The 69,674-nt window shown below is 43.1% G+C and overlaps 8 protein-coding genes across 8 annotated transcripts in view; 4 read left to right on the plus strand and 4 right to left on the minus strand.

The window, feature by feature from the left end:
• The first annotated feature begins 257 nt into the window (after window positions 1–257).
• On the plus strand, window positions 258–21,323 carry parga (poly (ADP-ribose) glycohydrolase a). Its single transcript, XM_084022003.1, has 18 exons — window positions 258–405; window positions 1,045–1,110; window positions 1,254–1,871; window positions 2,055–2,187; window positions 2,583–2,705; window positions 2,804–2,884; window positions 3,458–3,532; window positions 7,182–7,274; window positions 8,376–8,530; window positions 11,403–11,482; window positions 11,587–11,647; window positions 11,936–12,011; window positions 13,506–13,653; window positions 16,816–16,894; window positions 16,989–17,097; window positions 17,937–18,042; window positions 19,296–19,424; window positions 20,111–21,323. The coding sequence occupies exons 2-18, from the start codon at window positions 1,082–1,084 to the stop codon at window positions 20,290–20,292; spliced, it is 2,277 nt and encodes a 758-aa protein (XP_083878129.1). The 5' UTR covers window positions 258–405; window positions 1,045–1,081; the 3' UTR covers window positions 20,293–21,323.
• A 2,102-nt stretch (window positions 21,324–23,425) lies between these two features.
• Window positions 23,426–37,909, plus strand: ogdhl (oxoglutarate dehydrogenase L). Its single transcript, XM_084021788.1, has 23 exons — window positions 23,426–23,552; window positions 23,992–24,209; window positions 24,388–24,558; window positions 25,437–25,539; window positions 27,256–27,371; window positions 27,469–27,623; window positions 27,894–28,040; window positions 28,122–28,212; window positions 28,304–28,483; window positions 28,603–28,731; window positions 29,157–29,336; window positions 29,413–29,565; window positions 30,206–30,308; window positions 30,395–30,523; window positions 31,079–31,229; window positions 34,146–34,273; window positions 34,352–34,530; window positions 34,668–34,739; window positions 35,255–35,380; window positions 36,057–36,129; window positions 36,215–36,378; window positions 36,469–36,623; window positions 36,729–37,909. Exons 2-23 carry the CDS (start codon window positions 23,994–23,996, stop codon window positions 36,850–36,852), a joined length of 3,045 nt encoding a protein of 1,014 aa, XP_083877914.1. The 5' UTR covers window positions 23,426–23,552; window positions 23,992–23,993; the 3' UTR covers window positions 36,853–37,909.
• A 350-nt stretch (window positions 37,910–38,259) lies between these two features.
• Window positions 38,260–39,056, minus strand: cUnh10orf53 (chromosome Un C10orf53 homolog; the record flags this gene model as incomplete). Its single annotated transcript, XM_084020923.1, has 3 exons — window positions 38,260–38,617; window positions 38,703–38,822; window positions 38,909–39,056. The coding sequence occupies 3 exons, from the start codon at window positions 39,054–39,056 to the stop codon at window positions 38,553–38,555; spliced, it is 333 nt and encodes a 110-aa protein (XP_083877049.1). The 3' UTR covers window positions 38,260–38,552.
• A 304-nt stretch (window positions 39,057–39,360) lies between these two features.
• On the minus strand, window positions 39,361–45,803 carry chata (choline O-acetyltransferase a). Its single transcript, XM_084021247.1, has 14 exons — window positions 45,703–45,803; window positions 45,143–45,334; window positions 44,693–44,811; window positions 44,170–44,223; window positions 43,903–44,083; window positions 42,911–43,088; window positions 42,650–42,819; window positions 42,059–42,159; window positions 41,813–41,941; window positions 41,602–41,724; window positions 41,370–41,511; window positions 41,174–41,236; window positions 40,938–41,075; window positions 39,361–40,687 (listed from the first exon to the last, which is right to left on the minus strand). Exons 1-14 carry the CDS (start codon window positions 45,748–45,750, stop codon window positions 40,253–40,255), a joined length of 2,073 nt encoding a protein of 690 aa, XP_083877373.1. The 5' UTR covers window positions 45,751–45,803; the 3' UTR covers window positions 39,361–40,252.
• Window positions 45,804–46,944: 1,141 nt separating this feature from the next.
• slc18a3a (solute carrier family 18 member 3a) lies at window positions 46,945–49,517 on the minus strand. Its single transcript, XM_084020884.1, has one exon. It carries the CDS (start codon window positions 49,083–49,085, stop codon window positions 47,523–47,525), a length of 1,563 nt encoding a protein of 520 aa, XP_083877010.1. The 5' UTR covers window positions 49,086–49,517; the 3' UTR covers window positions 46,945–47,522.
• Window positions 49,518–55,497: 5,980 nt separating this feature from the next.
• Window positions 55,498–60,809, minus strand: rgra (retinal G protein coupled receptor a). The gene is made up of 7 exons (XM_084021371.1): window positions 60,482–60,809; window positions 60,075–60,231; window positions 59,581–59,702; window positions 58,933–59,086; window positions 58,715–58,832; window positions 57,172–57,285; window positions 55,498–56,908 (listed from the first exon to the last, which is right to left on the minus strand). The coding sequence occupies exons 1-7, from the start codon at window positions 60,558–60,560 to the stop codon at window positions 56,765–56,767; spliced, it is 888 nt and encodes a 295-aa protein (XP_083877497.1). The 5' UTR covers window positions 60,561–60,809; the 3' UTR covers window positions 55,498–56,764.
• Window positions 60,810–62,684: 1,875 nt separating this feature from the next.
• On the plus strand, window positions 62,685–68,096 carry lrit1a (leucine-rich repeat, immunoglobulin-like and transmembrane domains 1a). Its single transcript, XM_084021004.1, has 5 exons — window positions 62,685–62,766; window positions 63,542–63,815; window positions 64,273–64,733; window positions 65,415–65,720; window positions 66,025–68,096. The coding sequence occupies exons 2-5, from the start codon at window positions 63,694–63,696 to the stop codon at window positions 67,080–67,082; spliced, it is 1,947 nt and encodes a 648-aa protein (XP_083877130.1). The 5' UTR covers window positions 62,685–62,766; window positions 63,542–63,693; the 3' UTR covers window positions 67,083–68,096.
• A 752-nt stretch (window positions 68,097–68,848) lies between these two features.
• lrit2 (leucine-rich repeat, immunoglobulin-like and transmembrane domains 2) overlaps window positions 68,849–69,674 on the plus strand; it is a 3,648-nt gene continuing 2,822 nt past the window's right edge. Inside the window, exons 1-2 of the mRNA XM_084021273.1 lie at window positions 68,849–69,036; window positions 69,256–69,674. The exon at window positions 69,256–69,674 is cut by the window's right edge and continues 372 nt beyond it. Of these exons, the coding sequence (XP_083877399.1) occupies window positions 68,927–69,036; window positions 69,256–69,674 (529 nt within the window). The 5' untranslated portion in view covers window positions 68,849–68,926. The remainder of the gene's footprint in view (window positions 69,037–69,255) is intronic.

Genomic DNA, 69,674 nt, shown 5'->3' on the forward strand with positions numbered 1-69,674 from the left:
ATTCCCATCACAATTATTATTTATTTATTCTTTTTTTTTTCTTTTACTGCTGATATATTACATGTATTCCTTTACTTGACGTGCTGTTCCTACTTGTGTTACTTTTCTCAATTTAAAACAGTAATCAAATGCTTCCTTAACGGTTGCACGACAGTAAACCCCTTTTTGACCGAGTTGCTATGATACCGTCTCCTGATCTCGCCTCTTTTCTTGATAAACACGTCTGATTGGTCTGAACGTCTCTGCCGTCAAGGTGGAGCAGCTGCCTGAAACGACGACCCAAAAGTAAATCACAAATCGCCGGGGACGATAACATTTGGAGTGTTGTGTTATCTGGGGAGTAAATACATTAATAACTATGTAAAACATCTCACCCGGAAGTCTTACACAAAGAGGGACATGTTTGTAAGTTGTATGTTTTCTTTTTAATGGATACAGCACTGCTAGCTTGATCAGGTTGAATTCCGTTAGCGAACTCTACGGGAATCGGAGGTAGCGAATAATAGCTAACGTTTAGATCTTTAGCCAATCAAAGCTAAGTTAGCTGAAGACGACTTGTTTTATTTTTGTCCCGCACGATGTGTTCGCACCAAGGTGGTAAGCTACCAACCAAAGCCCTCGGAAAGAAGCACTGTAACGTCACAGCTATCGTTAATAGTCGAATAACGAATGTGTATGTTTAGGGTTAGTTAGCTCGCTATGGTAGCTTTGTTGAACCTGCCAGCAGCGGCTTTTCTTGGCGACGTGCCGGATATCGAGCGTTTGTTTCTCTAATATGACGGTCGGAAACTGAAACTAAAGCCTTTGGCGTGAGGCTGAATCCAAACCTTAGACTACAACTCGCCTCCAAGACCCCCAGCCCAAAGTCCTAAAACACGTTGAAGTTTTACTGGCTGTCTGTGCCAAAGGTCAGACATAAACAAAGTCCAGTGTCCCCAGAATACGGGCAGCATATAGCGATATATTAACGTTGTGTTTGTAACCTTATACAATTACCAAGAAATGTCGCAGCTCCTTAACATATAAATGTGTTTCTTTCCCAAGCGGCTGTTGTTGACTCATCTCGTCTGACCTGCTGAAGATGGATGAAGGGATGGATTCTCAAGGAAGGTAAATCAGTCAAGTTAGCATTAGGAGTATGTGTATCAAGACGTGTTGACAAAGTGCACTCTGGGAAAATGGAAGCTGCGTTATTATGATCATAAGTGTTGTCCATTCAGCCTAAAAGGCCTCCTCTTTCTGTCCTGCTGCAGTATGACTGCTGACGTCAAGCCAGTGGGGGAGGTTCCAGAAACACATTTAGAAGATGGAGAAGATGAACTCTTTTGCGGTCCACAAAAGAGTGACACTGGAAAAGATTGTTCACCGACGGAGAACATGCAAGATGATGTAGCATCTCAGACTTCGATGGACTGTGGGTCTGCAGGTGGGCTGGATGAATCTGTCCTTACAGGCGGTACAAGTAACACGGCTCAAACACACCGTTCTAATGGGCAGAAATCTAAGAGGTCATCCTCACCAGGTGATCAACCTGTTGCTGCACCCTCTCCAGATCCCAAACCCACACTCTGTCTTAGTGATAGTCCCAGAAAGGGTGTCAGTACACCTACCAGTGATGTGGAGATGCTGAGTCCTGAAAGCCCCACCGGTAAAACCCCGTTTGCCAACATTGCAGACAAGGATCATGACGCTGGTGCTTGTGTAGAGGACTCTCAGCAGGTTGTCAAAAACTCTGATTCTGGATGTTCGGCCAAAGAAAAAGTCCATCTGGTTGCCATGGGAAGTGAGGATGCTGCGAAAGCCGAGGACTGTGGCTCATCTGATATGAGCCAGGACTTAATAGGAAGCCAGGAAGGTGCAGTTTTCGAGAGGTACTTGTCTTTTCATGATCACATTTTTATGATCATTCATATTAGTAACAAAAAATGTCATAAGTCCAAAGCATAAAGAGTAAGTTACATTTTCTGTGTTCTACTTTATGTGATTTCTAATCCGAGCTCCACTGTGCTCCCAATGTCCTTTATTATGACCTGTTCTGTTTTTGTTTTGTACAGCGGTTCATTTGCATCACATAACATGGACAGGCGATGGCTGGGGACGCCTATAGATGAGCTGAACAGAATGCCCCAGTGTGCCCCCCCTCTGCCTCACCTGAAACCATTGCATAACCACACTGTTGCAATCAGGGTGAGTAAACAACCACTTGTACTATAAAATTAAATGTGCATGCAGATGTGACTGGGCATTGTGTGGTGGGTCTTGCAATTGGTGTTTTTCACAAAAGAGCACAAGATAGGGAAACATGGTAAAGCATCCTCCTGATTCCCTCAGGACAGCTTGTCAGTAAAGTTCATATCAGACTCCTGCACTACAAGTCCCACAGGAACACTGTCAGTGCTGCTGTGCAGCCACTGCTTTCTCAACATCGCCATACCATGTTCCAAGTTTCACAAGTTTTTTTTTTTTTTTTTTTCAAAAGCCAATGATTGCATCTTTTTGATTACACAAGAGAACACAGTTATTTTAATTAACATTTATCTACAACAATAACCTGTCAAGATATTTTGTTTCCCCTATTACAGACAGATCTCCTCAGAGAGGGTGAGGTCCCTGTTTCATACCCCAGCAAGTTCAAAGATGCGTGGGATGATGTGTCCGTGAAGATGCCTTGCTCAGACAAGAATCTGTTTCCTATGGAGACTGAGGTATACATATATATATGCTTTTTAAAACCTGCCAGTATTATAGCAAGGCTAATTACTGTAGGAACGAAAAGCAATTTGTGATTTGTTGTGGCATGTAGGATGGAGGTGGTGTCCAAAGCCGGTGGGAGCTGATCCACACTGCCTTGCACGGAGGGTTCAAGAGTTCACTGGATGTGAGGGTAAGACAGCTGTGCTGAATCAGGCCCAACATACTACTTGTCTTTTTGAAGTCTGCGCGGAAACATCAAAAGTTAGGAAAACAGATATAGGTTTTCTTTGATCTCACAGCTTTATATTAGCAAACAATAACTCACATTACATCCATTATCTGGTAAGGAGTGGGAGAGACATAGACATACTCTGCTCTCTCTTCTGCCACCTCCTCCTCTCCATGAGTAAGTAAGTTTGTATCCATAAGTTTGTATTAAGAGAATTAAAAATAGTGAGCTGGAGAAGAAAGATGCCTTTTCAAAGTTAGCTATTGCATTTGGGCACTGTTAATAACATTGCACTGATAATTCTGACTGAACTGTCACAGGAGTTTTAAGTATTCAAAACATGTTCCATAAACCACCACATGGTGGCAGAGTTTGCAGCAAACACAGCTTGTGATGTAAGTTTAAAAACAAGCCTTGTTATATGAGATCCTAAATATTTATGTGCATTAAACCTGCTGTTGATCTGCTGCCTTTCAGTGAAATACACTTTAAAAGTTGTCTTCTATGAATAAATAACCCTATTCTCGTCTACAGGATGCTATATTGAGATACAACACAGCCCATGCAAAGAAATGGGACTTCACTGCCCTGAACCTTCTTTGCACAGAGGTAAGCCTTCCAAAATGTGACTCTTACTGATCTTTATTGGCTGTTCGAGTACAAAATATGAAGGTGGTAGATTAAAACAGCTCCCCTAAAGCTGATCATACTGTATTGTGCAGACATGTCGTAGGCATGCATCTTTGTTGATTTTAATCAAATTATTTCGCTGGGAAACGTTATTTAAATAAACACAATACTTCCGTTCCTTAAGTTGCTGTATAACAGGCATTCATATTTGTCATTTTAATTAACATAAATAAATACCTCATCAGTGAAATGACACTTCTGACAGTCCCTGTGAACTTTGCTGGCCGTGTCTGTTTATCTCAGCATGATTAAGTATGTCTTTTAAATTGCACCTTAATAAAGAATGAAGCTAAAGCTGATACTAAATTAGAGCTGTAGTCACAAAGCGAGCCAGCTCTCCTCTGTTTGGCTGCAAGCCCATCAGTGTGCATCGTCCCTTCCCAGTACCTGGGAGTCTCCCAGGAGCAAATATGCTTCATACAGTTAGGACAGACGAGCAGAGCATGGCGGCGGCAGCTGTTGCAGGTGAACCAGGGGAATGTCTTCTTTTTTTTCCCTGTCTCCCTCTAACACTTACAGTTATGGACTGTAATCACATACCTGTTGTGAGAAAAAGTTCTTTCCCATGAGAGATGAATATTTACCTGTCTTTCATTGTTATGAATTTAGTATTTCCAAATAAAGCAGCAGTTCTTTTGCAGAAACCGCTTCCCAAAATGTTGTAGGTACACTATTGATAGTGCTACATGCCTGCTGAACTCGGAATTAGTCCACGTATGTGGCATATAGACACCCAAGTATATAGACAAGTGGCCAAAAAGGTTTGAACTCTTTCTGGTTGCTCATGTCTTGCTTACAGCCATTAGGAAAAGTCATTATTCTTATGGCACTCTTACAATTAAGTGGGAACATTTCATACTTGTTACGGTCAAGTCAGATTAATATCTGAACCTGATGTTCTTCTCAGCTAAATTCAGCCCGTTCCAAAATGGTCTTTTTTCCTGCTCCCTTAAAATCATTTCTCAGAGTGGAGCAGAGAGCTCGGTAGATCAATAGCCTTTTTTTATAGCTTAATCCAATTTAATTAAAAGGTCCCGTTAAATCTGCAAGGGTGCTCAGCAATGCCAACAAGAAACCTCGCCCTTCCGGGAGAGACACTCCTCGTCCTGAGCACGATATTTCCCCCATTTCTTTCCTGCCAAGACTTTTAGCATGAGAGGAGAAGGACATGTCAAGGTTTAAAATATAACAAGTTAATAGGATACGTGCTGCAATTGACAAAAAGTGACACAGGAATATGAATGCATGTGTACAGAATACCTGCTGCTCATCAGTTACATTCTACCAGTTAATGGATGCAGGATGGGAGAGCATTCAGAGCGTCGTAGCAACACGGTGTGCAGGAATGATTAACAGCTGCCGTTCTACAGCAGACACGCATAAATTGTTTATCTTTCACACAGACCGCAATGTAGTAAAGAATCACACTGCTGGATTGTTAAGCTATTGTTTGGGCAACCGAAGTGATTAGTAGTTGACGGAATCATTTTTACAGCTTCTCTGGTCATACTTGCAAAAAAAACAACCTTTTTTACCTTTCACTATTTCAACTTGCAGTGAGTTTATATCCTAATTGTCTTACTTCTCAGCCAGGACCGCCTAATTAAATTTGGAGCAACATTTGTGCTGCACTGAGGTAATTGTCATGAGGTACATTGCCCCTGGGCTAATGATTGACACTCCACTCAACGTGTAATAGCCATAAGGGGGGGAGGGGGTGCTCGTAGTGTTTCTCCCTTGCCAATTGAAACTGTCACCGTGTCATTTTCTGATGAATGTCTAAGGACTGAGCGGGACAGCAGTCCAGGATTAACTATGGCTGATGTTACAATAGTACATGAACATTTAGCAGCAACACACTGTATGCTTTGTCTCTTGTTTTGTTTCTATAAAACATTCTTAGACCTCTAAATAAACATGTGAAATTGAGACGTGCGTCCGTTGAACTGCCAGGAAATGAAAATGACTTATAAAGACCAGAATGGATGGGAGATTGGAGTGTAATCGATCATCGGCCTATGCGGCGGTAACTCTGAACCGTCCTGCTAGAACGCAGTCTGTCATGTGTATTTATGTGAAAGGTATAAGTTGGTGTGTGCAGCCTAACCTGTGTGTTAGCGCGGTGGACAGTTTCTGTAACTGGAAAGGCTTGGGGATCATCTTTCTACCCTGATCGTGCAGCATCACCATCTCCCATCTATTAGTCCCATAGGAGCGCTTTATGATGTCTGCCAGCTCATTACTTCTGACAGCGTTTAGTCAGACCTGCTCTGCAGCCACATAAATGCCCCCCAGCCAAATCATCCACCAACGACTTCCTGTTGGAAATCAAGCCACCCCTGCCACTCTCGCCACAATTGGTCATTTGCATTTGCTTCGGAAGTCCATTTAATCAGTGTAAGCTTCCCTGCTCACCTTGATAGAATAAGGCAAGTGATAGATGAAGGCGACATTCGAAGCCAATACAGTCATAAGTGATTGCGTTGTAAATCTGGGTCTATGATGGAATAACTGTGTGTTTATTTTAGAGGGAATTGCAGATGGATGCTGAGGTAAGCTATAGGCTGAAGTATGGATGCCTTGGCCGTGGCAGACTCGCTCCCAGATTGATGGTAGTTTCTTCTGAAACAGGTTCTGTGTAGCGAGCAGCCCTGCATCATTTCTGTTTCTTCTTTCGCCGCTGCAGTGTTGGGATTATTGATATCTGAGGAGTGGGAGTTCACCCTAAAATAACAATAAACTTCCATTCCATTCACTGACCTCTTGTTGGATGTGAGAGAATTGAGCATTTCTTCTTCTTTTCTTCAGATATTGGATACTGGTGTTGGGTTATGACCCCAGACTCGCTGTGAAACAGTTATTAGACCCTTTACACTTCTCATCAAGTAGTTGGCTGCTCCTCATTTTTTTCTGGTTTGTCTCTTTATATTTACAAGACAACACTAAACTTATTGCAACTTTTTAAAAATAAATAACACATGGCTCTTTCACATGTCGGTGTACTTTCAGTTGAAGCAGAAATAGAGGTAATGTGGGGAATGAGGTAAACTGTTCAGAAGAAGTTGGTATGGTCATGAAAAACCTGGAAATGTCATGGTATTTGAAAATAGCAGTAGCCTGCCCCGGAGAAGTTTTGGAAAAATGAATAAGCCCAAAACATTTTGGAGAAGTTTTGGAAATTTGCTTCACTACATTTAACTACCTGTATAATAGAGTATATGTGGTTCGGTTAAGATGGACTATGAAACTCTATATTAGATATACGCAGATGTTTCATCGAATGTATGGTCATGAATATTTGCCTGAAAAGTCTCAAAGGTCTTGGAAATGTATTGGTAAAAATGAACCGTGTAGTTGTTTGTGTCACTATATCTGTAAGCTTACTTTAAAATAAAGAGAGTTGCCAATATAAGACCAAGATACAAACTGTTTAAATTTGCTCCACTCCCTCAAAAAAGAATTGTCGAAAAACAATAACAAAACAAATAAATTATTTTGGTGTTACTCCACTATGTTATCCCATTTAACAGACAGTGTCTGTATGTCTTTTTTTCCTCTCTCTCTCCAGTATCTTGATCCCTCGGAGTACAATCACCTGTTCGACACCGTACTACCAGCCATGGTCGACCTAGCACTGAACGCTCCTGTTCTCTGCACGACGGTGAGTGCCGTGTACAGTTTTTGAATATCTACACGTTTAAAGTTGGGGGAAGTTGTTGCGATGTGTATAGCAGAGAGAGGAACTAAAGGGTTAGATGGTGGATGTTATACAAGGTCAGCTCACGAGTTACAACTGCTGGGTAATGAATGCCCCTTTTTGGTACACATCAAGAACTGCTTCATTAGAAAAGTGGGCTGCAAGAGGAGAGGTCCGTCTCATTCCCAGTCATCCATCTGATGTGTCATGCTTGTGCACTTGAGAAAATTCCTCTTATGAAATGTTAAATTCAATCTATTCCTTGAGACTACTGTGCTAGCCATTCCTCCGAGGCTATTTTGAGAAACAGGGCCCGCTCTTTTATATACATTAAATTAGGATAACCCACTCCGCAGATCTTTTTAAATGCCATCCCCGTTTGTCGTCATTTATGTACTCTGTCGTTAATTATATTAATGCAAAAACTCCAACATTGGTATTTTTGTAATTCAAGAATATCTTATTTTATAGACCTCTGTTTCATTAAATCTATTCAGTTCAGCTCCTAGCCTGAGCTGACAAGGAAAATCCCTGTGGTTGTTACCGGAGACCAAAACCCGGGGCTAGATGTTAAAGATGGTTTAACCAAATGAGGGGATTTCTGGTACAGATTTGGAGTCAGGATCATTTGTAGCGGTTGGGTAATGAAGCTTTCTGACTTTCCACTTTGTTTCGCAGTATTAAGCGTCAAGGCTAATGTTTATGTGCCTGTTGTTAGAGCTCGTATTGATCTGCTAACTGGGCAGCCTTGGGAGGCTCTTTAGCACTAATCGGCCAAGATAGATGGGCCCTGCGATTCTGACTGAACGAACCCGGGGGAGAGCAAGAAAACCAGGACCTTAATTACTACCACCCATTTACTAATGGAACTCTGCTTGTCTCCTCTGCTTGCTAGATTGCTAAACTAATTATCTCCCCCATTAGCCATCAGACCTACACAACTGCACCCACGTAACCTTGTGCGTTTCTTGTGCATCTCTCTTTGTCCCTGCGTTTCCCGTTGTGATATCCAGTCCCTCAAGTCCAGACTCTTTTTTTTTTCTCTCTCCCTCTTTCTCTTTCTAGCCAATTCCCCTCCTGAAGTCAAGGATTAACCACTCCCTGACTCTGTCTCAGGAGCAAATAGCCTGTCTTCTGGCCAACTCCTTCTTCTGTACGTTTCCCAGACGCAACTCCCGCAAATCAGAGTACTGCAATTATCCTGAGATCAACTTCTACAGGTAAAGGCACACCATCCCTTGCAGAAAACTAGACTAAGAATTCAACAAATACATTCAAAGATGAGTATTATTGTATTTTCATCATGATTAATCATAACTATCTGTTACAAACAGGTGGAATTCTGATGGATTGGCTCTGTCTTTAGTGAGCCTCCCATTCAGAGGAAACTGATTTCCATAAGGGGGCACTACTGCCTTGAAAACCTTGATAGATTAATTCTGTTACTTCGATTCATTTAGTTAGTGTCCACTGAGCTTACACACAGTAACAATGAAGTTTCTTTTTTTTAAGCTCGCATGCAGTTGATGACTGGATCTGTTCGCTAAACAGTCGCAGCTCTTTTGTTTATATTTTATAGTTGAAAGATTACAGCGTGTGCTGTCACCTTATCTTCTTGAGGAGGGGACTGTGGGCAGCGAGACTCTTTGAGCTCCATGTTTCTGTTATGTCAGTTTGCGTGGGAGGGAGATTCAGAGTAGGAGTGTCAAATTGGTGTCCTCTGTTTCTGCCTACTCGGAAACCAGTGGTCTGTTAAGAAACCCTGGAATGGCTAATTGAAACAAATTGTTTGATAGACTTTAAAGGGCACAGCACACCTGTCTGTCTGTCACTGGCTTCTCATAATCTGGCAGAGTCCCGTTATTAGGACAAGAGGGAGGTGATGCATGAATGCAGTCAAGCTGATATTCTTGAAGTCTGAAGTACACAACCTCTGCTTTGTGTACTGTGTAATGTGTGCAGACAGCTGCAGAAGGTGTGGCGGCATTGCACTCAGGTTGTCTGTTATCACAGCGCCTGTCTTTGTTAATGAGGTCCGACTTGACGTAATTGTCGTTATTTGTCTTGTTTGTTTATTTCTGCTCGACGGCTGATAATGGGTCGTTATGGTTGGATGTTATGTATGGGTGAGGTGGGGTTGGTGAGACAGGTATAATGAGATTTTGTTACCAGCTCTATTATACAGTATTTATGGACTGCGGGCACCTCGGTATACACTGACTGGACATTGTCCAGATATCAACTCAACTCAGTTCCCCTGTATTTCTTTGAGGCACTGCCTCCTGATTAGTGTCATGACTTCCGCCGTTGTTGCCTGACATACTGGAGATGAAGTGTGATAATCCTACACTCTTTGCAGCAACATGAAGCGTAGGTTTAGCACTTTATAATTTTAATATTCCCTGCAATCTGCATGGGCCTTAACTGCTATCCAGAGTCTAATTAGCCATCTGCTCGCCGTCGGGGCTCAAGCAGTATTATTTTATAAATCCCAGGTGGTCATATTGATTATTTGGGATATTTCAACTCCCTCATTTTATCTGAACCCTAATCCTACTCTCCCTATCAGTCATCTATATGGGTGCATGTGCCTCCACATCAAGCGTCAAGCTAAGAGGCCTCTGTAATAATGTAAGCATTGATTCAAGTCGGAGGGCTGGCTGCTCAGACCCATGCCAGCACTCGGTTGCTGCGTTCACTATCAGTATTTCTGCCGGCAGTGGAATACAGGGAAGTGCAAGAGTGGGAAAAAAAAAAAGTCTTGGTGTTTCTGAGAAGACGAGACACGACAAGATAACCAGTGCAGTCTAAAATGGGCCGCGGATCGTTACCGGCCCTCCCTCTCCCCCCTGTAATTGAGGGAGTGTCCGTCACTTTGCTTATCGGCTACAGTAGCGCTCCGTCTTGGGCAAGCAGAGCTGCAAGCAATCTGCTGATTGCTGTTTTGGCAGAACTGTCAAGGTTTGTCCTCCGTTAAGTGATGGATAGATTCGAGGGAGAGGAAAGAAGGCAGACTTATCTCTTTAGCTTGTGTTTTCCGCCGTATGAGAGGATGACATCGGGGAGCCTGTTTAGCAGTTTAGGCAAGAATGAAAGCTCGTTATTAAAAAAAGAAATCCTCTGCTTATGTTTCTGAACTCGGTGACCATAAAATGGCCTATCTCATTTGCAGGAAAAATACTCTTATTGGTATTGGTAAAACTGTCAGAAATCTTGTGTCCTGGTGCACTTCATGTAGACAGTGAGAACCAAATAATTCTTTTTGTGGCTAATTGCCTTTCTGTCAATTGCAAGGTACGATTTGTGGAAATCTCATGCACATCCACCAGTGTTACCACTTACACTATCTCACAGACGGGTTCTCCCCTGGGGAACATTATGCCAGTTTGACACTGACTAAGGGAAATGGGGCTGAGGGCTTCGCCGTGCATAAGTAAGGCTCTGTGTAAGGAATGCACATTTTGAGAAAAACAAATTTGATATGCAGGGATTTCTCCCACTGAAAGACTTGTAGTGCATTACCCTTTTCATTTGATTCGTCCCCTCTGTTTTCATTTCTTTACTGGCCTGGGCAGAAAGCGGCAGGAGGGAAAGATGAATGCCGACCGGTGATTAGTCATCAGCTTAGGTTGCTTTTAATGGAGGGAGAGTACCAGTATGGGGTGATTTTAAGATGTCCACCCAATGCGCTCTCTCTCTTCTACTCTCCCTCTCAGTCTCTCCCTCCCCCTTCCTCCATCTACCCTAGTTTTATGGTAACTCTGAAGAACTGAAACACGGCCTCAGGCAGTGCCATTGTATGAAGGAGGGAGGTAGATGGAATAGACTTCATGCCAGTTTAAAAGCTTGACCTCACTCATGACATGTTGTGGCATGGTTGGGCAGTGAGCTAGAGATAATGCCTCTGAGTGAAACATCCATGTCTCTCATCTGATAAAATGCATTACATAAAAACAATATATATTTTAAGTAAAACATTGTATTTTTGTTTGTTTGTTGAGACTCTGAATACTTTCACAAGTACAAGACAACAAAGTGAGTACCCTACAAAATCTTTAGTGAACTGAAATTCCCATTTGCTTTCTTTTTCAGATTATTTGAAGGTTCTTCACCAAGAAAAATTGAGAAATTGACAACTCTGCTGTGTTACTTCAGGAGAGTTACACAGAACAGTAAGCATTAATGATGTCACATTCTCTGTAATGCTCTCCATGTTTTTCAGTTGATATACATTTTTAAATTGTTTGAATGATTATTCTTTTCTATTTTTTTCAAGAGCCCAAGGGTCTTGTTACATACACAAGACAAACCCTGAACAATCCTCCAAACTGGGAGAGGTATTAATATCTATTCTACTAAATTAATCATTTATTGATGTAATGATCTGATTTTCTTTTTTATATTCCACCCACAACAGTCCATATCAAAGGAGATTTATTTTTTCAAATGTGTCAAATATTAATTGATGATGTGTTTTGGGTCAGTAAATATTCTTTTCATATAAAGTGACACATCAAATTTGGTTAAAGTGTTGAAATAATTTAAATATCACCGCTCTGATCTGGGACTGGGACAGATCTGTATTGCGTTAAAAGAATAACTGAGAGTTCGTCTTTTTTGTCAAGTTCCCAGACTCAGCTGAAGCGCTTACACATCACTTGTGAAGGGACGATTGAGGATGATGGATACGGGATGCTGCAGGTAGAAATCTGTTTGTTGTTTGTGTGTTATAGATCTAACGCCAAGCAGAACAAGTTATTCAACATGGTTTAATAAAAGGTATATTTTCTTGCTGGTGCCCCCCAGTCATTGTAAAATTATTTATTTTGAACTGATCTACTTTTGTAACCACAAACTCAGCGTCACATTTGTTGCATCAGATTTTATGTAGCATACTTGTTTTGGATATATTGCTGTGTTTAAACCCAACAAACATATCTCTGACCATGGCCAAGTCTTCTGTTTAGCTTTCCAAAGTCAAAGAGACTCTCTGAATAGTCGTCCACTACCTGCAGAACAATGGGGCATATGATTTCTGTGTTATCTGAGAAAGTTGTTGCTCTATTTCTGCATTGATTCACCCCATCTCCTCAATCCACTCGGTGTTCCAGGATGGCGGGTGCATTTCTTTTACTCTAGCTGACAGCTGACGTACACACTTGAGTAGTTCAGAGGAGGCAAGGGTGGACGAAAAGACCCTGGGGTGGGGGAGAGGAGGGAGAAGGAGACGCATTGAGGGAAAGATGACGGTGGTGAGCCATCTTACTGGGACCCAGTGGGCCCGGAGTCCTGCAGGCAGATTGATGGCTACCTCAGCAGGCCGGGCACTGGTTGCGTGTTGACTTTTTATAGGGCAGAGTGGGCTGTCATTCTGTCAGGAGGTGAGATTGAAGGGTGAGTCGGGGTGAGGTCAGGGGTGAACCAGTGAAGGAGGTGAGGAGCTGAGCGACTGGTTGGACAACGTACACACATGCACATACAAACACACTGGCTGTCACGCAGATTGACGTAGCCGTGGACCAGTGAGCAGAACCCTCACCCCTGACAGGCTGTTTGAATAGCAGCCTCTTATCCATGCCACAAAAACAAGTGGGTGAGCTTACATGCCATGAGACTCCAGTATCACATCATATTTGGCTAGAAATGGCTATAACAGTTTCTGCTCTGACTATCAATTGTATCTGGGATGTTGAAATGATCTTGACAGTAATAATGTCATATTCTCTGTGCTGTGGATATAACACTAAATATTTAGCCCTCACAGGAAATGCCCATAAACGTATCCCATATTTAGAAATGGAGGCGTTCTACAGACATTAACGCAGATTTTGCTTTACTGCACATCATTAACTGTAGATTGTATCGATATTTTATCCCTAGATTTCACGTGCGTTATTGTGCTCTGATTTCCTGATTTGATTATTTGGAAGCAGGAAACAGGGCAGTGATCCTTAGACATTTATCCACATTCAGTGACCACACCGGTTGACAGATAACAAGGAGACACTAATAGAGTAATTTGTTCAAATAACGGGAGTTTGGAGAGCTAAACGTCACAGTTCTTCTCAACTCTGTTGTATGGGCAGGACAATGTATTACCTTTGTGGAATAAAGATCTATTTTGTTGTAAATGTAGCTGAGGGATAGTGCCATTTTGGTTAACTCTTTGTATTTCTTATTGTATTATTTCATTAGGTGGACTTTGCGAACAAGTTTGTAGGTGGTGGAGTTACAGGACACGGTCTGGTCCAGGAAGAGATCAGGTTCCTCATCAACCCTGAACTCATTGTCTCTCGCCTCTTTACTGAAGCTTTGGAACACAATGAATGCCTCATCATCACAGGTACGTGTTACCCACATACACATTATGCATATGTTCAGGTTTTGCTTCATAACAACAGAACAATATTAAGTTGCTTCAAGCAATGGCATATGAAATATACCTTTTTACAAGTTCTTGGTCTTTGCGGGATTGGTTGGCACAGATGATTTCAAATTAGTGGACAATTCAGCAGGTTGTATGGTAACATAAGGATTTATCGGAGTATCACAATGCTCGGCCCCCTCAGGAAAGCTGAAGCGAAGGTGGTCCATGTGTATTTGGAGTGAGGTGTTGTGGTTTTGTCAGCTGTGACCTCGAACACACACTGGGCGTGTTTGCAGCTGTGCATGAAACAGATGAGTTGAGAGTCACCAAGTCCTTTCAATCTGTGGCTGTGATGCCCTGAGACACAAACACATGCGTACAGTAATGTCCTCATACGGAGACTAGATATTAGGTCAGTTTATTTATAGGTTTCCACCCTTTTAAGACTTTCTATGACATGGTTCTTATTAGCCTACATTTTGCAGGGAATGCAACCGGTAGACCATTTCTGCCATGGTATATTTCTTTACTGCCGTTATCTGAAGCCCCAAATATGTTTTTTTTTTTTTTAGGTATTTTTTTGGGACTGCCCAGTCATCCTTCATTTCTCCCCAGCAGTATTGCTCTATTTTACAACCTCCGACTCACTTTGCTTGGGTCAACCTCTCTAAGTATTCTGCCCTCTCGCTCGCCTCCCTCCTCCTCTGGCCATCCTACCTTTTTTCCTGCCTCACAGCTGTACCTCGCCCACCGCTGCTCAAACCAAGGCCAAGCACAGATAAAGATCACAGAGGCAAATATTTAATACTATAAGCAATAATGATTAAGAAAAATCAATCAATTATACACATTTTGATTGAAATCTAACTTCATTATTTTTGTTTGTAGTGTCATTGTAGAGCAAGGAGTAGTTTTATTTTGTTGCCCCACACCAGTGTTTAGTGTTTAGTGTTTCGAAATGGCCTCAGTTGAGTCCTGTTGGTCCTTTGAACTTGTGCCTAGTCAGAGAGACACATTAAATCAATCAGTTCCAAATTTCAGTGTCTGAGAGCCCGTCTGGGTGAAAGATTAACTGAAGAGTATAGAGAGAGTGAGTGAGACTATGCCACCCCAGCAGCTTGTTCAAGTCACAGTGAGTCAGGGCAGTGTCGAGCCGAAAGTGGTCGCAAGTGTGGGCGTTACACTTTTCAGACGCCACGCTCACTGCAATGTTTGTAAAGTGAAAAGCTGAACAGGGCAACACGTCTCACGCTATCCTCTGGTGACGGACTGTGGAGACTGGAGGTTGTAGGGATGGGTTTGGGACCAATTTTTATTTTGTGTGATGTGTTTTTTAACTAACATTTTTGTTATTATGGAGAGTTGGGTACCAGTACCATATTCCAGGTTTCAGCTTAAATCATCATCACCCTCTATCTACTTCTGTACATTGCGTGTTGCAATTAGGCTTGTCACACACACACACACACACACACACACACACACACACACACACACACACACACACACACACACACACACACACACAACCAGTCCTGTTCTGCCAATGTTGAAATTGACTTCTGTCTCGTTCAGTAGCTTCCTCTCATAAAGCCAAGCGTAGTCTCTTTTGTATGGCGCCATGTTATCTTCTTTGAAACGCCCATCCCTTCCAAGTCACCTTCAGCGGTTAGTCACCGTCTGCCTCCCATAATTCTGCATCCCTGCCCCTTTCCCTCCTCCCCCTCTCCACTTAACTTTATTACATTTGGACAGAAAGGAATTTATTGCCCAACTAAGGTCATTTCTCCACTAATGGAATGGGCCAGTTACGCCATAGATTCATTTAAACCTCGCAGAATATTCCTTGCACGCATGCAGCGTTGCCTCTCGTCTCCGTTTCTATATCTGTGTACATCTTTGTTTCGCTCTTCCGTTAAGCTAATTAGATGCCTTTGTCTTTAGAGGTGTCTTAACACGGGTCCTTCAGTGCATTCACAACAGTTTTTGTCCAGAGACGTTTCTGTTTGGATTGGAATTGGAAGGAAGAGGGCCACGATGCAATCTAGTGATGGAAGCCTGTAGACCAGAAGGCTTTCATGGGCGGTTGCCAGGATAAATAACGTCAAGGTTAAGGAGGAGAAGGACTTCTCCGTTGATGGAGAAAGTGATATGTGTATCCTGTTTGACATTAGGAGTCTCTAGTGTTGTCGGAAGTACTTAATCTGATATTAAAAACAAATGTTCTTTTAGTTCGGTTAGCCAAAACATTACATAGATGATAGATTATGATAGATTCCACAATTGTTCATCTGTCCAGTTGATGGGTTGTGTCCTGACTCCAGTACAGACCGTAAGCTTGAGTCATACTTTGATTTAGGAAGGTATATTAAAAAAAAAAAAACCTCAGTCACACTTAGACTTCAAGTATTGGCAGATGGTACATGCTTGAAATTAAATATAGTCAATTATGAGAAAGTAAAAGTAGCTTTTAATTGCTGCTCTTCAACAGATACTTTCAAAGAATGAAAATGATCATTGCTTTTAAAATACTTTTGGGCCTTTCTTCTCGTAGCGTACGTAACTCTGCCTGTACATACATTAGAGTCTCAAAGGCGATGTCAATCATATTATCAACACCCGCTCTTCATTGAAGTGCAGTGCAACTTCCTCTTACCTAATACACATTGTATGGAGGCCTTTAATAGGCATCGTTTTCAGAATTGAACCCAGCTGGATTTTTAATGACGAATGGTGAAATCTTTGGAGCTCTAACCCCCGAGCACATACCAGCACACATTATATAGAGGCTAACGTGATAATAGAGGTGTGTTACCCTGTCATGTTATGAATGATTCTGTGGCGTTTCATGTTTTGCGAATGTGGCCACGGTTGGCTTCTTCTGTTCCAGCCATTTCTTCCTATTACGGCTGAAAGCTTTTCATTTAAAAGCCCAAAGCGGATTACTTATTAAATCAATGGCCTTTATTTATGACAATCCAATACAAGCTGATACTGTGTGCTCACATGGGGAGCATAGAAGGCACTAAATGTGATTTATGAAATAAGGCGCTGAAACAGATTTAGGCCCACTGTGTGCTCTGACTGCTGAATACTGAGTAATGTCTTCTTTTCTTGACTTTCTTTCTTGTTCTGCAGGCACGGAACAGTACAGTAAATATTCTGGCTATGCGGAGAGTTACAAATGGAAGTCCAGCCACAGGGATGAGACTGCCAGGTATTTTTTTTTTTTTCCTCACATTGTACTTTTTAGTCAGTCAGAAAAAAATGTCTCAGAAAAAATGTCTCCCATCTCTCTGCTTTTCTTTCAGGGATGACTGGCAGAGACGATGTACAGAGATTGTGGCCATTGATGCTCTTAAATTCAGGCACTTCCTGGAGCAGTTTCTCCCTGAGAAGATGACCAGAGAACTCAACAAGGTGAGAGAGACGTCCTCAGCTGTATTTGCACTGTTTAAAACAATACTTGTACTTGCATACAATTTTACATATTCCTCAAATAGTTTTTGCGACACAGAATTATAAAATACAGTGTCAACTCTTGGTACCTTCAGAAGATGTTGTCGGCTTACCTCCCATTCTGCTGCAGCAAACTGCATAATATTTTCTGGTGGCCTGTTATGGCTGGTTTTGCATATTATGGCTGGTTTGCTTTGACACACATTTTGTCTCAAAACACCTTTAATTCCCCGTTTTATATGGCTAATGCCCCTAAAGATAATACAGCTGCGTACATCACAAATACACACATTACTCTTCCCTCTTATTTTGTGCCTTTTGTTTGGGGAAAGTGCACTCTTTAAAGGTACACGTGGCGCTTATTCACCTCAATGATACGTTCATTAATTGTAATTAATTTACAAACCTCTGGACTTTAATAGCTCTTATGTGTTTCATAAAGATTTCTAAACGTAAAAAAGGGAAAAAGTTGTGCAAAAGCAATTCAGGGGGGAAAAAAGCCTCATCTTTAACAGGGGAAGCCTTTTTAAAAAGCTTCAGAGGATGGTGGTAAAAGCAAGTCTTATGTTAAAATTGTGAAACTGTGCATTCGAATAAAGGACTAAAAACAGACACATGAATTGCCATCAAGAACACCTCAACCCCCCGACGTTCTCTGAACGCCCCCTGGGTGGCGGTGCCTACCCCTGTAGGAAATGCTAATATAACTGTTTTTATCACGGCTTCAGTTGGAAAAGTTTCTCTTTTGTCTTTTTCTTCCTCGCCTTCCCGTCCTCTAACTCTCTGTGCGTTTGTCCCAGGCATACTGTGGATTCTCTAGAAACAACACCAACAGCAAGCACCTCTCTGCGGTAGCCACCGGCAACTGGGGCTGTGGAGCTTTTGGTGGAGACACGCGGCTCAAAGGTACTATTGGCTGAAATAAATGTCTGTGTATAGCAACAAGTGTGAAAAAAAATCAATGTTTCTTTTCATACATGAAAGCTGAAATACTGATACAGATTGGGATCAGGCTGACATAATATTGCTTACTTTCAAATATTAGATTCTCAAGCAGGACGTAAATATGAGCAGTTCAGTCATTCATCTGCACTGCTTGTCCCAGCCACTGGAGCTCCCGCTGAAGGATTGTACAGCACAGGCACAGATGCCGCTCTCTCCCAATCTCCTCTGGTCAATTAGTAGCTCTCCCAGGGTGTCACTCACCCGTCCCGTTCCTCCCTTTATTGATCAGCTGACACACATTTATGTTTTCCATTAAAAGGGCAATTGATTACAGGGAAGGGACACCATATATCCAGGATGATGCGGGTCTTTGCGGGTTCACACAACATCACTCTTCACAAGCTGATGCCTCCTTACTGTCCCCTTCGATACGCCACACTACACATTTTGACCAGCTGTTATTTTTCTCTGTTCCATGCCTTAAACATTTTCATTTAGTGTAATTTTGTTCGTGCTTCCCTTTTATGGAGGTTGTGCTGTATTAAAGCACACGTGTGCACACTAATGCCCTGCATTATGAATGTAAATGAAATTGGAGTAATATGGGTATGTTTGTGGACAGATTCATTTAGAACTGAAGCTGTTAATTTCCTCTGCAGCACGTTATGAATAGACCCACAAAGTCCCCGGGGGTCATATTGGCTTCCGGGGGCCCTTGAATTAGCATAGCTAGTATTTTTAGAAGGCAATAATTGTATTTTACATTATAGTACATTATAACTGACTTGAGATGTGGTAGTTACATAATACCCCGCTGTTGTGTTGTTGTAAAGATTACAGACCTTTTGCAAATGATGTTAATTTTGTGTGTTTTAATCTGGAATCAATATCCATTATGTTAAATATTTAAAGGTCTTAGGACCTAATTTGCAAGGGCTCAAAGATTGAGTGCTGTTGACGGGGCTACGCTACCAGTGGTGGATTATTTACCCTTCCGATACAAATTGCCCCTGTCACTAGTGTTCGTTTTCTGCCAGAAGCCCTACCTTATCCAGCTTATTGGCCAATTACTTTGTTTCCTCCGCTTATTTTCAGCGGCCAATTACACATTTATGATTTCGTTCTGAAACTGACGGATATTGACGACGCTAATATGGTAAATGATTGGTTGCCCGGATTCCCCTTCAGCGTTCTCCTTCCCACTTTTTTTGCAGCGCTGCTTCAGCTGATGGCTGCAGCAGAGGCCGGGAGAGACATGGCGTACTTCACGTTTGGAGATGCTCAGCTGATGAGAGATGTTCACGAAATGCACAGGTTCCTCACGGAGAGAAAAGTCACCGTCGGTAAGACTCCCAGCCACAACCACATGTTTCAAGTATTTTTTGTTTGTGGGGAATTAGACCCTCTTGTCAGCCCTGCCGCCGTTGAGCTCTTACACTTAATTGTGTAATGAACAGGAACGGGGATGATACCTGCCGCCGGCTCACGAGGCTCGTACAGCACATGGAGGTTATCCTTGCTGGCGTCGTTACGGGGACAGTATGCATAAATAAGGGAATGCAGTCCATCTCAATGTTAAGTTATTCCACCTTATGGGCCGTCTCCGTTCCTCAGCCCATCCATTCAGCCTCGGCTGCAGAGTGGATTACTGCCTGAACTGACCCCAGCCGCTCCCCTCCCCCTCTTTTTCATTTTTCTTCCGCTGACATTTATTGAAGCCTTTCAGAGAAATTCCCCTCCAGCCATCCATTTCCTAAAGTGGAGCTACAGAGAAACATCTCACGACTCGTGTGCGTGTGCACTTGGTTTATAAATGAGCCGAACGCGCTTTTCTTTTTTTCTTTCTTCTGTTACAGTTTCTGTGTCTCTTGCTTGTTCTCTGACTCTCTGTTTGTCCTTTTTGTCGATTCCCCTCCTATCCCGTTTTTATCTCCCTTCATATTTCTTCCTTCTCTTGACCCCTGCACCATCCCCTGCCTCCGTCCCTCTTCCTCTCTCTATCTTCACCTCCCTCCTTTTCCCCTCACAGGGAGGTTGTACAACCTCTTGAACCAGTACTCCAGTTTGATGTGCAAGAATTGCCGCACGACCCGACCTGACGTCACTCTCTACAGTTTCATCTACGAGAGAGTCTCTTCCCCCGCAGCCGCCGGCGCCCCGGACTCTGCCAAGGATTCTGGGATGCCCACCCTACCATCAGACTCTCATTAATATGGACCAAGCTGTGACTTGACCCCCCCTCCCCCCTGTCTCTAAGTGTCAAAGAGACTCCAGGTTCTGAAACCTCAATGTGCTCTCAGCCGTGTGCTTACAATCACTTTTCCTCTCACACACCCACTCCCTTTAAGTTTGTGATCCCAACACACAAACTACCAAAACACAGTTTTGCCTTTTCTTGTTGGTGGTATAATAGGAGCCTTGTAGTGTGTCACCACATGTGGTGAAATGAGAATTATAGCAATAGTAAATCCTGGTTGCTGTCAGGCCTTTCTTTAGTCTTAATGTGACGTGAAATTCTTTGGTTCTGTTAATTACAAAAATGGCCAAATATTCATCATATGCATGGTTGTGAACACTTCATTATAATTAATCCGGGACATGATAATCATCCCTATTTATCTTGTCCTATATTGTGTTTGCTACTTTTTTGGATGAGTTGTCTATTTGCTATATCCAGGCTGTGGTGAGGTCCCTGAGATGCCATACTGTAGTTTATGCATGGATAACATTTATTTATCAATTATTCTACACATATATGCTGCTCTTTTATATCCCTTTAGGATGTCGATGTTCAACTTACATAATGTCCTTATTTTAACAGTCAAAACCAACATTAATCAGGCCGTATAGGAATAATCTCAGACGAAACGGATTCATTTAATTTATGGTAATTTTCATCTTCAGACGTTTGACTCTACTCTGAGTAGTTTCATAATTTTAAAGTGTATTCAGTGTGAAGCACAATATTGCTACTGTACTGTATATACAAATAAATAAAGGGGGAGCAGATAAAGAAATAATTGCACGTAAAACCTTATTTTTGTTAATGTTTTTACTCAACGTTTACTTTGGGGATGTGGTCGTGTTTTTACTGTGTTTTATGATTGGCAGTGTGGGCTCTATTTAGTGAGGGCTTCATAAAGTGAAGGCTGTACCGGTATTGCATAGTATTGTACATTAGGTTTTTAGGTTGTACACTTTATTATGATTACTTTATTAAAGTATATCCTGTTAAAATGGTATTTCTCTGCTCAGATCAATATGATGTAATGCCTAATGATCAATGCATCAGTACAATACAAGCAAAACCTTAGAAAATAATTTTGGGACCAGCTGTTTATTGGTTGCATAGCAACATTTTTATGTTGACCAAAAATGTCAAAAAGCCTTTCTGCTCTATTATCAGTATGCCGTTTCTTTACATATGGGTAATATAATTATAGATCGTCTAGAAAAGATTATTTCCGACTCATCGCTAAGAATTCCCTTCTTTCTCATGCGTAGGTTCGTACGCATGCCTCGGTACCACAGGTTCGTCACATAATTTCATGAAATCATTCATTATTTAATCATTTGAAATGTGATTGATTTATGTTGTGATAGAACGTGTTCCAGTGGCTTTCAGGCAAATTGAATTCTGCCTCCAAACATGCTTTGGAAGATGAATTAGGGTTCCTAAATAACCTCATGACGTGGACTTCCATAAATGGTGTGTAGGCTTGACTCGGGGTAAGTGGATTACACATTATCTGCCTCTCCCGCACTTTGTACTCGGGCCGGCGTTGCCCAAACGAGCCGTGGACTCGAAACAAAGTCAATTTGGTTTGGCAGACCTGACTGTTGTGAGCCTGGATCACCTGGACGTGAACTTTATTTAGGTTGCATCCTGAATTTATTGACTGAATATTCCAGGAAACCCCCTCCAAAAAAAAAAAAAAAAATGAATGTCCACAGTCAACAAACAATGATGACACATTTTGACTGTTATTCACATTCCGGCAACAATGTACATCAACAGAAATAGGAGGTAAGAGAGATTGTCACTTGTTTAATTTCCCGTTGGTCTGGTTTTGGCCTGTCTGGTGATGTAATTATTCTAAAACAGGATGTAATTTAACACAGAGCCCGCGGTGTTACCCAGCGGCACAGGTCTTTTCATCGATGAACACTATTAATAAAATGCCAGAAAGCAACTGGTCTTCGCTCCATCTTTGTCAGGCGCCAAAGTCACTGCAAGAAAATGGCATTTCAGTTCATAATTGCCTGACCCTACTTACGTTCCCCAGGTCAGCTAAAGACCAGCAGCAAACACAAATGCAAATAATGAAAAGGGAGGAAACTCCCTGTCTGGCAGCACTGATTATTATTGTTATTTTAGAGTTGAAGCATCCTGAATATATATTGTTTGCTCTTATTTGGCTGTATATAGTATGCTAAGGATCATGCAAATACATATTGTAATGGTTAAATTAGACATTTTGGCGATAAAGCACAGCTGCTCTGATTTATGTGATGCTCTGATATCTAGACCCACACTGTTCTGTCTGGTGGATCCTCTCTCATGCCTACACCATTTTCCCCCTTTTGCAGCGGCGTGTTTGTCATGATTGATAATACTGTTCCTTCTGTGCCAGCAAGTATGAATGATGAAAATCTAGATGAGGAGGAGGAGGAGGAGAGAGAGGTTGGGGTGGGAGGAAGGAAAGAGGCTGGAGGGAGGGAGGGCCAATTATCTTATTGTTTAACCCACTCAAGGTAGAAGCCATCAATCTGAAACCACTTGCTCAAATGACTCGTGTTCAGCCTTTATAAAAGTTTAATTGCCTTTATATAATTAACCGCGAGGGGAAAGAAAAATGTGATGGAAAAAATGACCTGTATGGATGAGAAGTATGGGGTTTACAGATTAAATTATTCAGATTAAAAAAAAAAATTAAATTACCTTAAACAAAACGTTTTATATTACTTGAGGAATAATAATTGAAGATAAAATTAAGTTTAATGATTGTTTCCCCTTCTCTGTGTCCACTGAGCTGCTATGTTTGTCCGTTACCTCGGCACCGCCGTCACCTTTGGGTGCAGCGGCAGCATCGCTGTGTGGAGCACCAGCTGACAGGCGGAGGGGGCGTGTCCAGCCGCGCGTGCATGCGCTGGGATCCGTCACCTTCACTGATACCTGTCCTACTTTCACCCTCCGGCGATGCCAATGAGAGTCGCGTCGGTAAGGTAAATGACACGTACGAGAAATAAAAAACGCAGGTGACATTTTAAACCACTGTCCCGTTTTCTCGTGATACCGCGCGATATTACGCAGAGGGACGAGGGGAGATTACGAGGATTTGTGTTGACGTTGAGGGATTAGTGGTCTAGGGGGGGGGGGGCAAACAGACCCAGAATGAAACAGGCAGTGATTTGGCATTGACGTCGGTGCTGCAGCCCGAAGGAGCCTGTAAAGCATCGCGCAGGAAAAGGTGAGGAAGTTGTAGATCCAGCGGCAGGACACCGTCGTACTCGGGCTGTTTTTTGTGCAGAAAACGAACGCACCGTTACGTGGCCGTGTGCAGAGGTTTGTTATTAACTACGTGTGCTGCTTTGATCAGCGTGAAATCATCGAAAATACGCGTTTTTAAAGGTCATTTCATCCACGGGGAGTGTGCGCAATTATAACCCCCTTTAAGTGCGATAGACGCGCTCTTCCTCTGCGCACAACCTACAATCAGTATAAGCGAATATAGTTCCATGTGTGACGTTCAGAAATGTCCACGTCCAAACCCAATCATACACATGCATTTTCTGCCTTTTTCATAAACGATGTTCAATCAAAGCACCGAGATTTCTGCATTTGAAAGGTAATTCTAGACTCTCACTGACTCCCCCACAACTTTTTTCTTTCACTTTGTCTTCCTCCAGCCATGAGTCAGTTCCGGGCGTTAGCGGGTGTGCTGAGGGGTGGGTGTGTTGGAGGGCGTCAGTGGCTGCGTGGGTGTGGCCCGGCCAGGCGCTGGGTCGATCCCAGGAGGGGCTGCTCCTCCGGGGCCACGCCTGGTCTCTCAGCGGTGGCCGGTAGCTCCAGCTATGTGGAGGAAATGTACTTCGCCTGGCTGGAGGATCATAGAAACGTCCATGAGGTAAAACTGTGCAACATGTGTCATTTCTTCCCAAACTAGTGAAGACTTGATGTGCACTTGATCTACAAAGGTTACTGCTGCAATGACCCGGCAACCAGTAAGCAGCAGGTAAACTTCTGGTCCATGTTTGCGATGGGTTTAGTGTCCTCTGCTGGATCTGTCCTCCTCTGTGTTCTAGTCTTGGGACGCGTTCTTCCGTAACATCCAGGCCTCCAGTCCGTCTGGTGAGGCGGGTGAGAGCCGGCCCTCCGCTCTGCTCCAGGGCCGAGTGCTGTCCCACACGCCAGACATGGCTCAGAAAGTGGTGGAGGACCACCTGGCTGTTCACACTCTCATTAGAGCCTACCAGGTACACTCACCCAGCCCAGCTGTGACACACACACACACACACACACACACACAGCTATCAGCTTCTAAAATATGGATTTGTGTTTTTTACAAGTTAAAAGTCTGATCACATATCTCACAGGCATCCGTTTAAATCTTAATGCAGCGTCACTGTGTTCAGAATTAAGACATCATCTCGTGTGTGTGTGTGTGTGTGTGTGTGTGTGTGTGTGTGTGTGTGTGTGTGTGTGTGTGTGTGTGTGTGTGTGTGTGTGTGTAAAAATGCATCAAACAAGATCCTCATGACTTGCCAAAACAGATACATCTGGCAACGGAAGCTGTTTATACTGTGTTGCCTTGTATTAAAAGGAATATACAATTTGTATCTCGCTGCACGAGGTTATGCAAATTGCAAGATTAACTCTCTAACCTACTTATTCTCGCCCCTTTTTGGAAAACTGGAAATATCAAAGAGACTGCTTAAACCAAACAGGTGGTAACATTTCCCCTCGACCTCATTAATTGAAGGAACTATCTGAGGGATTTATTAAATTCTGTCTTTTGGCAAAGGCGTCGCTTTTATTCCCGGCTTGTCGCAAGCCTGTTGGGAGTGTGTGTGTGTGTGTGTGTGTGTGTGTGTGTGTGTGTGTGTGTGTGTGTGTGTGTGTGTGTGTGTGTGTGTGTGTGTGTGTGTGTGTGTGTGTGTGTGTGTGTGTGTGTGTGTGTGTGTGTGTGCGTGTGTGTGTGTGTGCACATGTACATAGACATAAAAGGCTCTCCCATGGGGCTATTTTCTCAGAAAGATTGACTTATAACTGGGTGTTTGTTTATTCTTCAGCTGTTCACACTCAGCTCCTTCTCCCTCCCCCCCTTCACATCATTGTCTGTCTCTCGGCGCAGATTCGTGGTCACCATGTTGCCCAGTTAGACCCTCTGGGAATCCTGGAGGCTGACCTGGACTCCTTTGTTCCCTCCGACCTGATCACCAGCATCGATAAATTAGGTGAACACCTGCAGTCATACTGCACATGTCACACACAAACAAACACCTACCAAAAATCTAATTTGTGAATAAAGGAAGATTTTTGAGTCCATTATGTATGTAAAACATGTAAAACAGACTGTGTCATTTATCTCAATGCAGATCTATAGTAATTACTTCGTACAGAAGTAGTATAGATTCCCCTTTCCTAACTGAAGGCTCATGGAGTTAACCCACAGGCAGTAAATATGCTTATTAAATTCCTACTATGGAAGTCCTTCCTTTTAATTTCCTTAGGATACTTGCGTGTTTATGGATTTCAGTCATAAGCTTATTATTCTCATTGGTGGTTTTACTTCAAAAGCTTAATTTGCCTTATAATGAAAATTTAAGGAAAATGAATTAGTATTTTTATTTTATTTCAATATTATTTATTTATTTATTTTTTATCCCTTTGAGGTTTTGTACTTTACAAACATGTGCATCTCTACACGATACACACCCAGGGTTGCATAACTCATCACGCCCAAGAGTGTAAGTGGTATTTCAGTATAAAAGACCGCATCACGTTCCCCGCCAAGTACGTATACGGGCTGGTCAGCCTAATGCTGTCATTAATCTCAGGCCAAGCTCTTGTCATTCTCCATTTCATTTAGCGGACTGAGGATTGGTGGATGCGGGACGGCCACAGAAAGCAATCGAAGTCTACAGTAATAGAAGTAAAGAGGAGAGAGAGGGGGAGAGAGAGATAGAGAGACATTGCTTCTGTTGGCTGCTGTTATCAGTGATCAGTGTGTCAGGACATAGCGCTGCATTATGTATAGTCACAAGGGCTATAGCTCCCTAATGAAAGTTAATGACAGCCTCCACGGCCCCTTATTTGGTCAGCTGATAGTCCAAGAGTCTATTCTCGGCCCCCTTTGTCTTTGCTGTTTTCCTAATATGATTTTCACCTGTCTCCTCTTATGTTGTCCTGTGATCTTGAGCTTGACCAGGTCCCTCAGGTGGGCTTTGTCGGCTTATGTGGGGCTAGAGATACTGATGCTGTATCTCCACAGGTCCTGCTATTGTACAGTGTACACATGCAACCTGGATAATTGTTTTTATTTGCCTACTTGGATCCATCCATCCATCCATCCATTTTCTACCGCTTATCCAGTATTCAGGGTCGCGGGGGGGCTGGAGCCGATCCCAGCTGTCATTGGGCGAAGGCAGGGTACACCCTGGACAGGACGCCAGTCTATCGCAGGGCCGACATGTAGAGACAAACAACCATTCACGCTCACATTCACACCTACGGGCAATTTAGAGTCACCAATTTACCTATCCCCATCCTGCATGTCTTTGGACTGTGGGAGGAAGCCGGAGAACCCGGAGAGAACCCACGCTTACACGGGGAGAACATGCAAACTCCACACAGAAGGAACCCGGGCCGACCCGGGGATCGAACCCGGGACCCTCTTGCTGTGAGGCGAGAGTGCTAACCACTACACCACCGTGCAGCCCGCCTACTTGGATCAAGAAGTGAATTCACTGCACCACATTTGCATGGAACATTACTTTCCTGGTTTAAAAAAAAGTATTAAAAGTCCAAGCCAAAAAGTGGTGAGGTAACTCTTTCAGTAAGATTGATAAATATGAATAAATTCAAAATAACTGCTATAATTTTTGGTGTTATGTGATAATCCTGTCTTGAAACTCTTAAACACGCCTGTTTTTTACATGGTATCATCACAGGTTTCTATGGCCTTGATGAGTCTGACTTGGAGAGGAGCTTTCAGCTGCCCCCCACCACCTTCATCGGAGGAGGCGACACCACCCTCCCTCTCAAAGAAATCATACGCAGACTGGAGGTATTTTATTTGACCCATACATGTGTGTGATGTTCGGGGCAAAAGCCATCAACCCGGACCGTGCTATTTACATTTTTTTGTGTCTCTTCCTTCTCAGACCTCCTATTGTGGTCACATAGGAGTCGAGTTCATGTTCATTAACAACGTGGACCAGTGTCAGTGGATCCGTCAGAAATTTGAGACTCCGGGAATCATGCAGTTCACTAATGCAGAGAAGAGGACTTTGTTGGCCCGCCTGATCAGATCCACACGGTCAGCACTCACTTTCACTGTGGCGATGGCACCATAACTCACTTTTAGTTACAGCTCACATCGGAACCTCACGTAACATAAACAAAACTCTTCCACACGCATACACCTGGGAAGATAAACACCCTGTTCTTCATGTCAGCTCATTTAAACTTGAATAAATGATGTCAGAAGACGTTAGAGATCTATCGTTTGTGTGCATATTCCTCTTATTGTATTCTTCTATGCTGTTGCAGGGTTCCTACTAACACACACGTTTATCTTTTGGTCTAGGTTTGAGGACTTCCTGGCCAGAAAGTGGTCTTCAGAGAAACGGTTTGGTCTGGAGGGCTGTGAAGTGCTCATCCCCGCTCTTAAAACCATGATTGACAAGTCGAGCGCTGCTGGCATCGACAGCGTGATCATGGGGATGCCTCATCGGTACTGTGTTTTGCACATTTCCTCCCATCTTAGCTCAGTCTACGCATGCAGCTGATTCTTTTCCTCCCACATTTGATGTAGCGGCCGACTGAATGTGTTGGCCAACGTGATCCGTAAGGACCTGGATCAGATCTTCTGCCAGTTCGACCCCAAATTAGAGGCGGCTGATGAGGTGAGGGCTCTGCAGACGTGTGACAGCGTGGGAAAGTATGAGAGAAAAGCATTCGGATGCTTCGTTTCTTAATGTTTCTCCACATCTGCAGGGGTCGGGTGATGTCAAATACCACCTTGGGATGTACCATGAGAGAATAAACCGTGAGACGGACAAGAACATCACGCTGTCCCTCATGGCGAACCCCTCCCACCTGGAGGCGGTGGATCCAGTGGTTCAGGGAAAGGCCAAAGCTGAGCAGTTCTACAGAGGAGACACTCAGGGAAAGAAGGTATTACTTATTGTAGCAGGTAAACGGAGGCGGATGTTGTGTTTGGTGCTTTAAAATGTAAATTGCAATTTGAGATACATTGTGTGACTCCATCCTGTGTTTTATGTTGATTTTTCGAGGTGATGTCCATCTTGCTGCACGGTGAAGCAGCTTTTGCTGGACAAGGAGTTGTTTATGAGACTTTCCACCTGAGCGAGCTCCCCTCCTACACCACACATGGTACAATCCATGTGGTGGTCAACAACCAGGTACTGGAGACTTTGGTGTAATATGCATATATTTTGTAATTTACTTGTAAATTATTTAATGTTATATATTTATTATTGTTTATGTTATTATTCAATGTTATATAAATACTATTGCTTAACAAATGTTATTTGATGTTTTGTTAAGCAAAGAGGTGACAAATAATAGAGACAATGGTATAACACAAAATATTTTTTTAATATTGTGTTATTGTTTTATAAAATTCTGTTATTTAAATGAATTGTTCCAAGAAAACCCTTCAGTAAAAACGAAAAAATAGCTGTTAAACGTTTTGTTTTATACATGACATGTTTTCTGCATTAACAATAGAGCACATTTCCTTGTACTGAGCATCATTTGGATCGTTTTGCATGCATTTTTATGCTCTAAATGATGTCAAATTTGACGTGTCTGTGATGCTTCTCAGATTGGCTTCACCACAGACCCTCGTGTGGCCCGCTCCTCCCCCTACCCCACCGACGTGGCCCGGGTTGTCAATGCACCCATCTTCCACGTGAATGCTGATGACCCCGAGGCTGTCATGTATGTGTGCCGGGTGGCCGCAGAGTGGAGGACCACCTTCAACAAGGACGTCGTCATTGACCTGGTTAGTCACGGCCGAGATTAACAGGAAACACGACTAAAGGTACAAACTCAGACATTGCTTGCGTGTTTATTTACAGGTTTGTTACAGGCGCTTCGGCCATAATGAGATGGACGAGCCCATGTTCACCCAGCCGCTGATGTACAAACGGATCCGTCGGCAGGAGCACGTGCTGAAAAAGTACTCGGACAGGCTCATTGCAGAGGGAGTGGTGACGCTGCAGGAATTTGAGGTTTGCAATCCGATGCGGTTTGCACTTGTTAAATATACTGTAAATTGGTAGCTGCTACTGTTTGCTGCGTGTCCCTCCGCTGGACTGTGTGCATTAAATCACACTTAGATATTACCTTAGCCTTCGAGTAAATACGTTGCGCCAGCACTGCAGTGTTTGAGTTTCAATTTACTGCCTCAGTTCAATCACCTAGCCACACAATCCCTCACATAGAGTTTATATTGCTCCGTGAAGTTGAAGTATTCTTCAGGTTCTGGCACCATTCAATGGAATTGCTCAGGTTCTTCATCTAAAACAGAAAACTTTAATCGCAGCATCCATCCTGAACGTTTGTTTTATACCCCGTGTCGAGGAAGTGCTTCCTGGCTTTTTGATGGACATTGTTTTCCGTGGAGTGGCCTGCTATTTGGACTCTTGCAAAAGCCTCATCTGTAATATATAGCGAGGGAGAACCATTACTGCTGGCGGAGACTCCTTTTCCTCCTCTAATATTTCTCTCTCTCTCTCTTTTTCTATTTCCGTCTGTCTCAGCTAAGCACACTTTACTTCCACTGTAGTCGTGTACATTAAGTAAACAAATCATCAACAGCAGTTTAATATGCAGTGTTTTTTTATTACACATAACCAAACGTGGTTGCAGGAGGAAGTCGACAAATACGACAAGATATGTGAGGAGGCATACACCAGGTCCAAGGATGAGAAGATTTTACACATTCGACACTGGCTCGACTCCCCCTGGCCAGGTAGATCGTCCCTCTGCAATCCAGTTAAAACATTCTGATGATATTTTCTGTTCTCGCTGGAGTGAAGCAGTTTCCTCTCTCTATAGATTTCTTCACAGCAGAAGGAGAACCCAGGAGCATGAGCTGTGTGCCTACAGGACTGAGCGAGGAGGTCCTGCAGCACATTGGCCAGACAGCCAGCTCGGTTCCTCTGGAAGACTTTAAGATCCACCCTGGTGGGTTTAGTAGCTTTGTGCTGGAGAAATAGAGCAGACACGCCAACACTACTGATGATAGGAGTCCTAATGATATTCACTGCTAGAAATCTATATGACAGAAGAGGCCACATTACCACAGGATATGGGATAAATGCTGTTGAATGACAGAGATCCCCAAAACCTATAACCCTCAGTGGCAGAATAACTTCATTTTGTGTCTTCAGGGACGACATTAAGCCAATTAAAGTGGTTCACCTGTAAAGACAGCCTTTCCTAACAGCAGGTGTTTGGCCTGCTCAGCTGATTTGGCACACACGACAACAATTAAGACCGCCACCAGGGTTTTAATATTTATTTACAATGCAGTTCATTGCATTTTACACTCAGTGCTCTCCTAAGATATAGCTTTGTTTAATGTGTGTGTGTGTGTGTGTGTGTGTGTGTGTGTGTGTGTGTGTGTGTGTGTGTGTGTGTGTGTGTGTGTGTGTGTGTGTGTGTGTGTGTGTGTGTGTGTGTGTGTGTGTGTGTGTGTGTGTGTGTGTGTGTGTGTGTGTGTGTGTGTGTGTTCTCCAGGTGTGTCTCGTATCCTGCGCGGTCGAGCTGACCTGGTGAAGAATCGTCAGATGGACTGGGCTCTCGGCGAGTACATGGCCTTCGGTTCCCTTCTCAAAGACGGCATCCACGTCCGACTCAGCGGGCAGGATGTAGAGCGCGGCACCTTTAGGTGAGTCGACACGACATTGTGTATTAATGCTTTCATCACTAAGAGCATTGATTTTTTTTTAACTGCCCTCTTTTTTTAATAGCTTGCGAGTCCTTGGGGAGTCTCAATGAATAAACTCACGTTCTGGGTTTTTCCAGTCACTCCTCAGCTTCTGTCCTTACGATGATGTGGGATTCATCATCATGGTTACAGCGTGCTGGCTTTGATTACAACCTTTGTTGTATCTTTTGTCATAAAACCCGCGCTCTCTTTCCCATTTCAACAGTGTCCCACTGTCTACTCATGAAGGAAAAAATGGCAAGAAAATAACAATATTTAAATTAAGAAAAAGTTTGAGTTTTTTTTAATTTAAATATTGTTATTTTCTGATTCCTTTGGTCAAAATTGAAAATGACAAAAGGAGTCATTGAAACAGTTATATTACATTTAATTTACAACATTTTTGACGTTTTATTTTATGTTATTTTGTAGACATTTGTCATATTGGGATTTACGGTATATCGTTACAGGATATTTTGAACAGCTGTACTGTGGTTTAATTGATATTGCTCTAAAATAAATACATATGGATACATATATATGGATAAGGAGTAGTTACCTAAAGATAGTGAATTAAGTCATTTGGATTGGGGGAGGGGGGGGACAGAAGACGTCAGCACAGTCTCCTGGGAACTGTGAAGCCCACATGGTGTTGTCATGGTATGGAGGGACGAGTGACACATGAACAAAACCAGCTCCCCCTTTTCCCCATGCCTGTCTCGTCTGTCCCCTATCATTTCTCCACCAGCCCATCTTTCCTGACACCACCACCCCCGGCTCGCAGCGACATACATCACACTAACTAACCGGAGGCTACGGAGGCCTTTTTCTTTTGCCTCGCATTTACCACTGACATCTACTTCTCCCCGTCCGCTGTCCCCTTCAGCGGAGTAATTTGCCTGACTGGAAAAAGAAAAAAGCGTCAGCAGTCAAACACTACATCCACCCGTCATCTGTGTATCACCTGTTGTTTATTTCAGTCCTCTTCTGTGAGTCCACATTGTCTTATTTGTGTTTTTTTCTCATTGCACCTCAGCTATACTTCCCTTTAACACCCCTCGCTGCCTTTTACCCCACCTACTCTTTTTTTTCATCCCCCACTACTCTGTTTCCCTTCAACGTTCTTAGCAGCTGAACATATTGGCATGTTACAGTCGAGTGGGCCTGTTTGCGTTTCTGTGATGTACGTAACGGCGTGCACTAATGGATTCAGCCGTCGTGTTTGGGCGGGTTGCATGTGCTGCGCCGCGCACCCCTTTCCTTGACTAATGGGGCCCCCAGGCAGAGGAAGAGTGTGTGTGTGTGTGTGTGTGTGCGTGTGTGTGTGTGTGTGAGTAAAGAAGAGAGAGGTAGCCGTACAGTTTATGACACGGAGAAAGACCTCATTCTCGTGGGGTTTTTTGGGCTCGCCTTGGATTTTGTGCGAGCGGTTTGAGAAAATGCAACAGAAAATGACGTGTGTTACGTCAGTTGATGTTGGATGCTCTCCACTTTTGTTCGTTCATCTGAGGATTTCCTGGAGAGAAAGCGTGCGTGCGAATGTGGAGCGAGGATCAAACAAAACAATTATGCAGTGTACTATATTCCTTCATTAGTCCATAATTATGGATGGTATTATTCATAGACTCAAATCATGATCATCTAGTCTCCTGGGTGGTAATATATCACATTCAAGATAATAATCAATAGATCCTGGTTATTTCCTGCAGTTCTTCTGCCTGGCTGTTACATAACCTCTCACACTGTGTGTGTGTGTGTGTGTGTGTGTGTGTGTGTGTGTGTGTGTGTGTGTGTGTGTGTGTGTGTGTGTGTGTGTGTGTGTGTGTGTGTGTGTGTGTGTGTGTGTGTGTGTGTGTGTGTGTGTGTGTGTGTGTGTGTGTGTGTCGATGTGGTTAAAGTGATGCTAAAGGGGTTTAAGTGATTGTCTGATTGTGCTGGTTTTGAAGGCTGATTCCTGCATTGGGGCGAGTGGACTGCTAGAGCTTGTTAACGCTCGGCTCTTTGCTCCCATCAGCTCTTGTTGGGCTTCATAGTGACTGAAGATGAGGAGAGAGGAGGGTGCTCTTCATGGTGTGCCTTCATGGGCCGGAAACGTGTGTGTGTGTGTGTGTGTGTGTGTGTGTGTGTGTGTGTGTGTGTGTGTGTGTGTGTGTGTGTGTGTGTGTGTGTGTGTGTGTGTGTGTGTGTGTGTGTGTGCGTGTGCGTGTGCGTGTGTGTGTGTGAGAAAGGAATCCTATTACCCTGTTGTTTTCATCACCATCATATTTAAGAGAAGTAAAAATCTTTTGCAGCATTATCTGCTCTTATACATCTTACACTTTGTATTTTGTTTCAATTCTAGTGGTCAATTTTTTTTTGAGGAATAATCAATAGTTGATTAATCTATTAAGTAATTAAAAATATTTTCCATCTTTTTATTTTATAAAAATGTATTGATTTTTGGTTAGAAAAAAAAAAGAGCTAAAAATCATCTATTAAAGTAATAATAATAAAAACACAGTCTCTTAAATTGATTTGTGTGGTTGTTTAAGTTAATATCCCTCTTAATGCCTTAATAGATATATGTGCTCTCTTCGATGATGCCATTACATTTATTTGATTTTTGCACAACATAATCTTTTTAAGCACCATATACAATATTGACTTGGCACAACGACTGAGTTGTTTTAGAGTCTGTTGGTCAGTCAGTCCCCTTTGATTCAGGCTGAAAGAGATGGATTGTCATGGTCCCCAAAGGTTGAAGCCAAATGACTTTGATATTAATAAACTAAGATGGTGAACTCCTAAACATTAGCATTTTAGCATCTTTGTTGTGAGTTTGTTGTTTTTTATGCTTGTCTCACTCCTTTCTGTCTCTGCCTCTCTTTCATTTTGCAGTCATCGTCATCATGTTCTTCACGACCAAGTGGTGGACAAACGCATCTGTGTTCCCATGAACCACCTGTGGGCCGACCAGGGTCCTTACACGGTCTGCAACAGCTCCCTATCGGAGTACGGAGTGCTGGGTAAGACCGGAGCCGTTCCATCAGCACGCTGTAGTTCACAAGACATGAGTCTGTATGTAACCACGACTGTGACTACAGGTTTTGAGCTTGGCTTCGCCATGGCCAGTCCCAACGCTCTGGTCCTCTGGGAGGCCCAGTTTGGAGACTTTAACAACACGGCCCAGTGCATCATTGACCAGTTCATCAGCCCGGGCCAGGCCAAGTGGGTGCGCCACAATGGTATTGTCCTGCTGCTGCCACACGGGATGGAGGGAATGGTGAGAAGGGACAGTGAACCGACCTACACAATCATTCTCTACCATTTGCAGATGTATATTTATGGAACACGTGTTTTAGTTAGATTCCTCTTCCACTTTGTCATCGTGGGTCTTACTCTTTTTACTTCTGTCCTCAGGGTCCAGAACATTCATCAGCTCGACCCGAACGCTTCCTGCAAATGAGCAAAGACGACCCCGATCACTTCCCTGTACGTTCGCATGCACGACTTACATTACGACCGAAATAGGAACATCATTAGCTGATGCAAAAGCTAAGCCACCACATTGCGGCCAACATCAATCAACTTTGCTGTTTTATTGGCAACGCTGCTGTCACGACCACTCACGGGATGACTTAAGTGATGATTGCCAAGATTGAAAAGTCTTTTCATTATGGCCTCCAAAGAGTTGATATTCAGCAGTAACTCGGGTCCCAAGGGTGCGCTGGTATGAGGGAACACTCAAGGAGGGAACCACAACGGGCTGTATCAGCAGAAGCTCACCAGATTCATCTTCAAATGGGATATTGATCAAACTATTAGTGGGAGCACACACTAAGGGATTAACATTCTGTGAGTGAGTGTGTGTGTGTGTGTGTGTGTGTGACAAAGAGAGATATAGCACACTGATGCACTCATGCCCAATTATGAGAGAAAACAACGCTCTTCTCTTTTCAATAACCTTTACAATAACTTGTAACTTGTTTTTTTTATTTTTTACAAAGGAGTTTGTTGGAGATTTTGAGGTCCAGCAGCTGTACGACTGTAACTGGATTGTGGTCAACTGCTCCACGCCTGCTAACTACTGTCATGTCCTCAGACGGCAGATTCTGCTGCCGTTCAGAAAACCGGTAACACGAAACATCTTCCTCACTTTGTGTTTTGTGTGAATAACTCCAGTTTGTTGCTTGTTGTGTCATTTCTTTTTATTTTTCATTTGTACGTTGTTTAGAAGACATTTCTTAAAATATATTTTCACAACATATTTCGTTTATTTTGTGTCCATCTTTTGGCAAAACATCGTCATTTCTATACAGTACAAATGTGTAAACTTGAAAAGTGGAACTAGTTTGAGTATAAAGTTTTGGGGGGTAAAGCATTTCTTCCTTTTTGTATATGCACACCTCTTTTTTCAGTCTTTCACAGTTTTCAGCCACAGTGAATGTCTTAACTGATCCCCTGTCGCACATAAATGCAATGGTTTGCGAAGCATGAGAAAATGACTTCCTGAGCAAATTAGCGAGGGGGGCCAATAGGGGATAATATTGTTTGTTTTTTTATGAAAAACTCTGGACTTGGTTGACTGAGCACAAGGGGTTTTATTTACTCGATTGTTCAAAGAAGGTTTTGTTTTCCCAACCCTGATGTTGCGTGCTATATGGTGGCAGCAAATTAGCGTGAAAAGAGATTAAAAAAAAACTTTTTCCTCTGGAGTTTTCTCGAAGCATGCAATGAAGCTACGGATGATAGAATCAATCTGTTGTTTGTCGTTGGAATAACCGTTTTTCATTTTTTTCCCCCCAACAGCTGATCATTTTCACTCCAAAGTCTCTCTTGAGGCTCCCTGAAGCAAGGTCCAGCTTTGATGACCTCGCCGAAGGTGGAGTTTTAATCCGTCTCTGTAAAATGTGACTTCATGAATGTTGGACTGGATAGGTTTAACGTATCACATGCGATGTCTGCAGGCACCAGATTTAAGAGGTTGATTCCAGACGAGGGCCCGGCGAGTCGACACCCAGCTCAGGTGAAGAGGGTGATGTTCTGCTCTGGCAAGGTCTACTATGAACTGGACCGAATGAGGAAACAGCAGAAATTGGAGGGGGACATCGCCGTAATCAGACTTGAACAGGTGTTTAAAGCCCCTCTCCTCCGTCTGAGCACGCCATGCACTGGATTTTGAAATGTGAGTGATGCAATGTTGTCGTTTCTTCTTCCACAGATCTCTCCATTCCCATTCGATCTGGTCAGAGCAGAGACAGAGAAATATACCAACGCTGAGCTGGTCTGGTGTCAGGAGGAGCACAAGAACATGGGCTACTACGATTACGTCCGGCCGCGTTTCCTCACAGTGGTGGCCAACCAGAAGCCCGTTTGGTAAGGATGTCTCTTCACTATGTCACCTGATTCATTCAGGACGGAGGTGAATTGGTAGACTTTTGTTTGGAGGGTCAGGTGACAAACCGTCGGTGTTTCTTTCAGGTACGTGGGACGGGACCCTGCAGCTGCTCCGGCGACAGGGAACAAGTCCACCCACCTCAATGAACTGAAGAGGTTCATGGACACGGCTTTCAACTTGAGCGCCTTCCACGGGAAAGACTTATAACTGAGGAACGGAAACAGGAGGTCCATATTCAGCTCTATCATGATCTATTTATGAGGTCTTGATGTGACAAATTGGCACAATTTAAAACCTATTTAGCTTCCTGACAGACTGGGACACAGAGTCTTTAGTAAATATAATCTTAAGATAATCTTATGTGAAAAATCCATCCAATCATAAGAAATATGATGTGAGAAACATCATGAAGCACAACCAGGCGAGAGAAGGCAAAATGAGGAAAACCTCCAGACATAACACCTCATCCATGGGATCAGGCCGTTTTACAGGCCGGTAGTTTGTAGTCTGGATCTGTAATTTATTCAATAAACACCATTCAACACGTGGCCTTTATAGGGGCTTCAATAGAATAAGTACAGAGTATGTATACACCACAAAGTCTTGTCTAAAGAGAACCAAGCACAAAGACGTTCAGCCTCGAGACGGTGCTACAACAGCACCTTTATTTCAAAAGGAAAGAAAATATTACACAAACATTAAATATAAGCCAAATAATTGTCAGTATTGTAGAAACCTGCGTAGCTGCCATGCTGGATACTAGTATATATTTGTAGTAGAGATTTATATTTGAATAGATTTTTTTGTAGATGAATAGTAGACGCACATATGAAATACATATCACAGGTATGAAGACTGTTTTGAAAATGTCACGCATCAGTAGGTTTATTGCCTGTATTTGCTCTGGTTACCGTGGCTGGTTGTGAAGGAGTGTGTATTTATTGTCACACCTCACTTCACCAGGAGACGTGAGCCAGCTGGCACAGCGACTTGCAGCCATGTTTTCTACGCAGGACATAAGGCTCGGCTTCCTCTTCGGAGGCTGAGGGATGAGGGATAAACACGGCGAAGCTTCGGATGCTTTCAGAGCAATGCAGACGCTTGATTGTCACATTAAAACCCCCAGGTATATAACAGAATTGATATTAGCTACCACTGTGCTTAGAAATGTTGTGCTTCCTGTTTAAGCGACGCTGTAGCCTACCTTTTCCACTTTCAACTGGGTGATTAAACCATAATCCATGCACTACTATATATTTATAATTTTACATATTTAATTATTTTTAAAAGAAGTTAATGTGTGTTTTTATGGGAAAATGTATCTAAATATTAGTATGTGTTTTGAGAGAAATGCACAAATCTACACTCGTTATTAAAATAATTTGCAATAAAGTATATTGCAAAAGTGAGAAATAATGCATTATTTTTATAAATTTAAAATGTCATTCATCAGCTTTGCTGTTCCACCAGGGTAGAAATACACACTCCCCGTTTGTCTTCTCTACATCATGTACAGTATGTACCTCGTACTCTCCCTGTCATTAAATAAACACAGTGGACTCCATAATGTCATATTCATTATTTATCAAGAAAAATCAATCCGTAAACTTATGCTGGTCTTATTTAATCAGGTTTTCAGTTTGTCAGTGAGTTTGTGGTTAATACACATTTAGGAATTAAAAATAAATAACATAACCCTGGAATATGCACCAGATGACACAGCTCCCCTCTAAAACATTAGCTGATCCTGCTATAGTCCACGATGCCTTACAAATCTGTACTACCAACTGACAGTGAATGTGTGGATTTTGGGGTATCCATGGTGATAATGCACAGCCCTGCAGTTAACATCACCAACAGCACACCTGAATTCACAAATATGGGTGTTTTATGTCTATATTTGTTCTTCAGTAAGCATTATCAACAGCAGTAACGGCTTCTTTGCAAACAGGGTCCAGGTTTCCATCTCCACCTGGGGAAAATAAAAAAAACATTTCTGCTAAAACGTTAACAGTGACATCACAATAACGTTTCCGGCCAAAGTTGGACAAACTCACCGAACTCCAGCTGCTTTATATTACAGCTGAACACGACCTCGCCGTTGACCACGAGCTCCACCATGTTCCAGTCGCGCGTGTCTTCCAGGACGCACTGGTGTCCGCGCGCACTCAGAGCGGCTGCACACACAAGCATACACACGTTTGACTTTACTTAGCCAAGAAGGAGAGACGGTGCGTTTATCCTAATAAGAACATAAACAAACCCATGAGACCCTGAAGGCGGAAGTTCCTGTGCGCTACAACTCCGTTGGATTCATAAGGTCCATGGCGAAGTGTCACCCGCGCGTCTTTCGGCATTGTTTGTTGCGATGACCCGTCACCTTGGTAACGGTTGTTGCTACACGCCATCATCTCCGAACTGTGAAAAACAAACTTTAAATCATGAATTTGTTAAAGCTATGTGATGTTTTTAATGTATACGTCATACAAATAAGTAGCTATATTGAAGAGAACTTTGAGAAGTGTTGGCCAATATTTCCAAATTTGTGATCAATTTGTAATAGTCAATCATTTGAGAAGTCATAATTATGAAAACCTGGTAAAAACAAATAATGTTGTGGATTTTTTTTTTAAAGCAAATGATGCAACTGATCCATGAACTCACACACAGTAGAATTATTTAAAACTCAGACATGGTATTGATGTGCATCTACTGGCTTCTTTATTTTAATCTTCAACAGTACTTCATAAATACAATATTTTGACATAAACACAGTGATCACCTCTGGTTATTAAGTTTCACATTTTGAACCTGCATTTGAAACTTTGACATTAAGTTATAGCTATTATACAAAAATAAATAACTTAATTAAGATCTATTCTGTACCTAGAATTTACAAAAACACAATTTTGATCACACTTAACATTCTTTGATAAGCTTAACATTGTCCCTTTAAAATACTGTTCTGTTGCCTTTTGTAGTATACGGAGTACAACATGTAATAAATAATTTGATTTTTTTATATATCAAATGATATTGATTTTATATAAAACATATTTTTGTATGTAATACCGTATTATTAGTGGTACATTTGACACAGTTTACAGACAACACAGATGAAAATTGCATAGATGATTCTAGTTTTACAACGTTGGATTCAGGTTAATCTACAGAAAACAATTAGACAGCAGCATGCGATTTGTAAGTATACATATAACGTGACAATCAGTCATTTATCAGAACTCATGGACAACTTTTGCCTGACACCAAACAATAAATGTATTCTTTTCTTTGGCTGATCCATCTCAACTTAGTGCAAAATAACGATTGAAAGCTCAACCTCACTTTTTTAGACATTTGAATAACTGTCAATAGCCTATATTTGTGCAGAAAACATCCTCTATAATGACCTCTAAGAATCTCTAAGAATACATTGATTAGATTATCATCAGCGCTTCATACATTTTACAGTACAGTTTACAACTAACAGCTTTGCAGCACAGGTATAGTGTATAATTTGTAAATGACTTGAGGAATACATTGCAGCAGCACAAGAACACACTTTTAAAATCACACCACCACTATTTTCACTGGCGCTGATCGTTTCCTACGATTTGCTTCCGTTCTTCAAAGCTTGTGCCTCTTCCAGTGATGAAGTCTGGGTCTGAGCCTCCACTTTAGTCTGGTCCGCGGTCCCCAGCAGAACCTGTGGCGGTGTTTGCTGATTCCTGGTCAGGTCAGTCGCTTTCTGAGGTGTTCTGTGTTGCCAGTTTGTGTCTGTTTGCGTGTGCGTCTCCAGCGTCCGTCTGCCCTGTCTTTGCTGCGTTTGAAGGCAGCTGGAGCTCCATTTATTGCACAGATCCTTCATGTCCAGGAGTCCCTGCACCAGACACTTGACAAATTCTGCTGAGCAAGTCTCCGTGCTTTCGTGGAAGCTGGACACACAGAAGATGATGTGGTCTGACTGAGGGTTGTAGCACGCTCCGTATCCGCTTGGAAGCACGGGCCCGTAGCAGCAGAACATCTCAACGGTGGTAGGAACCTGCATGGGGGAAGAGTGAATCCTTCAGAACTGAACTACTGATAGTTAGACAGATCAATAGCAGGATGTATAGAGAAAATGTGCCACTCTGAACCTAACATCTCAAGTAAAAGCCAGGAAAACACACGTGACATTGACGTTATATTTTCAGACTTCAGAAACTTCCAGCAGAGGACATTATATCAAATACTTTCAAAACTGAACGTAATGCGTAAAATTGGCGGAGCGTCAGATTTTTAAAAGCAGATACCTGACTTGTAGAGAGAATGAACTGATTACTGATGAGATAGGCTTCGTCTTTGAATATTTCTGGCTTCTCCATCTTCAGCTCATGTGCAATTTCACGTAGTCCAAGTATGTGATTGTCTATTGCCATCCCTGTAATGGCCTGAGAAGGAGAATGAATACATAAGTTATTGCATTTTTCTTTGTCAAGCAAAGTCAAAATTGTAAAAGAAATCTGTATGAGGGTTAGAGAATAGTCACCAGAATGGTATACTTTGTCTGTGCGGTTATGGCACTTCGTAACATCTCCATCGTCTCTGCATCCTGGAGACGTCAACAACTGAGAATCAATTACTAGAACATGAAATCTCTTTATTTACAGTCGGCATAGCAACCAGGGTGGAAAACAAAACTGACAGTTTCATTATTCAAACTGAGTACGACTTCAACGCCTTACGCTTGTGCTCAGTTTCCCATCAGTCATTGCTTTGACGAAGGCCAGAGCTTCTGGTGTGGCCGAGCGGATGTTGTCGACCCTGCCCTCCTGAAAACGCCGTATGGAAGCGCTCTCATAGGTTGACACCGGCCTGCCGTGACATCTTGAGTTGACACACAAAGAGAGAAATCCTTATCGCTTTGAGCTCCGGGGTCAATGTGACGTAAGAGAGTTTGAATCATCTCTTTCTTACCGGTAGTAGGCTAACTGAAGAGCCACCTGCATGTAGGCATCAGGACTCATTTTCTGCTTCTTGATGAACTCCTTCCCGTAATCGTAGAATTTGTGCACATTCATGTCCAGGTTTTTCACCTGTCTGAGCAAACAAGGATGAATCCCCTATGAGCTGAAAGCATGTATTATATGTGTATGCCATTGAAAGAGAAACCAGAGGAAACCCAAACCTCTGTAGTCTGTCAGCAGAAGAGGCGAGCAGTTTGTGAATCTCCGGAGTGCATTTCCAGCGGAGCCTTCGTGGCGCTGGCAGCTCGCTCACACTCGCGGCCCTGACCAGCTTTGATGGGCTGCCAATCCTGATGGCACATGAGAATACTACTTGTTTTTTTGTTTTTTAAGCATTGTCCTATTTGGATTTTCTAAGAATATTCCAACAAGTATCACACGCAACCATTTTGCATTTCATTTCTTACATGTATTTGAGTAGATACTCCGTGCACTGCACAAGAACAATCCCTTCGAATGCTGAATGTTCACACACGACTCCGCAGCAGCCGTCAGCTCCTACGACAAACTGACACAGTCACGCTATTATCAGTGGGATTCTCTGGAGTTAAAACCAAACTGCAATACTCGATTAGCCTAAGATTCAATTTATTTGTAGTTGCAATTTTACCACTATACTTGTGTGTTCTGCAACTACATATTCCTTTATATACATTCCAACCACATGTTACACCCCGCCTCCAAGTCATCTGAATTCTTCATCAAAACATCTCCATCAAAGCCCATGCTAATGACTTCAGGCTGACGACTCGTAATCCAACGGGGACGTCCACGCTCTATCAGAATTTCTTTCTATTTAAATTCTTAATTTGGCATGGGATTGGCTTATTACATCCGCTGGAACCATGAGAACCTAACATGAATTTGTTCAGTTGTGGCCTTTTTTCTTTATAATTGAGGAAATATAGCATCTCTCATTCAAAATTCATTCTTTTCCTCAACAAGTTAAGGAGGCATACATTAAAGGTGGACTCAGTAGCCAACTCTGCCCCGCTAACCTGCATGGGCTTGTCGTACCAGCGGTTGCCCCCATTCTTGGCCACTCCCCCACCATGCAGCATCAACGTGGCCCGTGTGGTGTCGCTCAGCTCCAACCCACTGACGTCATCCAGACACACCAGACACATGCATCGCTCGATCATGTCCAGAGAGTCCCTGTTAGTAGACTCTGGTGAGTAATATGGGAGGGGGAAAAGTCAATTTGGTGGGGGGGAAATACTTGGAAACACTGATCCACCTGACTTAAAGGAGTGTCATACCTCTCATTAGCACACTGCGAGACTCCGCCCACTCTGTCCGTCCATCTGACGTGAGGAGACCGACGGGTGGGTGCGGCTCTTCCTCGCTGTCGGCCATCCTGGTTATCTTCTCCAGCTGAGTCAGCAGGTCTCTTTCATTCAGTCGGCGGAAGTTGATGACCACGTCCAGCACAAAGAACTGGACAGAGGTTCAGATCTGTTTAAATGCTCTCGGGTATTACTTTAATATTAAACGGGAATCTATTCTGCATATATCTAATAAGGATGTGCATGCTGTAGAGCAGAGGTCTTCAGCGTTTTTCACCCCCTGGCTTATAGTGCCACGTTGGAGGAACCCCTCATTACATATCGCATAAAATTATGTTGCTTATTAAACCAAGCCAGCAATAATGTTTAGTCCAGTCTAAGGTGCCATGTAGAGTACTTTGTAATGATGTATATTTATAATGCTAAGTCCCCTGTTGAAGATCTCTGCTGTAGGGCAACATAAACTTCAAGGATAATTCCATTTTAGTACAACTTCAGTCTCAATGTGTGTACTTTTCAGTATCACTTCCATCCGTGATAAAAACATCATACATCTGCATATTTCTTTTAGTAATTACTGGGATTGGAAAAACACAGAGTGGCTCATTAGTTAAGGTCATAGTCGTGGAATTAAATTCAACATAGTGGCAAAGCTGAAGGGCTGATGTGCAAATGTTACACGTGTTGGAGATAATTAACTTAACAGGGAGCACTTGTCAGTGGGCTTCGCCTATTAGTCACCCATTGTGAGGTAAGTTAGCATGGTGCCTGTTCACAGTAACAAATACACCAATTAATCATCATCACACGATCCATACGTTCTGCTGCGACAGGGACATGATGTATCGTCTAAGTCTCACTCTAAGAGTTCATTTTTACGCTAAGCTTAAAAGCCAACACAGATGAGAGAACTCCATCCATGTGGCTGGAAGAAAAAGCTAGTAATTGGAACCACTGTACCTTACCTGGTTTTTACAAGCCACAATGATGTGTTCAGGTTCTGGCATGACGCTACTCTGCTGGGCCACCAGCGTGTCCCTCTCGGGCCCCGGTAGGCGGTAGGAAGTGAAGAGGCGATAGTACTGCTCCATGCAAAGAGGGGTCCCAGCCAACTGGCCCCGGGCGTAGTCCACAGGCAGAGCTCGGCTACACACAGACACGAAGCACAGCATGATCCTGTTGTGATTGAATCTCTCAAGTGTCTGTGTTGCTCTCATTGAACATCAACTTACGCATCAAGAAGAGTCTTGTACTCCAAAACTCCAGATATTAAGTGTGCGGCAAACCTATAGGAAAGGGAAATTATAGATTGAAGAAGACTTCAAAAACACACACACACCACATCTCATTCACATGTAATTCCCTGCATTTATTTCATTTTTTTTTAAATAAACTCACCGCCGGTATAAAAGCTGAATAAATCATCCGGTTAAGGAGTCAAATCAATACCATGTTTACAAAACCACAACCATCATTGTCTGTTAACCTTGCCACAGTGGCCTGGCCTGGCCTCTCAGCCCTCAAGGTGTTCTGGGTAATGACCCTATCGGTCAATGTGTAGCCAGGAAGTGTTCAATTTGCTATAATCGATCAAAGCCCGCCCTCTGTGCAATTTATATCATTTCTCAAGTCTTTGTGTCGTAATAACCGAGAACCAAAATGATTACAGCGTGTTCATTTAGATTCAAATATGATCCGTCATGTGAGGTTCCTGTCATGACTCATTTGTCTCCGCTGTGCAGCGCCCTCGCGTACCTCAAAGTGTCGATGGGAGCCTTGAAGTGCTGCTGTGGGAAGACCATCACGGGACTGGAGTTGACGGGCAGAGCCAGTCTGTTGTTCAGGTACATGTCATTCAGCCAGTAGTCATACACCTGTACACCACCTCGGATATAGAGGGATTTGATTAAAGGCACTATCTAAAAGTAATCGGGATTTAATAGAAACACCAGTTGCTATCAGTTTGAAATAGATTGATTATTCTGCACAGAGTGACTCTGCCAGTCGGTTAATGTTCTTTATCTATCGTGGGTGCTTATAAATTAAACATTTAATTAATATTTAGAAATATCAAATTACTTGTCCTCTTGCCACGGTGCAAGTTAGTCTGACAACGCTTGGTGTCACTGGTTGAAAACCACTTATTCTGGGATTTGAAATGACTTCACATCATGGTTGTGTTTCTGACCAGATGACTGTATTTACCCAGTTGGCCTTGCGTTCCCTCCTCTCCTTGAGTTTGCTCTGCAGTAGCTCCCCCACTCCTCCAGGGGCTCCAAACTGCTTCACCTCACGCTGGGTCTTGTTGAACTCTTCTTCTGTGAGCAGGTGCTTCATGCACCTCAGGTACGTGTCCAGCGTGTCTTTGAGGGCGGGGAGCGGCAGCTTAGGGAGACCCTGAGCAGAGTGGGCCATGAAAAACACAGCAATCCATCAGCATGTGTGACTTCTGAGTCTCCTCAGTCACAGCTGTATGTATCAAGAGAATACTTTAAATAACTAATAAGTCACCTTTTGTTGTAATTGTTGGGAGTAATTTGTCCAAATGATGAATTATTCACTTAAAGTGACTCAGAGTTAAAATATTTAATAAAAATTTCAAAGCATTACCATTATTCTCCTAAAATGTCATGCATTTCCTAAAGTGACTTTTGTTTTAATCTTATTTAAAGCCTTTAAATGTATTAGAATGGTGACGTTCTTTATTGAATGTTAAACATTATTTATCCAGTAAAATAGACGAGATATAAGTCAAATATATTTACATCTCCGGCCCCTAAATCTTTGGAGGGCTCTTGGTCCAGAACCGGCATGTCGGCGGCGCAGGGGGGAGGGGGTCTTCAGATAGACTGTATTAGAAAAATAAAATGTAAAATGATATCAGTATCAAGCTCCGGTTGTGACAGTCATTATGACAATCTTCCTGCAAACAGTTGAATATTTAAGACACATGTACAATGCTACCCAATAGATAAAATGTATCACCGTAATGACTGAAAACATGAAAACATGCGCACTTTGGATGATGATTTTCAAAATAGTTTCGCAAACTTTCGCATTTGCTGTTAACACGTGATCATAAATGACACTAATAAGTGTATCAATAGGAAATAAACCATTAAATAAAAAATATTTCTACTCACCAGAAAGAAAGAGAAAAGAAAGCAATCCCACTCGTCCTGGGGCTCAAGCGAGGACTTTAGGTGTATCCATTTAGACTTGAATCCATTTCTGGTCGAAATTCTTTTGAATTTCAATACTTTGATCCTTTACGCATTTTGAGCATCTTTCAATGTCCAACGTGGCGAGAGCGCAACTCCCTCGCTGGCTCAGGAGAGATGCTGAGAGGGTACCTCACTCCCCTGGCTGCCAGGCTCCTCCCAGAACTGCTGCTATTCGCCGAGAAGTTTATTTGGCACCTCACGTCTTCGCCCTACGTTATTTAGACACCGACTGGACGCCTCGGATGCTCACACGGAGAACACCTTATTTTACACGAGGTTTCCTCCTTTTTGGCTTTCTGAACGCTCAACACTTTGAGAGTTTGGTCGCATGACTTCACCTCAGCACATTTTTAATTGATGGTGTCTGTTTAATATGTGCAAAGATTTGTATTTTGTCAGATTTTTTGATAAACTGTTGATTTTACACACAATATCACTTCAGGATCCTACATTAAATTAATATTCTAATTTGTTTTAAGCTATTTTTAATTGGAGAAGTTGCTTTTTCTATAATAGATTCATGTATAGGGCATTCATCGCAATACTTCGGCGCAGGCCTTCATACATTTAATATGATTTAGTTCAATGAAAACGTGTTCAAGGGCAAACTTCCAATGTGAAAAAAAACTATTATAAATATAACCACGATTTTAAAAGCATCATAGTAATTTTGTCTGTTTCGATTCAGATGAAAATCCCTTGTCGTATAACACAATAAGAGGAAAAGTAATTGAATGCATTGCCTGAATAAATAATGTCCGTAAACAGCATCATTCACTCAATATGGATTTAATTATGTACATGAATATACATGTATGTACAGTCGCAGATCACACAACGAGGCTATGCATTCCAGAAATTCATCATTCAAAAAATAAACAGACTACTCAGACAACAGCACGCGGATATCAGTTCACCTCCATCTGTTGTATCTCAACCGCCGTGTGACGCGCAGTATTGCATATTGAGTTTTAGCAGCACAACCCTGGCAAGGAAAAATGAACACAGATTACATTGTAAAGACGCAAACATTACAGTTGCTCTTTTGTTAAAATACATTTACACGTAATCCCTGAATATGAGTCAGTTTCTGATACAGTGATAAATACTGTTAATGAATAGACATTTATCTCAACAACTCGTTCACAATACTCTCACTTTTAAGATGAACAAACGCCTTTCTACTGCAAAAGCTTGAAGCTACTTGATTCGATAACACCCGGAGGAATTGTCACCAGAAGCAGTAAATAATTGATGTCGTCACACAATCCTAATCGTGTTATGCAATAAGACTGGATCGGACGGGATGCACACAACTCTACATTGGCACTTTGATAGTTTCACTCTCAGCTGAATGTCTTTTACGCGTACTCTCCTCCTGAGGACTCCTCCTCTGAACACGACCGTTGCGCGAATGTTTCCATGCCATTCTCGTCGATCGTCGTGCACAAACCCTTCCTCTTCTTCTCCCGCTGCTCCATCTTAATCGTGTCGTACAGTCCGGTCGGCCCGTCCTCCAGGAGCATGTTCCGCTCGGAGAACGACGGCTTCATCTTCGTCACGTTCTTCAGCAGGAGGAGCGCCGGCGCGTAAAGCATGTTGGCGAGGCCCATGCCCAAGTTGAGCTGCACAAAGCCCATGTCGTGCACTATCTTCCCCGCCACCACGGGCCCCATGGCGTAGGCGACGCAGTACGAGATGTCCGCGATGGCGTACACGCTGCCGTACACGGACACGTGGCGCACGTCCACCAGGAAGGCCAGCGTCGGCAGCAGCGCCGTGTCCACGAAGGCGATGCCGAAGCAGATTCCGCACAGCGGGATCATGAGCTGGCCAAAGTTTTTACAGGCCGGCACCGTGCACGAGCTCGCGCCTATGAACACCATGCCCACGGCCCCGTAAAACCACTGCAGGTGAGGGTACTTGGCTGCTAGTTTGACAGTGAGGTATACACCTAAAACATGAGGGAAGAAGGCGGGGAACCAGGTCATGCCGATCTGCCACTGGCTGGCATGCATGTTCTCCTCCATCCAGTTGGCGATCGTGGGTTCGAGAAAGGCGAGGGGGATGTTACAAATGGTCAGAGCCCCAGCCACCACAGCTATATAAGGGTCGATCATCAGTTTATACATAGGGGTGCCCACTGGCATGTTTTCTCTCTCCTGGTTGGAGAAGGGTTTCAACACAGTCAGGCACAAAACGCCATCCAGGAGGCAGACGCAGGCCAGAATCAGGAAGGGCACCCGCTTCCCCGCGAACTGATAGAGGACCCCCCCAAAGGGGGGCGCCACAAGACTGCCGAAGGAGATGAAAGCCAAGGCGATGCCCAGCGCTTTGCTCCTCGCCGCCTCCTCCGTGTACCTGTCCGCGATGAGAGCGAGGCCCGCGGTGTCCGCGAAAGCCGAGCCGAGGCCCTGCATGCTGCGCGCCAGGAACAGGGTCGCGTAGTTTTCGGCGAAGGCGAAAGTGAGGGTGGACAGGAACATGACGTTGAGACCGATGAAAAGTGGGATGTCGTACCCAACCCGGTCTATAAACGTGCCGCTCAGCGGGTTCACCAGGAGCTGCACGATGGCCTTGGAGGCGAACAGAACGCCGATCTGCATGTCGAAGTTCCCCTTGGTTGCCGCGTGGAAGGTGCCGTTAGTGGAGTTGATGTGCGGCGCAATAAGGGCTTGGGCATGATCCGCCGCCTTCTGTAGCTCTTCGAGGTAATCGGGTATGATTGGCACAATCACCATGTAAAGCATGTTGTCTAACAAAAGTGCCGTACACACTATGACGAGGATAATCCGTTTCTGCCGATCTGGGTCTTGGATTACGTTGCCCAGTTGTTTAGTTCTTTCCCCCATCTGGGACAGTTTGGAGGCGGCAGATTGTGCCAAATTAGTGGTGCGTCCCTCCGTGATCCCCTCCGGCTCCATGACTTCCTCCGTTTCTGCTAAAAGTCTTGTCTTTTGAGAACGAGAATCGGCTTCCCCGAGTTGATTTGTCTATAGAATTACGCACGCTTGGCACATCTGATCCGTCTTTTATGCAGTTGTCTTTTCCACCAGTGAGCTAGACAACTTCCCTCTGCTTCACCTCGTCTCCGCGCCTCGCGCTGCTGTCCGTCATCGCACGCGCGTTTCCACTCCCGTGACTTGGACTCGTTTTATCCCCGCCGTCCCTAGTTGCTTCATTGTCTCATATCCCGTCATCCAGGTGACGCGCTGGTCCCGAGCAGCACTCAGCAGGTTGGGGATTCACCTTCAGCCCACAGCGCCGGGGCTCCTTCGGCGCACTGGCTCTGTTTTTAGGTCCGTTCGCTGCGCCCAGCTGTCTCCGGTCACCTGTAACGCTGTGAGCTAAGTCATCATTTCACATCCACCGGAATGGTTTTGTCGGCCGTGGAAGGAATCCACACTGCAGTTTGATGACTCCCATAGGTGCTCCCCCACCCCACCCCCCCCCCCCACCATCTCCACCGATGCCTGTGACGCACGGTCCTGCTGCTCGACAGAAATACTTTATGCTAATTAAATACAAAATCCTGCTGTGCTGATGCTTTCTCCAGCTTATGTTATATTTCACCTTCCCGACACCTCAGTGCAATTTGATTGTTTGAGTCCAAAAGAAGAATATGTAAATATATATATATATATATATATATATATATATATATATATATATATACATGAGGGAATCCGTATTTGTCCAACTCACAACTAGAATCATCCACCCTCATGTCCGCGTTAGTTGATAAGAACACAGCTGATTCAGCACCACACTCCGGCGGACAGCTCCACAGGAGACGTCCCTTTATTAGAACGATGACATTGAAATGTGATCTCGAACACAACCTTAATCTTAACGTATGTCAGAGGGGAAAGTTCCTGTTGCTTCAAAATGCGTTATTTTGCACAAAATGTATTCAGTTGAACATGATTTTCTTTTGTTCTTTTGAACGGATGTTGCTTTTAAAAGAATCACGCTGGACAGGCTATACATCGTGGAGCTTTTATCTACAGATATATATGTCTACTCGTCATTATAGGCGGTTCAAAGGGAACTTCAGATAATCTTGTTACGCTTTTTAATCGAAACGAAACGAGAGAAGTGGGGGTTCAAACACAGCTCGACATCGCCATCTACCGGTGCAGAAAAGCTTCAGCAGTTATCTCCAACATTTACTACGTGAAAGCAATCTACCAATGGGAGACATCATTTGAATCTGTTTTAATTAGTTTATTCCATGGAGGTTTTTTCAGCTGCTTCTGTATATTTTCATAATAAAATAAACTAATGACACTAAATGGTCAGCTTTTGCAGTCGGCTACAGATTGATTAGACAGTATTTACATGTATGGAGGAAGAATTAATTGGGTAAGGAACCCTAGAAACCTTAACAGCACCCTACTGTACAATATTAGAAATATTTGTATTCTATGTCTGAATAGAGTAAAATCAGCTGATAAATTGCCCAAAACACACCAACATTTTTCTATGGTGATGATTTATGAATACAATCAAGAGAGTCAGCCTCCTTGTGAACAAACTACTGTTTTCAATCATTAATTAACCAGAGATTTGTGTGTTGAAATCAGTCGTTGCTTTAATTAACAGTCAGAGTAATTTCCCTGTTGGTTTGCTCTTCGGGTGTCATGTCCTCATTCAGCCAGTAGATGTCCTCATATCCCCATATATCTTCACTGAATAACAGTGAAAGGACTACTTTCCTGATTTCCAGTTGAATCTATTTATACCCGTCACAGTATTACAATGTCCACATTATACTGTCTTGTGAAGAGGCACAACACAGACTCCTGTAACCACAAGATAAACAGACAACAAATCATAAATGATCAAAGTAGAAAAAGGTGGCCGGCAGTAAAAGCAGCAGTGTCAGTGTAGTTACATGTTTTATTGGAATATAATTGCTGACAATTGCTGTCTTTTTACCTTCAAGTATTTCTGGAAGACCCTTAAAATGAAGTAGGGTCTTCTGTACTTGTGACCCCTTGTTCAGCTGAAAGGTGATTTTTCTTCTCAGATGTTTTCATTGTAAGGGTTTTGAGAGTTCAAGAGTTGGGATCATTTTATGAGAATAAAATAGCAGAAATGTAAAGAAAAAAAAGAAAAAAAGTATAATTTAACATGAATGTCATTTTCTTTTTCTTCTCCCTTTAATCATCTTGCTCCAACCAACCACCAGGTTGTGCAAGGGGACACCTAAAGGGATAGAAGACAGGACCAAGTAACTGTTCTACCAGATAAACCTGTGCATTGATCAGAAATACAAGAATAGAACCACAAATAACCAAGAACCCAGTAAACGGGCATCCATAAAAAACCCAAATTACATTGATGGCTCCCATTGTAATTAACCAACACTGATCACCACAACACAGGAAACAAATACCCACAACATGGCATTTAAAAACAAACGAAAACAAAATATAATGAATATAATTGAAGTGGTTTTTGAAGCAAATCAGAGAAATCCAGCCATTGGTTTCCCTCCCGGAGCTTTGTTTGACGTAGACATTTAAATCCAGGCAATGAATGTTAGGAACGTAACCAAAAGGGGGGCTCAGATTTCTTTTTTTCAGATTTATTTTTAGATGAATCGTTACGTCACATTAGTGAGAGAACAGCTTTGATAATCACATTTATTTCCCTCAGTGAACACACTGTAACTGGAAAGCTTAAGCAGAGTCATGACGGCCGGAACTCTGCTTTTGGCTTTTGGTTCAACCCAAGAGACTGATGTGCTCTCTCTCTCTCTCTCTCTCTCTCTCTCTCTCTCTCTCTCCCTCTCTCCCTCTCTCTCTCTCTCTCTCTCTCTCTCTCTCTCTCTCTCTCTCTCTCTCCCTCTCTCCCTCCCTCTCTCTCTTGCCCCCTCTCTCTCTCCCTCTCTCCCTCCCTCTCTCTCGCCCCCTCTCTCTCCCTCCCTCTCTCTCTTGCCCCCTCTCTCTCTCCCTCTCTCCCTCCCTCTCTCTCACCCCCTCTCTCTCCCTCCCTCTCTCTCTTGCCCCCCTCTCACTCTACCTCCCTCCCCTCTCTATCTCCCACCCTCTCCCTCTCCCTCCCTCCCTCCTGTCTTGCACCCTCTCTCTCCCCCCTCTCTCTCTCTCTGTGTCTGTCTCTCTCTCTTGCTCTGTCTCTCTCCCACTCTCTCCCTCCCTCTCTCTCTCCCTCTCTCTCTCTCCCTCTCCCTCCCTCTCCCTTCCTCTCCCTCTCTCTCTCCCTCTCCCTCCCTCCCTCTCTCCAACCATCACGGTTAACTTTGTCTTGCTGTTCTGGCCGTCCCATCTTTTTTTAGGGGGGAAACTTTCTGTTTTTAGTCCAGTGTCCTCTTGACTGCTGTCGAGGGCGGAGCCAGCTCTGTCCTCATAGCTGGATTGGCTGTGTCGGTGGATCAACATATTTTTGCTATTTTTTCCCAGTGATTCTGCTCTGATCTGGTTTGAAAGTAGCTCAGGAGATTCAAGATCACCATGTTATTTTGTACAGTTGCCAAAGTATTAATTTCTGACGGCCATACAAAATCCTAAGCCACTACAGCCAAATGCTCACAAAAATAACCCTGGTAGATCTGGATTATTACAATATGAAGTTCTTTTTTAGCAGACTGAAATCTGCAAATGGATGGAAAGTATAGGTTGGTCAAACACTCACGCAGGTTGCCTGCTGCAGTGTGAGAGAAAGCAGGACAGGGCAGAGTTTAAATACGTTTGGCAAGGTGTTTAAAGTAACATTCCTCAATTATCAAAGTTCACATATTTTGCATTCCATAGAGGTGGTCCACATTGATATCCCCTGCTTAAAGAAACAGTAGAATAACATTTACCTGCAGATAAAAGCCCTACATCAATAAAAGTATTCATTCAGCAGATTAATTTATCTGAAACGACTTAAAAAGTCTGGTAGCATGGGGATACAACTCAAAAGTTGCAAGAGCCATACAGGTTTATCAAGTGCAGCAAATATGCTGAGAAAAGCCTGAGAAATGAAGGAGGTCTCACAGCATAAGGAAGTTAAAGCTGCTTGAAGTCTGGTGGTTATAGCAGTTGATAGTTCTGTATTTCTTGCCAGATGGTAATAAGCAGTTTGATTCGTTGCAAATGTTGCAAGACATGTATTCATGGAACAGGAAGCTTGATTAAATTTGAAAAAATGCCAGTTTTCATACCAAAACACTATTTTGTGTAGCTAGGAGTTATAATTAAGATTTATAATGAATTTACCAGCCATTTTTAAATTATATTATTATTTTTCTTATAATTATAAGTTTTAAATTTCTAATACGTGTGACATGCCCAACACAAAGTCATTTTGTATATAACTTTGGACACACATTATGTAGAAATACATGTGTGTGTGTGTGTGTGTGTGTGTGTGTGTGTGTGTGTGTGTGTGTGTGTCTGTCAGGGTGTGAATAGTGTCAACTCTATACTAGTCAAATGCAGCGTTTTAATGAATTAAAACAGCAATTTCTAAAGGGCAGTGACGCACAACTGCCCTTTAATCCAGATTACACTGAAACACTAATCCTGTCAAAATACTGTTTCTTCAAAGCAAATATGTATTTTTTTGTCCGTCTTGGAGCGTATTTGATTATTGTCTTAAGATGGATGTGTATAGAATATTGTTGCATGACCATGTGTTTCTGATAAAGGGGATTGTGTGACTCAATGGATTGATTGGAAGAGCAGCTGTGGTCAGCATGACCATTGATTGTCCTGTGGCTGCTCAGCAAGATCGTGTGTATATTCTCACTCTTGTGGGCCCGGGGTTATATAATGGGCTTCTGACAGTCAAGATCACTAATAAAGATCTGAGGCAGCAGGCTGACATTACACTTTGTTTTTGCGCCTGGCCGGGTGTGAGGGCCGTCACAAGGTGTCTGATTCCACCAAAGATGTTGATTCAGAGGAACAAGGCGTTGATTTGGCTAAAATCGTCTGTCTGAAAGGGGCTTTTGATTGATAGGTCACGTGTTGATAGTGCAGGTAGCATTTATAAAATATCACATGATTGGTTGTTGATTGGGGTAACCAGTATTATCCAGCGTTACAATCATCCCCCCATATTTTTTCTCCCTGACTTCTCAGAAGAATGCTTATTCATAAAACGGTCCTCACTTGGTTTGATTCTCTCGTTCTCCTGCACTCCTGCTCATGTTGCTGTGTAATCCTCTGAAAAAGCCCATGTGAAAACTTCATTGGTTGACCAGACGTAATCCTCAGTAGACTCTTAAGTACCTGAATATGTTTGATTGTAAGAGGGAGAGCTAAATAACTAACTGTGGTCTGCTGCCAGACATTTACATTCAAATTATAATCTAGTGGTTATTTAACATAAATCTCTGGCCTGTGGTTTAAATAATTCATTTGTGGACATCATATATGAGGACCAATTGTTGATACTGATCAACTAATGAGAGAGTAGATTTTATTACAACAATACCTTCCACGAATCCATCAACTATTTTTTCCCCGAATTATTTATAGGAACAATTTTATGAAAATCTATAAATTCTCTTGATGCTGGTGGTTGATCATGTTGGCCTGGAGCAGTTTAGGAAGTGGGGTCGAAGTAACTCCTCCCACCAGATGACCCTCCATTGTGCGTCAGTGTCTGGGGGCCCTGGGGACGTCAATGTTCATGTCATGAAGGGTCTGATGCATGTTTTTTATTGATTTAATCCGATTCCTGAAATAATGCACACACACACACACACACACTCACCTGATGCCCATGTGTCACCATTACTGCATAATTCTAATAATTATGCAACAACCCGCTCCACTGACAGGCTGCCGTCTAATACTCTGCTTAGAAACACCAACTGGGGTTTTCTACTGTTGTTTTAACCTCTTCATTGTGCTGGTTGAAGGTCTGCTTTACTGTTAATGACTTCCACACATCAGCAGTGGAAAAACTACTCTGTTATTACTTTGTTCTACACACTTTACTATGACTTTTTTCGACATACTTTAATATGACTTTTTCATGTCTTTTTTTTTACATACATTACTCTCCCTTTTTTGTGACTTTTTTCATACTATACTATGAATTTTTAGGACTTTTTCAGACATACATTACTATACATTATTGCCTTTTTATGACTTTTTTCATGATGTTTATTTCGACATATTACTCTGATTTTATCATGACTTTTCGACATGCTATAATGAGTATATAATAACGTATTGATTAATGTTTTGTAATTATTTTTTGTTGTTATTATTGATGTAAAACCCACAGCAAAAAAAAAAAAAAACTGAAGAAAGGAAAAAAAGAGTCAGAAACCTGTTTTTATTCTTTATTAATCATTCAAGAATTGCTGGATATTTGCCAGTTATAATTTGATGAAAATCACTCTGTGAAGGATCACTTTCTGTAAATCACAAACTAAAATCATATACTACATTCAAACAATATCACAAGAGTGGATGCTTGGTTTTTGAAACCTACTGTATGGATATTGATTATATGATAACCAGTATGTTATTGTGTATGGTCTAACACTGTGGTTAGACTATACATTTTAAAGAAATGTCAAAGTAATGCTGATCTTATGTGGAAACCCCCCCAGCTTGTATTCATATGATGATTTGCAAGTTAAATAGATAGATTTAATAGCGTCTAACTCAGTTATAGAAGGGCTTCAATAACAAATTAATTACAGGGCTTAAATAACATTAAGGGGCCGACACAGATAACTCAATTTAAAGTCTAATCTAAACCAGGAAAATACATTTCAAACTATTTGTTAATACCAATACTTCATTCTGACTTCTCTTATTTCTCGACTTAAACGTCACACAGCCTTCTGTCCGCATGTCATGTGTAAATCTGCCGGCCAGAAGCATGTCCATTTAATCTACAGCCACCAACTAATCTCTAACTTGTCGTGGGGGCTGTGTGTTGAAGAATGCTCCTCTTGTTTAGAGGATTAGTGCAACTCTGCACTTGATACAAAGGTCACCCACGATCACATGCACACACTTTCACATTTCATGGACAGGCGCAACAAACAAGGAGGGACGCATCATCGACTGTCCAGAGAGGTCAAACATCTGTATGTGGGACATGAATCCTCTCTTTGCTAATGTCTGTCTTTCTAGTTTGAAGCCTTTTCTTTGTAAGACCATTTATTTTAATCCAACTTGTAACTAAAAGAAGATTTGGACATCATCGATAACATGTTTAAGTTATTTCTTAAAAATTAAAACCCTTCCCTAATGAGAGCAATTACATTCAATTACGTCCAAAGTATTTTTGTTGCAATTAAGTAGTGGAATAAAATACTGCTGCACTTAATTGTCCTTGGTGTGATGGACACGTTTCACTTTTCAGCAGAAGTCATTTCACGTTTTTTTTTTGTTTGTTTTTTTTAACAATATGCCAATTTTTGCTTGTTGTAGATGAAAAAAACCTTTACGCAACACGACTGCAGAAGAGCGGACGACAAATCCAGGAAAGATATTTACAAGGGACAAAGACTTCCACTGTTCAAGACACAATACGTGCACATACACCCACAAACAGAAACATCTGGCTCCTGTGAGAAACCACCATGACAGTACGTGTTTGTAATTATTGCATGCTTAGTTTATTTGGACTTGTTCTCAATTTGAGGCGCATCAATCTTTTCCCCAGTGAGGAGCTGCCAGATGCCTCCTCTGTAGTTCTCATTTCCCAAAGCGTACAGGAAGACATTGAAGGTGGGAGAGGTCTTAGCCAATATGGGAGCCATCTGCGGAGACAGGTGTGAGCACGGCGAGGCTGTTAGCGCTGAAAACACCTCAAGGAGCACATTATCGTGAAAATGCACTAAAATACACCATTACTTGTTGAGTTGATTAATTAAAGCCACTATGTGTCGAATATTCATGATTATTAACCCAAATCATCCTCATGGTTTTTGTTTGTATACAAATTAAACAATCCTGGTGAAAATTGATGCATTCATTTTGTGAAGAAGGACTTATTCTGCATGTTTGTGCTGTTGTTTCTTACCATCCTGAGCTTGGGGGAGACCAGGGTGGCGTTCTCCACGGCGGCGTAGAAAGCGAGGAGGCCATAGGGGCCCCAGCAGAGCAGCATGGTTTTCAGAGGGGTGTTGGGGTTGAACTGCAGAGGGTAAAGAGAGCGGAGCAGGAGGGAAAAACTTGAATGATTAGTTGCCAACCCACCACCAGGCGAGAAGGAGACAAAAAAATGCCTCGTGTCATGAGGTCCAGTCACACGCCTGGGATCACTTCTGGTAGAATAACGCTGTCTGTGTATTATTCATAATCAGCAGAAGCAGTGGGTAGCTGTGATCATTCTATTATTCTGAGTTTAACGCATTCAGAGGGATATTTAACCCCTTAACATACCCTTTTAAGTAGCTTATTTTATATAAATATATATATATTCTGTATCAGCTTGTTTCAACTTGTAGTGACAGAAAGAGTCTTGACCTGAAAAGTCGGCTACAAAGGCATTCAAGGGTATTCATGAAGCAACATCAGACACAACTTCTCACCACTTCTAGGTCACCTGACAAGTGCATCCCTCCCATACATTGTATGACTATACATTACATTACATAACTGCATTGCTCTGGTGGAGCATGCTCTACTCCCCAGCCATTGTCCATGTGATGAAAGTGTCTCCAGCCAACTCACACGACTGTGAGTAATTAGATTAACGCAACATAAAGTGTGGGGCAATCTGATTCAGCCCAAGAGGAACTCCACTATTGAACTGGCCATTGCCAGATACATTGTTCTTCTCACTGCGCACCAGATAATGTCCGCATTCCCAAGTGAGGCAGCCGGTCTTTCCCCTGTGGCAATGACCTACATCTGTCACAACTCGCATGGCGCCCATTCACTCTTCAGCCTGTTTTGTCACTAAACAAGGAGCGTGTGAGGAAGTTATGCCTACATAACGTATTTAGATTCCTTATTTCAGTACTTTAAAAATACTCTGTTGTCAGTCAAAGTCCTGTATTACTTAATTATAATCATGTAAGTATAATCAGGAATATGTACTTAAAGTATTACAAGTTTAAAATGATTGCTAATTAAAAGGGAAAGCAGCAAATGCTCACATTTGGAACCATCAAATATTTGCATGAAAAATTACTGAAATTATCAAAGAAATGTGAAGTTTTTACTGTTTATAAGAAAACAACAACTGTATAAGCTCTTCATAAATGTAGTCTTTAATCTTAATTTGTAGAATAACTAAAGCTGTCAGTTAAATATAGTGAAGTAAAAATTGAAAAGAAGACTCAAGCACTCGAGTAAATGTACTTATTGTTAAACCACCACTGCTGATGGAGGACTTGAAAGCTTTATGTGGATCACATATTTGTCAGGATTTGTGCTCTGTTGCTTACAACTGCCAGTGTCTTGGATTCCACTGTCATTTCTGAATTCCTCAGCATCAAGCATGTGATTAAATTTGGGTTTGGAGCAACCGAAGCAAAACAGAGCTAATATGTCTCTGTGTTGATTAAACTGATAGTTCGAGGGTCATGTTGTTGGATTAAGTCTGTTCTTTTACTCACCCGGGGGTTTCCAGTCTTCTTGAATTTATGTGCAATGGACTGGTATGAGGACATGACAACAAACACCTGGATGGCCATGTTGAAAATGGACATGGGGATCAGGTAGGACACGTAGTTTCTGTGGAGAGAGAAATTATGTCAGTATAAACAACTCCCGGTGAGATAGAGAAGGCAAAGACGTCTATATTGACAGCCTTGTGAAGAGTGTATGTGTGTACCTATCTCCCTTGGTGTAGTCCAGGGTGCAGCAGGTCCTGAGGGGCTCGTAGTCGTACTCTCCCCAACCGATGAGGGGCATGGCAGACCAGAAGGCGGTGAAGAGCCAGACAAACACAGCCAGAGTGATGGCGCTGCTCCACTGCAGCTTTGTCCCTGATAAGAATCAATTAAAAACAGCCATTGTTACAAATCACCTCCAACGCAGGGCGTGTTATGTCTCAAACGTTGCTTTGACATGGTAATACCAGAGCGACTAGTCATCTCTGCAGCTCAGATGTTGGTCACACCCTTTTCCTCATGTGTCCTGCTGCTAACGATGGCTAAAACATAGCAGTTTTAACCTGATTTGCATGTAAGCTTATACCAATGTATGTCATCTTTGCAGGGTTTCTGGTCGTTAAGGGCCACCGTCTCTAAATATAACAAGCCACTGGTTGCTTACCAGCTGGCCACTTCAAAATAGCTGGAGGTCTTAAGATGAACTGGAGACAAAGACCGAGACACCTGCTCTGTGTTTGTCTGGATGTCGTGTTTGTGTGCGGGTGTCAGCTTGTGCTCCACGGAGGGGAGGGGGAGGGAGAGTATAACGCCTTTTAGTTGTAAGCGTGCATTATGCTGGGAATGGACAGGAGCAGATGCTTCCTTACTAGTGCAGTACTGGTGGTATCTGTCCCAGGCGATGGCGGCGATGAAGTGGATGCTGGCGAGAGCCGTCATGAAGCCCTGGAAACCGTGAGTCTGGCATCCGTCAGAGCCATAAGGCCAGTACCTGGAGGCAGAGGGAGGGGTTCATACATGTATTAACAGGGAACGTTCTTGACCAAACACACTCAAACTGATTGATTGAGCAATCATTTTACTTATTTCAGGTCTATTTAAAAAAGAAAAAGTAATAACAGTGATAGTATGTATAATCCCCAGACTCATGAACACTCATCTCGTAATTACAGCTTGCCATAGGCTTTACTTAGCAGTGTATTGACCGCTCCTCTCCCCTGCACAGCCCTTAGTGTTCCTCCACCTATCGACTATATAGATCCGTGTAGATTATTCAGGTAGCCAGGCTCATTGCATTTCATCCGGCCACCTTTTCTCAGACCCCCTGATTGTGAAAAAGGGGGACATCCGTTACATTACTCACCTCAGGAAGCTGGAGAAAGCGGCGACGGTGGCGTTCATAGAGATGCCGATGTCAGCCATGGCTAAACTGAACACCAGGAAATTGCTGGGGGTCCTCAGCTCTCTCACTTTGAGGAAGGCGACGATGGTCACCGCGTTCAAGAAGAAGCCCAGCAGACCTTTTTTTGGTGGAGGAGACACACACAACAGGCATGAGCGGAGGTGTAGCATGCGGCGATGAATGGAGCACAAAACGCGCTCCCCTCCATCCAGACCTCCGCGGTCATCGTCCGCTGGGTCTGTTTACGTGAAGGTGAATCTGCGGATTCCGCCTCCCCGCAAACACACCGCCGGTGACCGGGTCCTGACATAGGATCACGTAACACTGGCTGATTCCCAGCAGGTAATAATATAAAAAAACACACTCACCCTCCACCAGCAGACACGATCCCAGAGAGAACACATCGAAATCGGAGAAGCCCTCCGGTAAAGGGTAAGACGAGACCATCCTGGAAGTCGAATAGACACCACAACCACAACAACAACAAAAAGTGCAGCTGTCAGAGACTTTTCACTCCTGGGGGTGCTCGACTACGATGTGCCTGGACAGTGGCTTGAAGCGCGCCCGCTTTTAAAGGCGCATTTCACGTGAAAGGCATCCAATTCATTATGTAAAGCCCCCCACACTCGCCTCCAATCCGTGGAGGAATGTCTTAATGAACAAAACCACACACACCGCAAACCCCTTAATGCCTGTTCGCCCGCTGCAACAGTAAGCCCCGCAATTAGTTACACAACAAGCCTTTGTGTGAGGATGCGATGGGCAAAGGATCGGCGCGGCGACGCGTCTGATGCGGCAGCGGCAGCGCCCGCGTCGCTTTAAGGACACACAACAGGTGTCAGCGGAGCGGCAGCCCTCCTGCCAATCAGAGCCGCCGCTCGCGTTGAAGACGAGCGACATACAACATCACAAGACCCCCACCCGCCCCCCTTTCCATTGACACCAATAATAACCCCATTCTTCTTAGACCGCCATGTTGCCAGAGGCTGTGCATGGGTGTCTGTAAACATGCATGCTAATTAGTTTCTAGTCTTTATGTGTTTATTTGCACGTAAATAAATGAGTCATCACTTAAAGATGTCCTGCACGTCAATGCATTGCAAATGAATAGTTTAGATTAAAAGAAAATAAATAAGATGACATCAATTCATCACACCCTGTCCATTCACTGATTAATGACGCAAAGTGATTATTGCGACACTACAGAGGATCCATGTGAGCGCTGTTGATCTGCATCTCTATTAATCCTTTGTCCCATATGGCAGGACTCTGTTTTCACTAGTGGATGAAAGACATGTCAGCCTTTGTTTTGTAGACTTTTTTTTTTTGGCTTTATTTGTACGGGATATAACTTTTGACAGACACACTGACCCCAAGAGATTAAACCAACACGGCATCTGCCTGTAATAATAGAGGACAAAATAAAATTGCACTTTTGGAGCTGTAGGCACAACAAATGTCAACTGCAGCTTTATTCTGTCTGGAGTTTCCTGTGCAATAAGGGGGTGCAAGTGTGGCCTATACGATAAAAGCATGTGCTCCGATTCGTTTCGAGCAGTTTGTATGAAATCCAGCCGTCATCAGCCTTCAATGGATTTGTCATGTTTCAGTTGCGACATCATTTGCGGCTTTTATGCCATAGGGATAGAGGGGACATTGTGTGGCTGAAGTCTTTCTCAGTCTCGGGATTATAAGATCAGAAATCTTGGGAAATATAGGTGGGAAATGTGCTTAATCATATGGACACAAATGGTTCAAATATATGCATTTATAATGTTAGGACCCTTTGCATCCTTTACTAAAAACAAATGGCTTCCTTACAAATACTCCCAAATCTCTGTGCTGTTGGTTGACCCCAACATGACTTTATAACATCTTGTTTACCATCTTAAAATTTGTCACACTCAAATACTTTAATACTTTAACAAATCGGTAACATTCCTGATTAAATTGGAGAGAGATTATCTCAATCGTGGAACAAGTTTATACACTGTTTGTTGTGGCATTTTCTGCTGACAGTGGTTGTCTGTAAACGCTGAAACGTAATCAAACGAAAGCAAACACTCCAGAAGTCAGTTCATTCAGTTCCTTCAACATCCCTCTGTTCTTATGAGAGGTGTTGCACAATAAGAATGACATTGGCCATTCCAGTATTGGCCTCAGTAAATGAGATTAACTACTTGTGGTCTAATATGGAATGTTTAAGTTTTTCAACATGAGGGAACACCATTGCTCAACATGTTTAGAGCCTCAGTACAGACGTGCACGGTTGTAAACTGAACGACCTGTGCCTCAAAGGGATTTCAACATAAAAGCGTGCGATAACTAACCTAAAGAACAAATACTATAATATAAATAAATAATAGAAGGAAGAGTTGAATATATCGGTATGCTGCACAACTCCGTAATTATTGTCTCTATTCATCTGTCACTATGAATCTATAGGACGTAATAATCTCTATTCATCTAACCTGGCAGTGTGATTAAATGTGACTTTGTTGTGTCTTTCATCATCTTTCCAGACCAGTCGGCAAACTTCGCAGTGCCAGCCAAGTGTAACACCGAAGCCAGCGTGAGGAAATACAACGGTGAGCAGGTGCCAAGTGACACATGGATTTGCCTTCATTGCGAAACAAAAGCTTTACAATTTGAGGTATTTTCCTGTAGTAAATAGCGCAGGACTCCAAATGGGTTACTAGGGTCACTGAAAGGTCTCCTCCATTCAATCTGCTTAAACATCAATTTCTCAGTATTATATATATTATATTAAGTATTATAATTTGTGTTAATTTCAAAACATCTTTGTTGAATAGTCTACATGTGTACTTTATGTGCAGGTACATACATGGGATGATTGACAGTGGGACATTGTGCAGGGGAATGATTTGATTCACTGTTGTAAATTTCTCATCAGTGGTTAAGACCATGCACCAGGGTCATTTTCGTTTCTCTTATTTTGCATGAAAAAGTATTTGAATATTTCAGTTTACATCAAAGTATCTATATGTTTGAATGCAGTGGTATTGGTTTTATGATAAATATAAATAAATAAATAAACATTCATGAAAGTTCTCCAAGTTAAAAACAATTATTAAGAAAATGAGCATCTGTTGAGTGCGAAGGCCCCAAGGTAGGAGCCATAGGCTTTGATAAAGGGGCCACCTTGTGGTAAAAAACAGTGCTGTCCACTTACAGATTAACAGTCACGGCAGGGCTAAAATGAACAAGATACATTTGAGGGAAAGAAAAAAAAAAAAATCCAAACATCACAGTGGATTATGACCATTTCGGAAGTGTTTTTCTGTGATAATAAATAGGGACGTCTCTGCGCAGCCTATCGGATTCTGGGATGCAATACGCATCCAAATGAAAACAACGCCAGTCCTTTCGCTAATCCTTGTCTATCCTTTTTATCTCGGGACTCATAGCAGTCGGATCACTATGGGACAGCGAAGCGGTGGGACAAAGCCATACGAGATGATTTTCCTGTAAATGAGAGAAAAAGGCAAGTCTGTTGGACTTCAGTGGGGACAAACGGGGCGCGCGTAGCCAAGCTGCGTATGCGTAAAAGTGGGCCAAAATGTTCCTCGTCCTGCTCCTGGGGCTCTACGTGGCCACAGGTGAACTTCTCCCCCCAGTGAGCTCCTGCCCGTCGCAGTGCAGCTGTTTTTACCACAACCTGAGTGATGGATCAAAGGCCAGGTAAGGGAGATGTCCGAATGAAAATGATTTTATATCATAAACACACTATGGAATGGTCCGTGTTCGTGCGCACCGGCGCATCTTTTTACCACAGGTATTGCCCTCATGAGGACAGATGTTTGCAGAGGTGAACACGTGTACAAATGATAATTTGGGGAGTGCATGCCGGTCCAATTTCATTTAATGCAGGATTATCTGTCAGAAAGCCCTTTCAACCTGCCCGTCTATGCGTTTTATGAGTTTGGATAGATTGGAAAATCTGTATTTTTTCACAGTGATTTGCTACAGCATTTAAACCACATATGTTTGCATTCTCTAGACTTAAAACTATTTAATCTTATACTTAATTTTAATAACATATTTTATTTTTCATTTACTTTGATAAAAATGTGCAAATGCATGATTTGTGAAGGACGTTTAGCAGGTGAACACAAGTTCTCTCATGTCTCCCGTTTAGGAGCGTGATTTGCAATGATCCCGAGATATCTCTTGTGCCTGTCGGCTTGCCCGTTGACACATCCAAACTGCGGATCGAGAAGACGGCCATCCAGCGGATATCGAGCGAAGTCTTCAACTACCTCTCCAGTCTGGAATTCCTGTGGATGTCTTTCAACGCGTTGTCCGCCTTGAGCCCGGACAGTTTCCGGGGACTGCTCAACCTGGAAGAGCTTCGTCTGGACGGGAATGCCCTCACCGCCTTTCCCTGGGAGTCTCTCATGGATATGCCCAGTCTCAGACTTCTCGATTTGCACAACAACCAGCTCACCTCGCTGCCAGCGGAGGCCACCACGTACATTAAGAACCTCACGTATCTGGATCTGTCCAGCAACAGCCTGCTGACCCTGCCGGGTGAGGTGCTGTCCACCTGGCTGGCGGCGAAACCCGTGCAAGGACCAGAGAGCTCCAAGATCATACTTGGTAAGGACGTGGTTTAGGTCTGCCGCGCGACCAAACCCTGTGCGTAAAGGAAAGGGGGTTAATTAATTTTGCGCAAAGCAGCATTCTAGAACCAGCTGGACAAAACAGTTGCTAAGCAACACATCACTTGATGTATAGGGGATGGTCGGTATAGTAGTTAATAAAAAAATGTCTCAATTATAATTTGAAGACGTGTCAATGTAACATATTTAGCATTTAAAGACCAAAGGGACACTTCATTTTAACCTATTTAGCATAATGTATTCAGCATTTTCATTTCAATTTCCCATCGGCTGTCTGTCAGATACAAAGTTCATTTTAGGCTTGCTCATCTTCTGTGTTTAACCCATTCTCGTACTTACAACAGTGGACAGCTGTTCCAGAGTCAGCCCTAAAGGCGGGTGCTTTGGTCAAGGACAGGAGGGTGAAATGACAGCAAGACCTGACCTTGATCTCTAGAGCACCACCACCACCATCATCATCATCACCACCATCATCATCATCATCATCGCCGTGTAGTCAGGGTCATGATGTAGTTTATGAATTAAATGTTAATCCTCTTACAGGATTAACATCCTAACATCCACACCGGCCATCTGCAGGCTGGTCTATCACTTTGCACACAGCTGGATGCTCGTCTCCCTCCTGTAACCTCCCTTGTACCCTCACTCTCACCCTCAGGTCTCCATGACAACCCCTGGGTGTGTGACTGTCGTCTCTACGACCTGGTCCAGTTCCAGAAGTCTCCAACTCTCTCTGTGGCGTTCATCGACACGAGGCTCCGGTGTTCGGCTCCGGAGAGTGTCTCGGGGGTCTTGTTCAGCGACGCGGAGCTACGCCGCTGTCAGCTCCCACGCATCCACACGGCGGTGGCACGGGTCCGGAGCACTGTTGGGAACAATGTGCTCCTCCGCTGTGGGACCATCGGAGTCCCCATCCCAGACCTGACATGGCGAAAGGCGGACGGACGACTCCTTAATGGAACAGGTGAGTCTGTCCCTGTGTTGTGTCTGAGATAAGATGCTTTTGTCTGCGCTGCGTTGCTGCTGTTAATTAAACAGAAAGCCACCAGTGGAGATATCGAGGTTCTAAGTCTGACTGACAGCTGTGGCTGCAAGGGGGAGTTATGCAACACTGCTGATGATCATTGCAACATTGTATAATCACCTGCTTGGCATCTCTTTGGAACGGGATATATCCTCAGATGCCACATCATATTTACATTTTCATATGTTGTCCTTTTTGTAACTGTTATGTAACTTCCATATTCTCCACCCCTCTGCCACCACAGTCCAGCAGGAAACCTCAAAGGAGGGGATCACCTGGTCCATCCTCAGTGTCCCAGCTGTGTCCCACCAGGATTCAGGGAAATACGTCTGCAAGGCTACTAACTACGCAGGGAATGCCGAAGCTGTCATTTCTCTGATGATCTCAAACTCACCAAAACCAGACGGGAACCAAACCAGCAATGACAAGAAAGCCAAAGTCAAGAAACCCAACCAGATGGGCAAAGCTGCCTACCAGGAGAAACTGGTGGCCAGATATGTGGTTCCAACCTCCACCCCTTCATCTCTGGACCCAGGTCTTCCACCTGGTCTTGGTCCTGATTCTGGACTAGCCAGTTACAGCCTGGCTGACAGAGCCACCCCGGGGCCGGCCACCTCCTCCAACCCAGATGCACTTCTGGATCTGGAGAAGACTAATCTAAGCAACCTGGCGGCCAACACGTCATCGCTGCAGCAGGACCCGGACAGGGTGGTCCGCTCTGTAAAGGTGGTGGGGGACACAGACAATACAATTTCTTTGAACTGGAGAGCTCCTAAGGCCAAGAACACGACAGCATTTAGTGTGCTGTATGCTGTGTTTGGAGAGCGGGACATGAGGAAGATCAACGTTGGGGCGGGTCAGAACCGTGTCACCATCGAAGGCCTGGTGCCCAGGACCAAGTACATTGCCTGCGTATGTGTGAGGGGGCTGATCCCCAAGAAGGAGCAGTGTGTCATCTTTTCCACCGATGAAGCAGCCAGTGCCACCGGGACCCAGAGGCTGATTAACGTGATCGTGATCACAGTGGCCTGTATCATCGCGGTGCCGCTCACTGTCATCGTGTGCTGCGGGGCTCTGAAAAGACGGATTCAGAAGTACTGGGGAAAGAAATCCAAGGACATCCAAGATTCATATGTGACCTTTGAAACACTGTCGCCTGGGACCAAGGCCAAAGGGCTGGAGGGTGAGTATTTGAACAGACTGAACCCAGAGGAGTCCAACAGGCTGCTGTCGGCCCGCTCCAGCCTGGACTCCGAGGCCACAGCTAAGATAGAGGGACAGCCTAACGAGTACTTCTGCTGACGTCATGCTCCAGCTCCGGCTCCTGCTCCACGCCATCTTCCTCGCACTCAACCGCATCCACGTCCGAGTCCCACCGCTAATACGCATTCACATCCCCGCCACCACCCCCATCTCCATCCACATCCATATCCCCATCACTGCCCGTACCCTCACCCTCAGCACCATGCTGACGTCAGTCCCCCTCTCACACGCTCCCATACGCCCACACCGTGGGATTCCCCCCCGCCTGTCCCTCCTCGCTGGATCACGCCACCAACTCCACCGCCACAGAGAGTCAACTTCTATCAAAGGACGTTTGCACGGTGCACTATAATGGAAATATCAGTTTAGAGGAATATTAATAATGTACCTGTTTTTCTCCAGATATTTTTAGAATATTTCACATTTCTTACAGATAGAGTCAAACTCACTTCGCTGTCATAAATTGAGTAATGTCACATTGTGATACAAACATGTAATATATAATATTCATGCATATATAGTAAGGCAACCTGTGCACTCATGCTTTTATGTCTAAAAGAATGTTCTGATCACTAAGCCTGTAAGGAAAAAAAAAAAAGTTGAAACAGCATAACAATCGTTGTAAACTATATTTCATCTCACTTTCATGGCCCAGCGAAGAAACCTCTGCAACCTGATCTGATTTAAAGGGAACTCAACATACGATACTCCACTGTTTATATCATGCATGTGTATGATTTGTATATACTTTACTGGATGATGTACACATATACAGCTAAGTCTGTGCCTCTGTATATATCTGTCATATGTTCACAGAGAAGATATACACAAAGGCATGGTTCAACACTCCGGTGTATGGAGACAAGCTGGAGCTGGAGAGAAGTACAGAACGGACTGAACTATGACGCAATGTAAATAGGGTGGAAATGATGCTAAGTGAATTGTTAAACGATTTCTATTCCCAGCAATGAGACACATACTGAAATAGCTTTATGTACCTGTTTCGTGCCACATAGAGGCATCGTTACCCCCATTAAATATAGATCTACTCATTCCAATGATATCATTTGAATATAGTTGAATAAACTTTTATATATACATATCCAGTGAGTGGTATTGTGTTTTCTTATCTCTCTTTCACCTCACCATGTTGATGCATTTTCAAACTGGATTTCCATTCAGCAAGGATTTGAAGAGGGCGATATATATTGATGTCTTCATTTCATTATTGTGGCTGGTTATTTCTGGGAATAATTTGCGATCAGCGTCTGTGACAGGTGGTAGTAGACTTAAAAGGTACCACCTAAGTCATCCTAAAGGGTTTAAAGAATAAAAAGCTTCATTAATGTTAATTAAATAATTACCTGCTGATATATAGATCAGTTATAAGGAACTGATGAGAACATCTGTTTGGTTGTCAACTTAGGATGCAGACCAAAATGAATCTATTAACAACTTAATAACTATTATAGCTCATAATCCCGACTGGATGGCTGATAAAGTTATAAACAAAATATTTAATACTGGTTTGCCATCTGATTGCATTGTAACCAAATAGGAAGGGTGGGTACCGGTATAGACCGGTATAGGGGGACTTTTCACAACCTGGCAACACTTTCTTGATGGCATATAAATGATCCGGCTTAATGATTAGTTACACACCCTAGAGACTGACCATTCCGAAAGTGGTTAAGACTTTAACGTATAGCGGGTCAGACCTGCTGACACTCCGGTGTTAATCACGCGTGTCTCTCCCAAGAATTACATGCCTGTTCAGTGCGCGGTACGTCGGGGATTAAGCTTAATAGGCTTCACTCGTCTGCCGCACTCGGCATGTCTTGAGCACGAATGTAGCTCTCGATGTCAGGCTTTTTTCGCGGACTATGGCCATAATTTGTTACCTGCTAGTCATAGCTTTGTTAAACATCCGGCCGCATGAAACGTATTCTCGATGTTTACGCGGGTGCAGCTGTGTGGAAGGCCGCCATGGCAGGTAAGACGAGGATTCATGAAGTGCGAGCTGCTCAAGGCAGGCGTATTTTTAACCTAACGGTGTCAGTGGGAGGTGGTAGAAGGATCAAGGACGTGGTTACATAAAAAGTGCATTTCTTATATAGTCTCAAAATAAGTCAAAACGTTTAGCAGCTGTGGCTCCAATGTGTGGGTCATAGTATACTGTGTTTACAAAAGCATCGTTTCCTTTGAATCATAGGTCGCTCATATGCATGGAGGAGAGCGCGTTTGCGGCCATTCCAGTGAACCTTCCAGATGATATGACCAAAATACGAATAGAGAAGTCTCACTTCACCGAAATACCCAAAGGGGCGTTCTCCCAGACGCCCGGCTTGGAGAACCTGTGGTTGAACTTCAACGACATCACAGTGGTGAACTCGAGGGGTCTGGAGGGTTTGGCAAACTTAACGGAGCTCCGTCTGCAAGGCAACAAGATCCGTTCAGTACCATGGACAGCGTTCGAGGACACGCCGGCCCTGAAGATCCTGGACCTGAAGCACAACCTGCTGGACGTCCTGCCCGAGCACGCCTTGAAATTTTTGCCAGATCTGACGTACTTAGACTTATCCTTCAATCGGCTTACGGTCATATCGAAGGAGGTCTTCCAGAATTGGCCTC

The sequence above is a fragment of the Eutrigla gurnardus genome (assembly GCF_963514095.1).
Source record: "Eutrigla gurnardus genome assembly, chromosome: 11".
Classification (NCBI taxonomy): Eukaryota; Metazoa; Chordata; class Actinopteri; order Perciformes; family Triglidae; genus Eutrigla; species Eutrigla gurnardus.

Coding starts and splice junctions, on each gene's coding strand:
- parga (XM_084022003.1), top strand. CDS start 1,082: ATGGATGAAGGGATGGATTCTCAAGGAAG. Junction 1,872..2,054: donor GAAGGTGCAGTTTTCGAGAG/GTACTTGTCTTT, acceptor TGTTTTGTACAG/CGGTTCATTTGCATCACATA. Junction 12,012..13,505: donor ATGGATACGGGATGCTGCAG/GTAGAAATCTGT, acceptor TTATTTCATTAG/GTGGACTTTGCGAACAAGTT.
- ogdhl (XM_084021788.1), top strand. CDS start 23,994: ATGAGTCAGTTCCGGGCGTTAGCGGGTGTGCTGAGGGGTGGGTGTGTT. Junction 24,210..24,387: donor ATCATAGAAACGTCCATGAG/GTAAAACTGTGC, acceptor TCTGTGTTCTAG/TCTTGGGACGCGTTCTTCCG. Junction 29,337..29,412: donor AGGACGTCGTCATTGACCTG/GTTAGTCACGGC, acceptor GTTTATTTACAG/GTTTGTTACAGGCGCTTCGG.
- chata (XM_084021247.1), bottom strand. CDS start 45,750: ATGCCGGTTCTGGACCAAGAGCCCTCCAAAGATTTAGGGGCCGGAGAT. Junction 41,725..41,812: donor TCTGCTGACAGACTACAGAG/GTTTGGGTTTCC, acceptor TTGTTTGCTCAG/ACAGGTGAAAAACCTGGACA. Junction 41,512..41,601: donor CTTCAGTTAGCCTACTACCG/GTAAGAAAGAGA, acceptor TGTCAACTCAAG/ATGTCACGGCAGGCCGGTGT.
- slc18a3a (XM_084020884.1), bottom strand. CDS start 49,085: ATGGAGCCGGAGGGGATCACGGAGGGACGCACCACTAATTTGGCACAA.
- rgra (XM_084021371.1), bottom strand. CDS start 60,560: ATGGTCTCGTCTTACCCTTTACCGGAGGGCTTCTCCGATTTCGATGTG. Junction 59,703..60,074: donor GCTTTCTCCAGCTTCCTGAG/GTGAGTAATGTA, acceptor CTCTGCCTCCAG/GTACTGGCCTTATGGCTCTG. Junction 58,833..58,932: donor GACTACACCAAGGGAGATAG/GTACACACATAC, acceptor CTCTCTCCACAG/AAACTACGTGTCCTACCTGA.
- lrit1a (XM_084021004.1), top strand. CDS start 63,694: ATGTTCCTCGTCCTGCTCCTGGGGCTCTACGTGGCCACAGGTGAACTT. Junction 63,816..64,272: donor AGTGATGGATCAAAGGCCAG/GTAAGGGAGATG, acceptor TCTCCCGTTTAG/GAGCGTGATTTGCAATGATC. Junction 64,734..65,414: donor GAGCTCCAAGATCATACTTG/GTAAGGACGTGG, acceptor TCTCACCCTCAG/GTCTCCATGACAACCCCTGG.